The sequence below is a fragment of the Peromyscus californicus genome, unplaced genomic scaffold (genome assembly GCF_007827085.1).
Source record: "Peromyscus californicus insignis strain IS unplaced genomic scaffold, ASM782708v3 Scaffold_12__1_contigs__length_115047231, whole genome shotgun sequence".
Taxonomy (NCBI): domain Eukaryota; kingdom Metazoa; phylum Chordata; class Mammalia; order Rodentia; family Cricetidae; genus Peromyscus; species Peromyscus californicus.
In genome coordinates this window covers 68,083,639-68,152,717 of record NW_026294413.1, presented here as the reverse complement: position 1 = coordinate 68,152,717, position 69,079 = coordinate 68,083,639, and the positions used below count along the sequence as shown (strand labels likewise).

Below are 69,079 nucleotides of genomic sequence, written 5' to 3'. Positions count from 1 at the left end.
GCCTTCTGGAAGTAGTTCCCTCTCTCCCACCGCCCCACAGGCACGGCCTCCAGCACTTCTTCTCTTGTCGGGGCATCGCCATGGCGGTGCAGTATTTCTGGAATCGAGGACACCGAGAGGTCACTGTGTTTGTGCCCACCTGGCAGCTGAAGAAGACCCGGAGGGTGAGAGGTGAGGTGCCCGCTGCTGCCAGCCCTTCCAGCACCGCCGGGCTCTTTCCCTCCTTGTCTTTCTGCCCTGTTCTTCCACCACCCGGGCCCGTTCTCACTTAGCCCTCCCGCTGTCTCTGTGTTCTGTCACCCCCAGAGAGCCACTTTCTGACGCAGCTCCACGCACTCAAGATGCTTTCAATCACTCCCTCCCAGCTGGAAAATGGCAAGAAGATCACCACCTATGATTATAGGTGCGCCATTCCCCAGGTTCCTCTTGTGGGGCTCGGGGTGGTCTCGAATGGTGTCCCATCTTATCTTCTCAGGGGGAAATGGAGGCAAATGCCATATCCGAGAGGAGGTATTGGCGCACAAATGAGATGGCTGAAGCTTGGCTCTTCCCAAGCACAAGGTTGCTGACATCTTTGGAACTCTGGTGCTGTGCTTTCCTCCTGCATGGCCTGTGGGCTCAGGCTCATCATCGCCTTGGATAGGATGAGCCTCATCCTTCAAATAAGTGGCAGTGGTACCCTAGGCTTTTTGGTGCCAGTTTGGGTTAAAGTTCATATCTCAAGGAATGCCTTCAATCTTCCCTCCCCAAGCTTGGATGCAGGGAGGCGGTGTATGTGACCGCATGTCGATGGATCCTTGGGCAAGGCTCTGGAAGTGCAGTTAGATGGACCTGGTTTGCCTAAACATTGACATCCCCTCAGCATTCATTGTCTAGCATGGCTATAGAGCTAGCGTGCCTAGGGGAGTCTGTGACCCTGCCTGAACTAGGGCAGGGAAGCAAGGCCCTGCCATAGTCCTGGGCCAGATGCTCAGCCGACAGTTCTTGGCTTCACTTGGGCACCTCGAATGCTGGGTGGGGAGAGGTTCTGTGTCTTCCCTGTGTTCCCCACAATCTACTCAGCCTCCAAGGCGGTGAAGGGCTGGGCAGGGCCGCTCCAGCATCCCAAGCTTCCAGAGCTGAGTCCTGGGTGAGTTTGTTAAATCCTCCAAATCCAGCCAGGCAAAGGCTTAAGGGGAAAAGGTTTTTCTGTAGAAGAGTCCTCTGCTGGGCACTTGGGGAACAGCATGTGAACATTCCAGGGAATGCTGAGAAGGATGTAGGTAGCTCTTTTTCCTGGTCACAGCCCTCCTTAGAAGGAGAGTGATCCTCAGAAGAATGGATTTGTTTATTAAGTCACATGATTTTATGTGTTAGTATATATGTGGATGTACACGTTGGCACAAATGTGAGTATTGTGCTTTGATGAAGAATATTGTGTGCTGTGTGCTAGGCGCTGAATTAGACACGTAAGCATCACCTTGGTTTAATTATTGCAGCAATATGGGGTGGGTATTTTGTCTACATTTTACAGATGCAGAAACGGGAGCAGAAAATACCTATGCATGAATGTGAACCAGAGGATGGGTTCTGTGTTACGTGAGCCTGTGTGTTTGGGAGGGGTGTGTGCTTATATACACACTTGGGGGTCTGTGCAACCAGGTACACCTTCTGGGGGATGTTGGGATCCCAGATGACCACATGGAGGAGAGGATATGCTGTAGAGCCTTGTCTTGATTACAGAGGGCAGAGTTTCTGTCTGGCCCACTGGGGAGCTTTAGCTCATTTTCCAGAGGGTCCAGAAAGTGAGAAGGTAGTTCCTAGATGGTTAGTGATTTCCTTTTCCCTCGCAGGTTCATGGTAAAGCTGGCAGAGGAGACAGATGGAATCATCGTCACTAACGAGCAGATTCACATCCTAATGAATAATTCCAAGAAAGTGATGATCAGAGATCGGTGAGACATTCCTTGGGACTCGTGCCCCTATTTCTCAGTGATGTCAGGCAGCCCGTGGCAGAAAGAGAAGCTGGGGCAGGAAGAGGAGCCTTAGGACAGGGCTCTCCAGTACCTGCTGGGAAATGGGGAGTCTCGGCCCCAGTGGAGGCAATAGAGTGTGGCTGGATCTTGGGCTCAACAATATTCTTGCCCCTTTCTCTTGTGGGTCTAGCCTGCTGCCCTTCACCTTTGCGGGGAATCTCTTCATGGTACCAGATGACCCCCTGGGCCGTGATGGCCCCACCTTGGATGAATTTCTGAAGAAGCCAAACAGGTAATTTGTCAGGTCTTCTCTACCTCCCAGACGTTCCCGGGACTGACCAGAAGCTCCTTTTGGTGTTAGCCAACATTTATCTAGTTCTTACTAGTGAACAGAGTGGTTGGACCGTTTTATATCTTTATATATCCGCCACATTTTGATGCTTCTACCCACTATTCACATTATGATTTTAACATTTCACACACACCTTTTCATGTATCTCGCCACAACTGGCATTTGTGCTTAACCTTTTCTTGCTGTCTTCAGACCTACACTGTGCAAATTCGTGCGGTGCACTGTTGCAGCCAGGTAGCATTCCACTCCATGCAGAGGAATCGCTTCTCTGTCTGGGGCCGTTTGACTGTTTTTGCTTTATGCTGCTGGTGATGTGTGATAGCAAGCAACTTCTTTTTTCTTTCATTGTGTCCAAGAGAGCTGTGTGTACACATGTGCTGTCATGTTCATTATCTCCATTGATCCTTGCAATCTGAGTTAGATGTAAATGACCATATTCCTCACTTCGTAGACGAGGAATCAGAGGCTCAAGTGACCTTTTCAAGGTCATTTTGGCGGAACTGGTTTGTAGCATCTCTGATCCTTTGGCTTCTATGTGCCTTGGGCCACATTAGCTGTCCCCCTGCCCCCAGTGTTCTGAGACCTTCGGGGAACTTGTTTGGGACCTGTGGACAGGGCAGTGCTTCCTAGACCACCTCTCCACACACCCCCACCCCCAGTTCATCAGCTTGTCCCCCACCTGCCATGTCATCAATGTGTGGAAATGAAGCCGAGGTTTCTCCATTGTGTGCTAGGCCTTCCCTCCAGGGTTGACCTTCCCCTGGAAGGTTCATCCTGGGGTAAGAGTTGAAGCTTCCAGTCATCTCTTATCAAGCATTGACTCAAAACTAATTTAAATGTTTCATGGTCTTAGTCTATTTAGTTTTGTCACCTGTCATTGTGATAAAATACCCTGACAAAAGCAACTTAATGGAGAAAGGGTTGTTTCAGCTCACACTGTGGGGAGTCACAGTGGCAGGAGCTTGGGAAGAACTGGTCACGCCATGTCAGCAGTCAGAAGAGAGCAATAGATGTGTGCTTGCTAGTGCTCAGCTCACTTTGTCCACTTGGTACAGTCTAGGAGCCTCTGCCTAGGGAGTGACACCACCCAGGGTGGGAGGGTCTTCTCGCCTCAATGTAAACAGATATGCCTCCAGGCTACCCGATCTACACAGCCCTTCACTGAGCCTACCTTCTCAGTTGATTCTAGATTGTGTCAAGCTGACGATTAAAACTGACCATCACAGTCAGTAGGATTTTGGTTTGCTAAACTTTCAAAGCACGGAAGAATCCTTGTTGAAGTTCTAGCATGTGTAAGCTGGAGAGCAAGTAGTTATGGGCTGGCTCCTGACTGACCCCTGTCTTGTATGAAGGACTCCTAGGAATGAGGTGGGTTTCTGTGGGGTGACCACATGTGCCTTTCCCCACGGATAATCTGTGGGGGTGGGGCTGCCCCCTCTCCTTCTTCTGCTTGTTTTGGTAATAGGTTGGACATGGACATCGGCAATTTCTTGAAGGTGTGGAAGACCCTTCCTCCCAGCTCAGCCAGTATCTCTGAGTTGAGTGACGATGCTGATCCTGAGCCGTTGGTGGGTCCACAGAATGTGAAAGCGGTCAGGGAGAAGAGGGAGGAAAGCCTGGAAGAGGAGCTGGTGGAGGAGCCAGTAATATCAAAGCCTGATGAGCAAGATGACCAGGGCTCTTCCCTTGTGTCGGCGGCGTTTGGAGTCGAATGCCTTTCCTTTCCTGAGGAAATCCTCCGGTGTCTCAGCCTGCATGACCCCTCTGAGGGGGCTTTAGACATTGACCTTCTGCCAGTGGTATCCTCCCCCTACCTGGATGTCCCCTGGGATGGAAAGGCTCCCTCTCAACAAGTTCTTGCCCAGCTTGCTCAGCTCACCATCCCTAGCAACTTCACCGCACTGTCTTTTTTTATGGGCTTTATGGATTCCCACCGGGATGCTATTCCTGACTACGAAGCCCTTGTGGGTCCCCTGCACAGCCTCTTCAAGCAGAAGCCAGACTGGCAGTGGAACCAGGAGCATGAGAAGGCCTTCCTGGCCCTGAAACGGGCCTTAGTGTCCGCCCTCTGCCTGTCAACTCCCAACTCCCTTCTGCCCTTCTACCTGGAAGTGACCGTCAGCCAGGTGTCACTGACGGCCATCCTGCAGCAGGAACACTCAGGAAGGAGGCACCCCATCGCCTATACCTCGAAACCTCTCCTCCCTGATGAGGACAGTGAGGGTCCTCAGTCAGGGGGGGACAGCCCCTATGCTGTGGCTTGGGCCCTCAAACACTTCTCCCGATGCATTGGAGACAACCCAGTGGTTCTGCGTCTTTCCTATGCCTCCCGGACCACGGTGGACAGTGAGGCGTGGGAAAGCCGTACGGTTTCCAAAGCCTGGTTGATTCGATGGTCTCTCTTGGTGCAGGACAAAGGCAAGCGGGAACTGGAATTGGCCCTTCTCCAGGGCCTGCTGGGGGAAAACCAGCTGCTCACACCGGCTGCCTCGATGCCTCGCGCTTTCCAGCTTCTGCCTCCTTCTACTGACCTGTCTACTTTTATCTGCATCCATATATCCGGCTGTTGCTTCTACCGTGACGACGAGCTGTGTGTTGGCTTTGGTCTCTACATCTTGTCTCCCACCAGCCCCCCGGTCTCCCTCACCTTTTCCTGTTCCCCTTATACACTCACCTATGCCCACCTGGCAGCTGTGGCCTGTGGCCTAGAGCGCTTTGGCCAGTCCCACCTGCCGGTGGTTTTCCTCACCCACTGCAACTGGATCTTCAGCGTCCTCTGGAAGCTCCTGCCACTCTGGAAAGCCCGGGGCTTCCTCTCATCTGACGGGGCTTCGCTACCCCATCCAAGCTTGCTCTCCTATATTCTCTCTCTCACTTCCGGCTTCTCAACCCTTCCCTTTATCTACCGAACCTCTTATCGGGGCTCTCTGTTTGCTGTGACAGTGGATAATTTGGCCAAGCAGGGTGCCCAAGGGGGCGGGCAGTGGTGGGATTTGCCGAAGGATGTGCCAGCGCCAATGGTGACCCCCCATACTAAAGGCAGGAAGCCTAACTTGCTGGCCTTACAGCTGAGTGACGGCACCTTGGCTGATGTCATCGCCAAGCTGCAGGCAGGGCAGAAATTGCCCGGGTCGTCGCCGTTCAGTTCCGCCTTTCATTCCCTCAGCCTCGACAAAGACACTGGCCTGCTTATGTTCAAGGGGGAAAAACATCCCAGGGTCTGGGTAGTCCCAAGGCAACTTCGGAGGGATCTGATTTTTTCTGTGCATGACATCCCCTTGGGGGGGCACCAGAGGCCGGAGGAGACTTATAAGAAGTTGCGGTTGCTGGGATGGTGGCCTGGGATGCAGGAGCATGTGAGGGATTACTGCAGGAGCTGTTTGTTTTGCATTCCCCGAAATCTCACAGGTGGTGAGTTGAAAGTAATCGAGTCCCCGTGGCCTCTCAGGTCAACGGCTCCCTGGTCAAGTCTGCAGATCGAGGTGGTGGGTCCGGTCACTGTGAGTGAGGAGGGTCATAAGCACGTGCTCATTGTGGCGGATGCCAATACCCGGTGGGTGGAGGCATTCCCTCTGAAGCCCTATACGCACATGGCTGTGGCCCAGGTGTTACTGCAGCACGTGTTTGCAAGATGGGGTGTGCCCCTAAGGCTGGAGGCAGCCCAAGGTCCCCAGTTTGCCCGGCATGTCCTGGTGAGCTGTGGGCTGGCCCTAGGAGCCCAGGTGACCACGCTGAGTAGGGCCCTCCAGTTCCCCTGTTTGATGAGTTCAGAGGCCTACTGGGAGTTCAAGAGGGCCCTGAAGGAGTTCATCTTCCTGCATGGCAAAAAGTGGGCAAGCTCCCTTCCCTTACTGCACCTGGCCTTTAGGGCCTCCACCCCAGACGCCACCCCATACCAGGTCCTGACTGGGGGGGAGGTGAGGCTGGCGGAGCCCTTGTGGTGGGAGATGAGCAGCGCGAACGTGGAGGGGCTCAAGATGGATGCTTTCTTGCTGCGGCTGATGCAGGAGCTGCTGGACCTCCACTGGCAGGTGGCAGAAAACGCAAGTGAGAAAGCTGAGAATAGACGTTTCAAGAGGGAGACCCAGGAGAAGGAGTGGCATGTGGGTGACCAGGTCCTCTTGTTGTCTCTCCCCAAGAATGGCAGCAGTGCCAAGTGGGTGGGTCCCTTCTACATCGGGGACCGGTTGAGCCTATCCCTCTACAGGGTGTGGGGTTTCCCGACCCCAGAGAAGCTGGGGTGTGTCTATCCTAGCAGTCTAATGAAGGGCTTTGTCAACAGTGACACAGCCCTGTCCCTCAGTGTGCCCCTCAACGACTTGGAGCAGTGAGGTAGAGCCGTCAGGGAGCGCTCTGCTCCAGGGGTCCTGGGTTTCTGCTGCTAGGCCTCCCTCTGCTCTAAGACATGCTCTTAGCTCTTTGGGGCCCTCGGTTGTGCCTTTTGTGGAGAAGTTGCTTCAAAAAGCTTTGATGAATTGCCTTGGCCTAGGGATGAATGTCCCTATGGAAACATCCCCAGCTTAGGGTTTTTGGAAACCTTGCCAAAGGTTGTCATATGTGGGCTCTGGCAGTTTTACACTTGGGAGCAGAAAGTCTCCTTACTAAAGTAGGCCAGGCTCACAGTCTTCCCCAAGTGCCGTCTTGTCCCTTCATACACATGCAGGCGTATATTGGTGTGTGCGCCCCTTCCCCCAATATCTTAAACCTGGTATACTTAATAGCGCGGATCTGAACCTCACAGTGGGTACCACCGCTCGCTCTCGTGTGAGGGCCCCCCCTTACACTGTGGGTTTGGTGAGTCTTTGCCCTTGGAGTTTTCAGTGGCACAGACACATGCTGGCAGCGGAGTGGCGGGGGTGGGGTGGGAGACGTGGTGGGTGGGGGGTGCGGGACACACACACAGCGGCTCTCCAGTCAGCTTCCTTTGCCTTCTCGGCTGTCAAGAAAGGGTTTTAGCCTTCCTGTGCCTCCAGGACGATGGCACCTACCTGTGTAAGGGGAAGGGATGGTGGAAGGGTTTGAGTTGGCCTACCTCATTTGATTCCAGTTAAGGGAGATGATTGCTGACCCCTGCTGTGATGGTGATCACCTCACAGAGATCACGGACCTCGGTGCCAAGTGTGGCATCTCTACTGGAAGAGCTGCTTCTATTAGGTCAAGTGGTGCCCAGGCTTTGCTTCAAGGGGAGGGCATTGGCATGGGTAGTTTGACACGTGGCCAGGTGCTGGGTAGCTTTATCTCTTACTCTTCTCATCCCCTCCCAAAGCCCACAGCCCTCTCCTGCCCGCATGGTCCCCATCTCCTTAGACGCCATGGGACTGCTCTGTTCTGAGCAGCTCCAGCGCTCTGGATGGGCCTTTGTGTAGAGTTCTGTTAGAGCCAGCTGAGCAGTGGGCGCTCCCGCAGTGGGCGTGGGCCTCTCGTAGACATGAGTGCTTCTCACCCCTCTGCATGTCCACACTGCTGAGCTGTCAGTCTGCAGAGGAAGGCAGCATCATGCCACTCTGGCTCATTTCTTCAGGAGCCAATCCAGTTTTCCAGCCCAGTGCAAGTCGCTAGACTGGTCATCGCAGAGTGCCGGGGCCAGAGAAGTTGCCATTGTGTCCAGCTTGTTTCACAGCAGAGGAATGAGGGCCAAAGGGGGAAATGACTTGTCCAAAGTCATTCAGCTGGGTGGTGGCTGAGGTGGGACCCGGATGAACCTTCCTGACCATGATGACTTCCAGTTCATCACGACAGGAGTTCTAGCAACAGGTTCAAGCAGAAGAATCCTTCCAGATTGTGGACCGCCGTTCCCTTTGATGCCATTTCCCAACTTTTCTAGATAAAGGACCTGGATGCTGTTCTTCAGCCAGTCCAGCTGTCAACCCTGCCCAGGAATGAATGCTGGGCGCTGCCGAGACGCTGGCAGGTTAGCTGTAGAGTTTTTAGCAGGTCCTGTATTTCCTCACCTGGGCCTCTTTCCCACCTCTTCGTCTAGTGTGCCAGCCTCACTCTCCCACCCCAGGGCTGTATTCAAACCCCTCTTCCTGTCAAGTACAATTTTTATCATGTGCTCTTTCAAGTGATTTTCATTATATTTTTCAATAAATCAATTAAAGTGGAACCAATGTTTGTTTGTTTTGTTTTCCAGAACTGGGGGGTAAGGTGGGTGGGGCATCTGTGGGGGTATAGCTCACTGCTCTTCTTCTTGTACCTGGAACCCTTGTTCTTCCCCCTCCAGCTCTTGGCTACGCTTCCTGACTTAGGGCCTTGGCTTTCTGCTGTCTTTTCTACATGCCCAGACTTCTGCTTGGTGCTGGCGTGGTTACAGAGTGCAGGAGGAAGGTGCAAGCCCCCATGAGACCTCCATCCATTTCATATTTGAAGCACACCTGCCATGTGCCATGTTCTGTCTAGGAGTGGAGAGGATGACAGGTACAGTGACCGACGTGGTCTCTGTCCGATTGGAGCCCAGAGTCAGGTGAGAGAGAAAGATAAGTGAACACAATACAGTGTGGTTTGAGATGAGGCACATGAGAGCCGTGGAGCAAAGTCTTGGCTTTATAACTTGTGTGGTATTCAGGAAGGTCATCCCAGAGCCCCTTCTGCAATAGCAAAGGTCTCTACTTAGTACGGGCCAGAGAACAAGAGATCAGGGATGCTGAAATGGAAGGCCATTTGGGAAGGTTGGCAGTCAAAGACCTATCATTTTCTATTCCAGATAGCTTGAAGCAATGGTCAACTCTTACCCACACTGGCTTCTAAGAATTTTCTTTGCCTATAGATACTTGACAAGGTTTTAGTAGAGATTCGAGAGTCTCCTATGTATTTTATTTTTTGAAACAGGGTTTCTTGCAGCCCAGGCTAGCCTCCAACTAGCCAAGGCTGACTTTGAATTCCTCACCTTCTGATTCCACATCCCAGATTTTGAGATCGCAGGCACAGTCCACCATGCCTGGCTGAGATTCCCTTTATTTGGGTAGAGAAAATAAAGTTTGCCCACAGTCAAGTACTGTGGGCACTGTCAGCTAACAGCCACAGCTGCTCTCATTTCCACCCGTCACATTCTCATTTAGGGCATGGGCAGGAGGGCTTTCTCATCTCCGGCAGAGGAGAGGTTAAAACAGTCACCACATAGACAGTCTAATGCAAACCGTACAGCCCTCCTATCCTACGGTCCAAACTCACATAAACATCTGTGAGTTCTGTACCACCATCCGAGGTGAAACACGTGTGTTCACTATAAAAGTGAACACACCTGGAAGACAGAAACATTGTAACAGGTAAAGGGCCACTAGAACTCAAAACATCCTGCCTGCTTTGGGAGATTGCCCAGGAACCCTGGGACCGACCCCACAGCTCTCCGACTGTTTACTAATTTATACACTAAGGACTCACATAGATTGAGTGTTTGCAGGTACTAGGCTAAGTGCTTCCCAAACCTGACACAGTTAATAGCTCCAATGTATAGATGGGGAAAACGGGGCACAGAGAGGCGAGGGGAACTCCCTGAAGGTCACATGCAGCTAAAGAGGGGCTGGGTCTGCATGACTATCCGATGCCACTCAAGAACCGTTGTTCATGCTTTCTCTCATGCAAGCGTTTTTACTTTGCTGTGGAATTACTCCCCATGCCTCAATCTATGGTTTCTCTGTATTTTATTAGTGCATCGTATAGTGTCAGCTAATATTTCTCCATTTTGGGACTGGAGAGATGGCTCAGTGGTTAGATCATTTGCTGTTCTTGCAGAGAGAGGTATCCAGATTTGGTTCCCAGCACCCACATAGCAGTTCATAGCTGTCTAACTCTAGTTCCAGGGGATCCAACACTCTCTTCTGACTCAAGGTGTGCACGTAGGGCACATACAGACATGCAGCCCAAACACCTATACACATAAAATAAAATTTACAAATCTGAAAAAAAGTCTCCATTTCAGTTTGGTCCAGATTAAGATGCTTCACAAAGTAAAACCTGTCCTGAGGACTGGAGAGATGGCTCAGTGGTTAAGAGTACTAACTGCTCTTCTAGAGGCCCTGGGTTCAATTCCCAGCCCTACATGGCAGCTCACAACTATCCATAACTCCAGTTCTAAGGGGATCTGACACCTTCTTCTGGCCTCTGTGGGCACTGAACACACAAGGCACACAGAGATGGCACACAGACATTCATGCAGCCAACACACCCATGCACATAAAATCAAAATAAATATTTTTTAAAATGTCTGGATTCTTTTTTTTTTTTTTTTTCTGTTGAGTCCAAGAACAGTTCTCTTGGGCCCATGACGTTTTGACTTAAATCTTACACTTTGATTTCCTAAGGAGTGTCGGCAGAATGGCACAATTTCTGATGTCTTCATGCTCTTGCAGGTGAGGAACGCTGAAGCCGTGGAGACTGCAGCGGCTGGACCGTGAGACAGCTCACACAATGTGTTAAGGATTTTGCATTCCATCCCGACACCCACTACGTTCCCAAGGGCTTTGTGCTGTGATGGAGCAGTGGGGCGGTCCCCAGGTGGAGAGAGTAATGGGTGCTGAGGAGAACTGGAGGTGGCGGCAGCGGGCGAGGGGGGCATAGATTACGGGGCTTTTCTATAAATCTAGCTAACAGATTGCTAGTTGCTAACCAGGGAGATGGAAAACATTGGACAGAACCAGTGGCGGGGTGGGTGACAAGAAGTCCTGGGGAGAAGAGCTGGCTTCTAGTTTGGGGGACAGGAAAGTTCAAACTACAAAGTGAACGGGGAGGGAGAAAAGACTTGGTGAGTAAAGCCTGAAATTCATGTTTCAGCAGGTTGAGTAGAGGTGGAATGTGGGAGTCTGCTTAGAAGAGTCACTGCTCAGAAAGTCTAAGAATGGGGAGACTGTGGATGGACACGTGTGCTGCTGGGAGTGTGTGAAGGCCGAAGAAATGTAGGACAGAGCCTTGAGAGAAACCATTTAAGAGAGGGTGAGCGAGGTATGGTAGTGCACACCCGTAGTCCAAGCACCTCAGAAGGCCGAAGCAGGAGGATTGCTGAGTTTGACCCGCCTGGTAAGACTGCCTCAAAACAAGCAAAGGAATGAACAAAAGTGGCAGGTGAGTCTAAAAAAGGGTCTGGGACATGCTCAGAAAGTACTCCAGCAACATCTGTTAAGAGGACATGGGCAACAGGATCTGACCTTAGGGACAGCCTGGGTAGCAGGACTAGATGTCTGGGGACAGTAGTGACGCTGGAGGCAGTGTGGGCGGAACAGCAGAGCCAGACTTCACCAGTGACTTAACAGGCCAGCAACTGGTCACATGTTTAGATTATGAAATTAAGGCCTAACGAGGAGGCAAGTTGATGCTAAGGGGTTCAGAGCTTTAGAGAGCTGGATAGCTAACTACCTGGAGCTACAGCCACCCCCATACCTAACCTTTCCTCTTTTAGTTTGGAGAGATGCAAGCTCTTAATCCTAAATACTGAAGGGAAGGCATAGAGAAGAGCAAAAGGCAAGGGGTGTGCTCAGAGGAAACAGGGTCCACGCTGGTGGGTGGAGGCAGCCACCTACCTCACCAGGAGGTGAAGTCAGCTGAGCAGCACAGGAAGAGGCAGATGTGGGGAGGAAGGCCAGCGTGGGAGTGGCTGGAGGGTGGAGCTCTGGTCTCAGTCTGCAGTCAGTGGAGCAGAACCCGAGGCCCCCTGCTGTAGGCAGGTGGCGGAAGCTGGTAAAGGATCCAGAGAACTGCTTGACTACTGAGGACCACGTGTGGCTGGAGGCTGTGGGTTTACTACAGTGGATTCTTCATTGGCCCATTTTCTCTGTGTAAATTAGCTGCCAGGAAGAGGGGCAGAGTGAAAGTCGACATTGGATTCTATTCTTAGCATCCCCAAATCTGAGGCGCTTTGGTCCCTACAAAGGAATACCTATTGCCACACAGGCTTTACTTACTATTTAATCTGTGTACTTTATAAACCTACTTAAGCAAAAACTGAATACAAAAACACACAGCCAACAAATCAGATTCTATACATTTTACAAGTCAAATCACTTAAACATTGATTACAAATTCAATTAAATCCTGAATATTTTAGTGGAATCACACATCTAATTGGTCAGCTCCTTTAAGAGCTTTGAACATTTTGATAAAGCAAACACATCACTACAAGCATTATACAAGTTTTGTGTGTGTGTGCATGTGTGACAGAGTCTAGGTAGCCCAGGCTAGCCTTCAACTTCAGGTCTTCCTGCTTCTGCTTCTCAAGTCCCCAGTTTACAGGTGTGTACCATCACACTAGGCTGGATTGTCCAGGTTTTTTAAAAAATTTATTCTTATTTTATGTGCATTGGTGTTTTGCCTGCATGTACATCTGTGTGAGGGTGTCAGATCTTGGAGTTACAAACAGTTGTGAGCTGCCATGTGGGTGCTGGGAATTGAACCCAGGTCCTCTGGAAGAGCAGCCAGTGCTCTTAACCACTGAGTCATTTCTCTAGCCCAGATTGTCCAGTTTTAAACCTCCACTCTCACCATAATAAAAACTAGTTTGTAGATTATGAAATGGATACTATCTCACTCAGACCAAGTTTTGAATTTGGTCTTCAAATCAAAAAAGGAAAAAAAAAAAAAAAAGAGGGACATACAGCCGTGTGGCCTGAAGATAAGCCATCTATCTCTGGGCCAAAAGAAAAGAGGGCATTCCCTCCATGCCAAGGAGTTCTGGATGGGCAGTTAGTGGATTCTTGGTTGGGTAGGAACTGATTTACCTTCTAAAATGATTAAAACCTGAGTGTCTCTCTCTCTGTGTGTCTCTGTCTCTGTCTCTCTCTGTCTCTGTCTCTCTCTGTCTCTGTCTCTCTCTGTCTCTCTCTGTCTCTCTGTCTCTCTCTCTGTCTCTCTCTCTCTCTGTGTGTGTATCAGGGAGCTGGAGAGATGGCTTAGTGGTTAAGAGCCCTGGTGTGCTGTGGGATGGTCTGTATGTCAAATATGTTGCTGATTGGTCAATAAATAAATCACTGATTGGCCCGTGGCCAGGCAGGAAGTATAGGCGGGACAAGGAGGAGAATAGAGCTGGGAAGTGGAAGGCTGAGTCAGAGAGACACTGCCAGCCGCCATGATGAGAAACAGCATGTGAAGATGCCGGTAAGCCACGAGCCATGTGGCAAGGTATAGATTAATGGAAATGGATTAATTTCAGCTGTAAGAACAGTTAGCAAGAAGCCTGCCATGGCCATACAGTTTGTAACCAATATAAGTCTCTGTGTTTACTTGGTCGGGTCTGAGCGGCTGTGGGACTGGCAGGTGAGAGAGATTTGTCCTGACTGTGGGCCAGGCAGGAAAACTCTAGCTACACTGGTGCTCTTGCAGAGGATCCAGCTCACATTACTCATGGTAGCTCACTGCTGGCTCTAACTCCAGTCTTAAGGGATCTGACAAGCTTGTCTATCCTCTGAGAGAACTGTATGTATGTGGTACAAAGACAAAACAGCCATACAAGTAAAGTAAAAATAAACTTCTGTATCCCAGAATCTAATCAATATTTATATGTACAATTCAGCTATCATTTGGCTTAAAAAGGCTTATTGGGAAATGTTATCATTTATACTATTTTCTACAGAGAAAATATTTTACTGTTTAAAATAACCCTGGACTTTTGAATTATAACCTGTTTTTATGTTCGGGCTATCTGAGTATTATTTCTCCTGCAGTTGTACATAAAATGTTTTTACATTAAAAAAGGGACAGATACTATAGAATTGTATTACATGAAATATATAGAATATACAAATTCATAGAGACAGAAAGATTAGACCTTATCTCAAGATAGAGAAGAAAAGAATATAGAGCAATGATTTCCTAAGTACAGAATCTCTGTTTTGTGTGATGGAAAAACCCCACAAATGGACAGGACATAATATCATGAATGTAATAAATCAATACAATTAATATAATTAATGAATATCATAAATATAATTATTGAATGAACACTGCAAATGTAATCAATGAATACCACAAATGTAATTAATATCATGAGTGTAATTAATGAATATCATGAGTATAATTAAAAAATAAAAATAAATAAATAAACTAAAAAAAACCCAAAAAAACCTATGTTGGTTTTTTATGTTGGGTATCTCAGACTCACATCTTTCCACGCAATGGGTGAACTGTGCCAAGTGTTTTTCTCAACATTCAAAGTCTGTGGTATGCAGATATCTCAGAGCCTATGTGAGATGTCACCAAGACATCTCAGTATGCTGTTACATGGAATGGGGACTTTGCATATGCATGCAGGTGGGGACCTTAAAATAGAAAGATTATTATGTATATTCTGGGAGGGTCTAGTCTAAGCACTGAATCCTCAAACTCCAAGAACTTTTCCCATGGAAGTCAGAAACATGTAGCAGCTATAGGTCGGGGAGAGTCAAAGGGTGGGGCTGGGCCTGCAGCTTTTGGCTAGAAAACAGGATACTGGGGACATCAGTGCTACAATCTAAGGAGCCGCATTCTATGAGTTTGGAAGCGGCTTCTTCCATTCTAGTGAGGAAGACCGCTGCCGTCCACCTTATTTTTGACTTTGTGAAACCTCAATCAGAGAATAGTCACACTCTGCAAGACAACTGACATACAGAAACTGTGATAAATAAACAGCATCTTAAACCAGTTGGTGTTTACAAGCTGATCTAGCCTATTGTATTTTGAAAATCTTCCAATGTCCAACTACTCTTCTTTCTTACTGTAAGACTCCTGACTTTGAGCTGGACACAGTTGCCTAGAATAAAGTCTATGGGCTATGGAGATGGCCCTGTGGTTAGAACACTTGCTGTGTGAGCCTGATAACTTGAGTTCACATCCTTAGAATCCACATACAAGCTGGCCATAACCCAGGCATCTGTAATCCTTGTCTCCTAGGGGAAGACAGAATTCCAGAAGCTTCCAGAGGAACTAGCCTGATGTACACAGTAATACATTAGAATCACTGTCTCAGACATGGTGGGAGGTGAGGACCAACATCCAAGGCTGTCCTCTGACTCTCTTTCTCTCTCTCTGTCTCTGTCTCTGTCTCTCTCTCTCTGTCTCTGTCTCTCTCTGTCTCTCTCTCTGTCTCTGTCTCTTTCTGTCTCTGTCTCTCTGTCTCTCTCTCTGTCTCTCTGTCTCTGTCTCTTTCTGTCTCTGTCTCTTTCTGTCTCTGTCTCTCTGTCTCTCTGTCTCTGTCTCTGTCTCTGTCTCTGTCTCTCTCTCTCTCTCTGTCTCTCTCTCTCTCTGTCTCTGTCTCTCTCTCTGTCTCGCTCACACACACACACACACACACACAGAGAAAATACTACAAAAAGGTAAGTTTGTTTCCTAGTCTGTCCTGGCTTGGTGTGGCCTAGTGTGATTACATTCTAGCAATGAAATGTAACCAGAAATGGTATATGCAGCTATCAGAAAACCTTTCAAGGAAGGAGTCCTGCCCTTTCTTCTCTCCTTCTATCCAGCACTGCTGGGCTGATGTAATTGCTGAAGCTCAAGAAGCCATCTTGGGCCACGAGGTGTCAGGCCAAGGACGCCAGAACTGCAGAAGGGGAGCCTGGGCTTTTGCGATCATGAGCGGCTGTTCATCCTGGACTCGTCCATGTGAGACAGAATGATTTCTTATCTTGTTTAAATTATTCTTTCTGCTCACAAAGTATGGGCAAATGCTGAAAAAAATGCTCCCCCACCTCTTTCTCACCCACTCCCCACCCTGTACCCCAGTGCAGGAGTTCAATCCTGGTGCTTCATGTACATTAGCGCTGCCCCTGAGCTATACCGCCCCCTCTCAGTCCTGGTATTTGTTTAACTTGAGTACTATTATAGCCTTTTAAAAATTTGACTGTTATTCTGTTTGAATTTATTTTCTCTTCATCATGCCATATGTGCTCCAATCCTGCTCCAAACTAAAGTGAGAAGTATAGCGTCTCACCGACCACAGTTCTCCAGATAGACCCATTCATGCTGGACCATGGGATGAAGAGAGTTTCTGATGCTGGAGGAAGAGGGATGAACCATGGACTCCTGGGTACCAGGAAACTTAAGAAGAACGAGACAGTATGGATGGAGGTAAGAGTGGTGCTACGGACAGGCTGCGGGTACAGGGAAGTTAGCTGAGACGCAGCAGGAGGAAGAGAGGTGCCAACAAGAGTGGGGAGTGACTGAAACTCAGATTCCAAAGGTGGGGCAGTTCTAGGAGGTGGCCAAGAGGACACATGGTCACTGATGTGTTGTTCTATGGCTCATATGTGACCTTTGAGCATGCCTCCAGCTCTGTATACCTGCTCTGGTTTCACCTGTTGGTCAGAGCAAACACACACACCCACACACCCACATACACCCCCACACACACCCACACATGCCTCGGATCAGATGAGGGTCAGAGTCCATTGGGACCTGGCACAGATGGATGGCAGGATTCCTGCCTGCTGACTGTCCCAGTTTATCTGCAGCATGTTTATCATGTTCAGGGTAGGCACATGTCCCCATCCCATCTCTCCAGCTATGGATGCTCTGTGGCCCTCCCCGCACTTTTTATGGTTGGGCTGTCAGCTCCTGTTCACACGGTGCTGGCTGAGCTCTCTCAAGCTGACTCCTGACAGGATGGAGTCTGCAGGTACGATGCGGCTGGTCCATCTGGGCCCCTGTGGGAGCCTGTCAAGCTTACCTGTGCCACCTGTCACCAAATAGCACTGAGCGGGAAGCTGGGGTGGAGAACAGGAGGAGTGGAGCCTGTGGAGTAGTGTCAGCTTCCCTCTTGCCAAATCCTGCTTTGCCAAAGCCAGAACTGAGGCAGGAGAGGGGCAGCAGGAGGCTGGGAGGGCAACTGGTGTGGTAATGGTGAGGAGTGTTCTGTCTAGAGAGTCCATAGCTTATAGCTCTTGTCTACTCTTAGCCTTGGGTGTTTGGCACAGGATCTCATGCAAGGAGGTGGGCTATAGGCAGCCTGAGGGGGCCTTTCTCTTGCTCCAAAGATGCTTGTTTCTGGGGCAGGGCAGGGCAGAGCAGGGCAGGGTGGCCAGACACCAGATATCTGTCTTTTAAAGGCTTGGGTTCTCAGAGTGGGAAGATGAGGAAGCCAGAGAAGCTTGAATACTTCCAGCCACCCAGGAGATTCCCCCGTCGAAGGCGCAGGGACACACGGTCCCCAGGGTCCAGGGGAAGCAGCACAGAGCTTGTGGCTGCCTCTCGGGTCACATCAGGGTCATTGGCAAAGGCTGAGACGACCGGCCATGTATTCAACATCAGGCTCACCTAGGGAGGGGAGGGAGCTCAGTTAGGATCTATTTCCTAGCCCTTAGCTCAGGATCCTCATCTTCCCAAGGGCTTCCTTTTGGGAACCAGAGGCTTAATGGGCTCTCCTGTGAGGGCTGAGGGGTGGTCCATGTTGGGCTCTGCACATCTGCCATACCCTGCTAGCCAGGACCTTTCCTCCCTTGCTCATGGTCCCTAGGATACAGGTCAACAGAAGGGCTACCCAGGGATGTGCTGCATTCTACTTATGACCCTCCCTTCCCCCCGGAGATGGGGCTGGCCCTCTGTTCACCTGGACAGTCTGGCGGTTGTACACCTTTACCACATGGAATCGGAAGCTGTAGACTCCACGGACAGGGGCCACGAAGCATCCCGAGGTCCGATCAAAGCCACCACCCTCATTCACCAGCACCTGAGGGAAGCAGATCCTATTGAGTGGGATTCAGGGACATCACTGGGGGTGGCGTTTGTGCAATGAGTAAGGGAAAAGGGGGTGGCAAGCAGGTGTGACAGGAATTTGTGCATTCAAAAATTATGAGGCACGGCTAAGACAGGTTGTGTGTGTATGAGTGAAAGGAGGCAAACAGTTGGTGGCCATCGTAGGTGAAGGGATATGGTTCTCTTGAAGGCTGAGGGATGCAGAGTGGGCTTGGACAGGAGAGCCCAGGTCCTGGCAGGTCCTCTGGACAGGGGCAAGGGTATTACCTGGTCGAAGTAGATGGCACCGGTGGTGCCGTTGCCGGTTTCCCCTGCTGGTTCATGGTGATGGCTTCGGACTGCAGCAAATGCCACTCGTCCTGGGGGTGCCTCTCCCAGGGCTGCTCCTCCAGGTCCCCCCGCAGCAGGTCGGCCTGGCTCACAGACCACCAGGCACTCGCCCTCCAGCAGGACAGGCTCTGACCCTTCTTGAGCCCACCCAGCCCCTAGGGTCAGAAGCACCAGGGCCAAGGGCAGCTTGGGGTTGTGCCGGTTGGTGGCCATCACGGCTCGGTACCTCTGTAACTCTCAGCTTTCCTTGTCTTCTGCTCTCCCTCCTCTGCTTCAGGCTTCCAGTACCTCCTGCCCTGCTCCTCTGTCCTCCCTATGGGTCTGTCACCGAGTGTGGGCACCTCCTTCCCTCTGTTTGTGTCCCACAGCTCTGCCTGGCCTCTCCTTACTATCACTGCAGTTCCCTCCTCCTCGGCAGATCACGGAGTGACAGCAGTTGGGCTCTGAGAGGGAGAACAGGGATAGAGACAGGACACGAGGGCTCCAGCCAGATTCTGTGGCAGGGAGGCGGGACAGTGGGCGCCCCAGGGAGGCAACCCCCCTCTGTGTGTGTGTGTGTGTGTGTGTGTGTGTGTGTGTGTGTGTGTGTGTGTGTGTGTGTGTGTACGCTAGTCGAAGTTTCTGCAGCTCCTTCCTCATCCTCTCCTTTACAGAACTCCTCACGGTCTTTTCCGTGGAATCTCTCTTTTTGTTGGAAGGCGCGTCCTCCTCTTCCCCACAATCTACTTGGTGAAAGTGCTTGTGCCAAGGGCAGTATTCTCTTGTGACTCTGGACCAGTCACTTGCCCTCTTGGCACCTTCGACTGCGCAGAACACGCTGGGACCCCCACGAAGGGGAGGCGAGCGGGAGAGTTGGCGGGAGGCGTTGAGGGGTGGGATGGAGGAGTGTTGGCGACCCGCTAGGCCCCGCAGGGGACGTGGAGGGCGGGCTGGTCGGCCGCAGGGCAGCAGGCGGAGCCCGGGAGGGAGGGAGGGAGGGAGGACGGGCGGGCGGGCGGGCGGGCGCGGGAAGGAGCACGCAGCGCTGCCCTGAGCCCCAAGCCAGCGCAGCCCTGGCGGGGGAGGAGCCGGGCTGACTCCGCCCCAGGCCGGGAAGTGAGTCCAAAAACAGAACGCGATGATGTTGACGAGACAAGGCTAGGTAGGGTGAGGAAGCCGGGAGGCCCTCCCAGATCGCCCCCAGCCCCAGATCCCTGGGGCGCGGGAGGAGCGCGGGGGGCCCCCGGGCACCCAGAAGAGCAGGAGGAACTCGCGGCTTGGGCGGTAGGCGCGCCCCTTCCCGGCGCTGGGGAGCTGGAAGCCGCGGCCGGAGGGTGGTCGGGCTGGGGACGGCCACCACGGCCGTCGGCGGGAGGGCGGGCCTGCTCCCCGGCCCTGGGTGGGACGCTTGGCGGTGGACGTCTCCGAGAAGGGGGGCGGGGAGGTGGGCGTGGCTAGAGAAAGAACATGGCAGACAAGGGCACCCCCTCCCAGGACTACGTACACAGTTAGAGCCTCCGGCGAGTATTCGTCTCCAAAGAGGCTCTCTTCTACTCAGAAATTGCAGAGAGCTCCGAGCTTTGGGAATTTCCCCTCACCCACTCACTTCTTATGACGCTCAGAATGAGCTGCAGGCCGCTTCACCCTTCCCCTCTCGGGGCGGTGGTCATCGGTGTTCTCAGGCCAGTCGCCCATCCCAGAGAGCCTTGTTTACGGAGGACTTCCTCTCTGGGAGGGGCCTGTGTACAGATCATTTTCTATCCTCTCCACCCGCGAGGTGGACCTGCCACCTCCTGGGGTTGTTTACCGGGGCTGTAACTAGGTGCGACCGACCTGTTGATTGTTGGGTGTATGTAGGCCGCGTGATTAGGATTTGGGTTGAAGAGAGACGGAGACTGAGCTTGCCTCTGCCCTTCCAGGACCCCAGGAAGAAGCCATGTCTACTTGGGGGTTTGCTTCCCCGACTCCTGACCGCTTTGCGGTGTCTGCGGTCGCAGAGGACAAGGTTCGGGAGCAGCAGGCTCGCGTGGAGCGTATCTTCAGCGTGGGAATGAGCGTCCTTTCCAAAGACTGCCCAGAGAACCCTCATATCTGGCTGCAGCTTGAGGGCCCCAAGGGAAATGTCTGCAGAGCCAAGGTGAACTCCTTTTCCAGCTCCTCTTAGGAACCTGCCCCTCCCCTAGGCAGAATCGGAGGAGGGGTTGGGGAGGATCTCAGCCTCTTTGCTGTCTTACTGACTGCCTCTGACCTGAGCTTTGAGGAACTCGGCAATTCTTTTTATTTAGAATTTTGGTTTCACTTCTGCCCAGATGGTCCAGGTACTGCAGGCATTTGGAAACCAATTACTTTGTGCTCTTGGGGATAGTAGAGTAATCCCATTGTACAGGTAGTCCTTGCCAAGGAATTCACTGGGAGTGGGTGTAGGAGGGGGCTGGCCACATTGCTTTCTTTGGCCTCGAGGAGAACTTGACAGCCTTGTGTCTACAGTGGAAATAATAACAGCAGCTACTTGGATGATGCAAGCCCTTGGGGCTCAGGGAGAACAATGAACCTGAGGGGATGGCTTCTAGAAGTTTCCTCTCTGACCTTCCCATCTAGGAATACCTGAAGGGGCTCTGCAGCCCAGAACTGCAGAGTGAAATCCACTTCCCACCCAGACTGCACTGCGTCTTCCAGGGAGCCCAAGGCCTCTTCCTTGACTGCCTGTCCTGGAGCACGTCTGCCCACCTGGTGCCCCTGGCTCCTGGCTCTCTGATGATCAGTGGCCTCACTGAGGCATTTGTGATGGCTCAGAGCCGGGTGGAGGAGTTAATGCAGCGGCTGAGCTGGGATCTTCAGCTGCAGTCTTGTCCTGGAGCCTCTGCCAGTGCTGGAGTGCTGAGAGACTTCTCTGCCCTGCTGCAGACTAGGGTGGATGCCTACACAGAGGCCCTGCTGCAGCTGCCCCTGGCTGTCCAGGAGGAGCTCCTAAGCCTGGTACAGGAGGCATCCAGAGAGCAGGGGAGTCCAGGCCTGTTGAGTGCTCAGTTCCAGGGAGTTAGGGCTCCCTTGAATGAAGGTGGGGAATCCCCGGGCACTGGAGTGGTGGGGTGGGGAGAGTCAAGGGCAGCAAGAGGAGAAAGTCACACTGTGGAGAAGAGGGGAAGGAAACAGGATGGTGTCAGGGACATGAATCCAGGGCGGAAGGAGCCGCCTGGGGACCACGTCTGGGAGAGAGGAGTGGCTTTTAAGTCGCAACCAGCAGGCGCAGGAGCAGAAGAGGCAGCAGCACCCTTGAAGGGAAAGGCCTCGGGGAAGGAGCAAAGAGGAGGGTTCCCTATGCAGGATGAACCTTCCGGTGCCCATGTGCCCTCTCAGAGGGCAGCTCCAACTCGGGGAGCCTCTCTCCTCCAGCGGCTCCATAATGGGAATACCTCACCTCCAAGAGTACCTAGCCCCCCACCTGCGCCGGAACCCCCGTGGCCCTGTGGAGACCGAGATCGGGGAGACAGGGGAGACAAGCAACAGGCTGGGGCTCGAAGTCGAGGGTCTCCATGGAAACGAGGCACTCGAGGGGGCAACTTGGTGACTGGCACGCAGCGGTTCCAGGAAGCCTTACAGGATCCTTTCACCCTGTGCCTTGCCAATGTGCCCGGCCAGCCAGATCTCCGTCACATTGTCATTGATGGCAGCAACGTGGCCATGGTGTAAGTAGCTGGTGGGGCGGAGGTCTGAGGAGGGAGGATGAGCCGGGCATCTTTGTCTCTTCTGCAGACATCTGTCCTCTGGGTCCTGAGTGTTGACCCATTCCGTTGCAGGCACGGCCTCCAGCACTACTTTTCAAGCCGAGGCATTGCTCTTGCTGTGCAGTACTTCTGGGATCGTGGGCACCGTGACATAACCGTCTTTGTGCCGCAGTGGCGCTTCAGTAAGGATTCCAAGGTCAGAGGTAAGTTGGGTCTGGCCACCTGTGTCCTGGGTGAGACTGTGCCTACCTCGAGGAGAACCCTGTTGTATCTTGTTCTGTAGAGAGTCACTTCCTGCAGAAGCTGTACTCACTGAGTCTGCTTTCCCTGACACCCTCACGAGTCATGGATGGCAAGAGGATTTCTTCCTACGATGACAGGTATTTGCTCCTCCCCTGGCCCCAAGTTTGACATTTAAGGAGTCTAGTGGGACTTTGAGTAGGAGCGAGATGCTCCTGACTTCTGTCTTCCAGCCTCAGTAGGGGAGTTAGTTTCCGTGGGACCTAAGATGGGAGAGGCAAATCAGCTCTGCAGGTGACGTGAGACCGACTGAGGACAACTCTGTTTGCCTGCTCATCACTCACCTTGTATTTACTGTCTAGAGAATGCCGGTGTAACAGAGAGCTAGGGAAGCTGGTGACGTGAATGGCTGGCAGAATTTCCAAACATGTAGAGAAACTCTTCGAACATTCTGGGAAAGGAGAGTAAACCTTCCAAATAAATAGAATGCAGAAAGTCTTTGAATACTAGGACTGCCCAGAACACTGCTGAGTGAGAGATCACCAGACGCAGAATGGAACAGGATGTCAGAACTAGGGCTCCAGGTTTCATTACTGATCTGCTTTCCATGGCCTCGGCCCCACCTCTTAGTGAATCAACCTCTTTGTCTCAGGATCCTTCTCCATTCATTCACCCTCCTTGTGAATATCAAAAGAAGATAAGGTATGTGCTTGCCTCATTCCTGCTGCTAAGCAAGAGTCTAGCGACATTCCCTCTTAACATTGCATGGGCCCAGTTAAGTGTTGCATGAAGCTGGGTGTGGTAGTCACGCCTGTAATCCCAGCACATGAAAGATTGAGGCAGGATAATCCCTATGAATTTGAGGCCAGCATGAGCTACAAAGTATGTTCCAGACTAGCCTGGACTACAAAATGAGACCCTGTCTCAATAAACTAAAAAGAAAAAAGAAAGGAAAAAAGAGATGCATGAGATACCACTATTTACAGAGGTAGATACAAAGGGTAAGTGATTAACTCCTTGGACAAAAGTTACCATATAGGCTGAACGGAAATCATAGGGTGTACTACTGCTACACTTGTACACACATGGTGTGGAAATACATACATTTTAAAGCTGATTAACTTTTAAATTTTCCTAATGTTTGTGTAAAATAAAAAAATCTTTTTATGTGTAGTAGTGTTTTGCCTGTATGTATGGATGTGCACTATGTGCATGCCTGGTGTCCACAGAGTCCAGAAAGTTAAAAAAAAACTTTAAGGAGGGTTTATTTTAGCTCCTAGGTCCAGGTTATAATCCATTATAGCTGGGAAGTCACAGTGTAGGAACTTACGGGAGCTGGTCACATCACATCCATAACCAGGACCAGAGAGCACCAGAGCATACATGATAGTGCTCACCTTGCTTCCTCTAGTCGTGGGGTCCAGAATCCCCTGCCTAGGGAATGGTGCCACTCACAGTGGTTGGGTCTTTCCACTCTAATTAACCACATTCTTACAAACCACCCGATCTAGACGATCCCTCAGTGTGAACTCTTCTCAGGTGATTGTATTAAGTTCACAATTAAAAACTAACCAGCTTAGTTGGTGTGTTTTATCTTTCCAGACATTTAACTTTTACTCCTTAGAAGTAAATAGTATTTTACAAAAGATACTTAACTTTCTTCTTGTCTTAGATTTCTGATACTGTGATAATTACCGTGATCCAAAGAAACTTGGGAGGAGGGGGTTTATGTATCTTAAAAGTTTCAGGTAATAGTCCATCTCTGATTGGAGACCACAGAGGAATGCTACTTACTGGCTTGCTCAGTTCACTTTCTAGTACCACCCAGGGCCCCCAGCCTAGTGGGGGCAATGCCTCCAGTGGGCCAGACCTTCCTCTGTCAATTAGCAATCAAGAAAATGTCCCACACCCTTGCCTACAGGCAGTCTAATGGAGTCATTTTCTCAATCGAGGGTCCCCTTCCCAGATAACTGTATATTGTATCAAGTTGACAGAAAACCAACCAGGACTCTCCTGATGCCACTTTTTCTTTTTTGGACAGGATCTCACTTTGTAGCCCTGGGCTGGACTGGTACTTCATCTGTAGGCCAGGTTGGCTTTGAGCTTGTGGCCATCCTTCTGCTTCTGTCTCCCAAGTGCTGTTACTTTGTTTTAAGGCCTAGGTTTTAGTTCATCTAAGACAGTAACTTTTTGTCTACATCAGCACTGTAAACAGAATTGATACTGAGGACTGAGTCAGTTTTAATGCATAGTTGTGTAGAACCTAGTGGATGCATGATACAAACTTGGAAGTTCTCTTCATTATGGTGTAAGTCGTCAGCACAGCAGAGCACAACAGAGCCTGATGAACCCGTGTTGCTGAGCAGGATGTATCCTAACACGAGAGCCGGGAAGTCCTTAACTAGAAAGCACCTTTTGTGTACTTGAGGTAGCATAGCAGTTTCCCACACACCTGTCCTACCTAATCCTGATTCCCGGTCTTCTCTGTACCACAGTGCCTTTCAGAAACTGACTGCCCACTTCAGACTTGGTACATGACTTGTACAGTGCCTTTCAGATGCTGACTGCCCACTTCAGAGTTGGTACATGACTTGTACAGTGCCTTTCAGATGCTGACTGCCCACTTCAGACTTGGTACATGACTTGTACAGTGCCTTTCAGATGCTGACTGCCCACTTCAGACTAGGTACATGACTTGTACAGTGCCTTTCTGATACTGACCGCCCACTTCAGACTAGGTACATGACTTGGAGAAAGAACTCTGGGGCAAGAGTTGGTCCTTGGCTTCAGAAGACCCAGAACGAAGTGAATAACAATAAAAACTCCTGTAAATCAAGCACTACAGGAACTCAGGGAAGGGAGCCTTGTTGTGACTGGGTTTTACAGGAAGGAAGGGGTTGGGAGTTTTGATTGAGAAGGATGTGGGATGGGCTGGATCTCTTTGATTTTAAACCTTTCAAAAGTTAGTTCATTCCCCACCACCTTGTGACTCTTACTCTGTGGATGGAGAATTAGTAAAATGGGACCTGGCCATGGTGGCAAAGCCTTTAAATGCCAGTACTTGGGAGGTAGAGGCAGAGGCAGGAAGTTTGAGGTTAGCTTCAGCTATTCAGTAAGTCTGGGCTATGTGAGCTCATGTCTCAAAAATAAAACAAAATAAAACAAAACCAGAAAATTACTAAAGTGGGGCTCAGGTGTCTTTAAAAAACTTTATAGTTTTGGGGTTGGAGAGGTGGCTCAGCAGTTAAGAGCACTGGCTGCTCTTGCAGAGGTCCTAAGTTCAATTCCCAGCACCCGCGCGGCAGCTCACAGTCTGATGCCCTCTTCTGGTCTGCAGGCATACATGCAAACAAAGCACCTGTATGCATGAGAGATAAACCTTAAAGCTGGACCATTTTATTTTTCTATTTATCTTTTGAGGTAAGGTCTCATGTAGCCAGGTTGGTCTCAGGCTCACTGAGTGATGAAGGATGACCTTGAGCTTCTGACTGTCCTGTCCCCACCTCCTGAGGGCTGGTGTATGTTTCCATGCCCAGCCTATGTGGTGCCGGAGATTGAACCTAGGGCCTGCTGCAGCTAGGTGAGCACTCTACCAGCTGTGCCACAGTGCCAGCTCCCAGAAAGCAAGTTCCTTAGGTGGCTGCCATGGTAGAGGTTTGGGGTACACTCTGAGATGGAGGGAATAGTTTGAGAAACTGAAATCAGAGAGCAGAGGACGTGTTAAGAGTGCAGTCTGATCATTGATCTCAACTCCAGTTGAGGGTGCATTAGGGAATACTGAGAGAGAAAAGGCTGTAAAGGGGACATGGAGGTGGATTCTAGAGGCCTTAGCTGCCAGCCTGGACATGTGGACTTTATTCGAGGCCTCTCACTTGGGCTGGGTTGGGGTGAAGGGCAGGTGTGGAAGAGCTCTGTGTAGGTAGGGGAAGAGCAGGTGAGACTGGAGGATGGTGAGGTGAGGCAGGTGAGGTGGTGGGAGGCTGGCGGCAGTCTTAGGTTTAATGTCTGAATTATTAAGGTGATTGTGGCCTTGGCAAGAAAGGCAGTGTGGAAAGGTCAGAGGAGGAATGCAGGTTTGTGAGTGACTGGCGGGGCAGGAGAAAGTTATAGCTAGCTCTTACTGTTTCTTAGACAGTCTTCAGTAAAGGCTTGTGGTGAATGGGATACTGTTGGGAGACTACCTTGGGTTCATCACTGTTTCTCCTTTAACCCTGGTGCCTATGTCTCGTTAGTCACCTGTGGCTGGGGGATGGGGAGGGGAGGAGCTCAATATCCCAACTACTTGGAAGGCTGAGGCAGGAAGATTGAGAGTTCAAAGCCTGCTGGGGCTACAGAGTGAATTCAAGGCTAGACTGAATAACTTAACATGATCCTGTCTCCAATTTTTTTGTTTGTTTTTGAGACAGGGTCTCTCTATGTAGCCCTAGCTGTCCTGGAACTAAATAGACCAGGCTGTCTTAGAACTCAAGAGATTCACCTGTCTCTGCCTCCTGAGTGCTGGGATTAAAGGTGTGCACCACCATACCCTGCCTGTCTCTATGACTCCCACTCCCTTGGTCTGTCTGTCTGTCTGTCTGTCTACCTACCTACCTACCTGCCTACTACCTATCATCTCAGTGGTAAAGCACTTGCCAAGGATGCACGAGGGTCTGGGCTCAATTCCCTACTTCCCTTAAATAAACGAGTCTGGAGACTGGCCTCCATCACCAGAATTGGGTCACAGACATTGATAGCGTATTGTGGGATCGATCCTTGGAGAATCCCAGAATGGTTTCTGTGTGTTTTTTTTTTGAGACAGGTTCATGGTGAAGCTGGCCGAAGAGACTGATGGGATCATTGTCTCCAATGACCAGTTCCGGGATCTGGCAGAGGAGTCTGACAAGTGGATGGCCATCATCAGAGAGCGGTGAGAATAGGGCACCGACTCAGACCTTTCTCTAAAACCAGCTCTTCTCAGGCCACTGGGTGAGAATCCTGGGGAAGGGCTTGAAGATGCCTCAAAGGATGATAGGCAGTAGCTCCGGGCGGTGATGGTCTCCGCAAGGTAGGCGAGGTCATTTCTGTGACTCCCTCTTTCCTCATCCAGCCTGCTGCCCTTCACCTTTGTGGGAAACCTCTTCATGGTCCCAGATGACCCCCTGGGGCGAAATGGCCCCACCCTGGATGAGTTCCTGAAGAAGACAGTCAGGTAATGCCCCTGCTTCTGCCCGCAGCCTGTCGATATGCTCCTCTTACAGATTGGAGGCTTGGATGGGAGTGTTGCAGTTTGGGCCAGCTTAATTCTGCAGTAGTATTGAGTTTGAGGGGCTGCCCTTTAAAGTCCCTCCCAGAGAACCCTGACACAGAGCTTTGTACTAGGGAGAGAAACTTTTATTTCTTCTCTCTCTGGTCAGTGTGTTTGATGGAGCGATCTGGGAGATGTTTGCATGTCATGATAGCCAGTTGTACCCCCACACCTTTTGTTGGCTCGTTAAGCAAGTGATGAAGCAGGACTACGTCTCATTAGGCTTGTCTTCCTAGTGGGTTGATACTGCCGCTCGGTGGCCGGCTTAGGAAACTTCACAAATTCATCTCTTGAAGCTGGACATCGGTCAGTTTGGCCGAGGCTCCCTGAGGCCCAGTTTTGCTCCAGAGTGCATCAATGCTTACTCTGCTTTTCTCCAGGAAACAGGGCTCTTCTAAGGCTCCCCAGCCCTCCAGAGGCCCCCCAGAGCATGGGAATCAGCAGCAGGGGAAGGAAGAGGAAACAGGCAATGGTGGCATTCGGAAGACCCGGGAGACAGAGCGGCTCCGGCGCCAGCTGCTGGAGGTGTTTTGGGGTCAGGACCACAAAGTGGACTTCATCCTGCAGCGGGAGCCATACTGCCGGGATATTAACCAACTTTCGGAGGCCCTGCTGAGCCTCAACTTCTGAGCTTGCCTTGCTTGCCTAGCTGCTGCCCTATCAGATTCAGCGTCCCCCGGCCCAGCCTCTTCTTTACAGTCCCCTCTGCTGCTCAGATGTGACCCAGATGGTGCTTTGGCTTGAGGAAGCACTGGAGAAGGGGATTTGAGTGTGGGAATAACCTTGCCTTGGGGTACTTTGAGTACAGGTCCATAAAAAGTGACTCGACCTGAGCCAGGACGGCAACCAGCTCTTAGGTTTGATCAGATCTAACTCCCGAACCTCATCTTTGCAAAGGGTTTCTGTAGGGTGTAGAAGCTCTTCCTGAAGACTGAAGACCATTGGCCTCACCTCCAAGGTAAACTGAGTTGGAGGCTAGGGTAAGCAGGAGGTGGCACAAAGGGCTAAATTGAGGAAGATGGCATCCTTCTGGGTTCCTAGGATAGGCTGAGCTGTCTGGGTTCTGGAGGGGCCATAGTGCGATGTGGGCTGTTGCAGTGGGACAGCAGAGACCAGAAGGCAGAGGGGCGGGGGTTCCAGTCTCAGGTGTGTCTGCCTGTGACCTTGGCGGAGTCGCTTGGCCTTTCCTATGTCTAGGTATCAGGCATAAAAAAGAACCTTTGAGAGGAATCATGAGAACAGAGGAAGGCTCCTGTGAGGAAGTGACCTTGGATCATGTCTCAGGTGTGTCTGCTTGGGGCTGCATAGGCTCCCTAACCTACGCTTCATGTTCAGAGATGTCCACAGTCCGTACCCTCAGTGTAACACTGGGTTTTCAGTAGAACATGCCCTGTAATGGCTGCATCCTTTTCCAGCAACCTTCAAAACACATATTAACAAAATAGTTGTTAGGGTTGATGGTCGCATTACCTAAATACTCTCAGGGTTCCTAGAAGTGGCAGCTGGTCAGCTGCATTCAATTGTTTGTTTACAGACTCATAAATGTCTCAGAAAGGCCCTGGTTGAATCCTCTCTCTGGTGGTGAAGCCATGCTTTGCAGCAACAATGTTAGTGGGCTCTATCTAATATTTCCTTTATGGAAGACGGAGGTTGCATTGGGCTTTGTGTGTATGGTGAAGAAACTAGTTTCTGGGAAAAGATACCTGATTGGTCACAGATCAACTCCACTGACCTATCATGACCAACTGTTTACATCCTGATTCCCACAAGTCATTGTGCTGTATCTGCTCGATTCCTGTGCCAGGGAATTTACTGTGTAAGGTGGCACATTCCTGACCTGGATGTCATTTTTCCAGTGGCTTCTTCTCTAGTGTAGTAACATGCTTCGATTACTTTTACCTTCCCCAGGAATAACTCAGAGCTAGTCAACTTCTCAGATCAAGAGGTCAGGCAGGCGCCCCTGGGTTCAGCTCTGTTTGGGACCTTGTAGCAAGCCCCTGAATTAGATTCTTTTCTGTTTGGCTGACTTCAAGTGACCCAGAGAGTTGACTGTGTGTGGAGCTCAGTGATCAGGGAGAGGGTCCCTAGGTGCCAGTGTCTTAGCCTGTTTCATTGGGCAGTTTCCACCTCTATACCAGATTGACTCAGGCTGGGACAGCTGCATTGGAGACAGATTGATCAGGGAAATGACAGTGACTCTTCTCAGTGCCCAGGAAACAGTGAATGGTCTGAACTGGTTGTCAGTAGAACTGCTTTTCAGGTTTGTGATTGGTTTCTTGCTCTTTTCACTTGCCATAGTGGTGGGTGTAGAAAAGGCCAGAATTAGCTTCCTTTTTATGCTGTGGGCCCTGGAAGGCTGACGTGTTCCCAGCAGATGAGAGACAAATCCTAGGCTTATAGAGGGACATTGGCTCTGTTTCTACAGTATGAGGTGGGACCGGCATGTGTTTGCTACATTAATTCACTGTCATTGTGAAACGCTGAAGGCCAGCATACAGGCCTTTCCCCCACTTTTGCTGGCATCCTCTGAACTGGTGGTTAGGGTGGCACCAGAACTCACTGGAAATAGATCCTTGTATGTATTGTCTTTAACCTCGGTCATAACCTCATGTCTCATCAGCTCATTTGGGAAGAGATACCAAGAAAGAGGGGCGAGGAGAGAGATTGCATATTATAACATTCAGAACCTCATTTAGGAAGACGAGCCATCTGGAGTAATACACAGTTCTTAAGAGGAGTTCTAGGAGAATCTAAGCCAAAGAGACAGCTGAAGCTAGTGATATACTTTATTGCCATAACTTAGAACTTTCTCTACACAGCATATAGGAGAACTGGGGCAACAGTGTGACCCACAAGAAGCTGAAGAGGTTAAGGTTAGAATGAGATTACAACCTTGACTGGAGTTCCTCAGATAGGGACGGAACAACAATTCAGGAAGGAAGTGAGGAGGAGAGATTCGAAGACCCAGATGGCTTCTGCTTGCAACTACAGGGCTCACCTGAACCCATCCTCAGTATGCAGGAACAGGCCTCAGCTCCTGCCTTGGGGTCCTTCTCCACTTAGGCTACAACATCTTTCAAGGCAGCCCCCAACTCTGGGAAGGTATACTGGTAGCCAGTGGCCAGTGTCCGCCGTGGGACCACTTTCTGGCCTTCCAACAGCATGGTGGCACGTTCTCGTCCAAAGACTGCTTGTACCACAGTGCTGGGGACAGGTATAAAGGCTGGGCGGCCCAGGGCAGCACCCAAAGCTTGGGCAAACTCGGCATTGGTAGTGGTGTATGCTGGAGCCACCCCATTCAGGACTCCTTGGACGTGGTCTGCTTCGAGGGCATGAGTCAGAATTCCTGCCAGGTCACCAATATGTATCCAGGGGAAGAACTGGTGACCTGAACCAATGGGGCCTCCCAGGCCCAGGCGGAAGGGCAGAAGCATGTGGCTGATGGCACCACCCCCTCGGCCCAGCACAACCCCTAAAGCAGGCAAGAGAGGTGGTACAGGAAGGCTGCTTAGCCTTGACGATCTGCACTGCTGATTTCTCCTTTCCCTTCCTTGCTTTCTTCCCATATGGATTTGGAGTGGAGAGAGTTGAGGGTTATGGACCTTCCTGGGACGTTCCCTCTCTAGGTTACTAGAGTGACAGTGTCCTCTCACTGTAAGCTCAGCCCTCCTCGGCCCACACATCTTCCACTTTGCCTGGTTCCCAGGCCCTTGGTCCTCACCTGAACGTACCACGACCTGGCGTGTAGACTCTCCAGGAAGCTTGGCTGCTGCTTCCCATTTGGTTACCAGGTTGGAGAAGAAGTCAAAATCCCCTCCCGGGCTGTCTTCGTCATACTCCTCAGTCAGGCTTGGCTGGTAGTAAGCTGCCATGGGAGAGCACTCATTTGCTCTGGCTGGCCCTGTGCTGCTGGGCCCTCCGCAGTTAAAGGCTCCCTAACCTCATTCTCTCTGCCCCTTTGGCTCTCCACAGGAGAAGAAAGGACCGTGACTTTTCCCCTTGAGCTTCTCCATGTGTTCCTGCCTGGAAGTCTAGCCTTTGGCTGCAGGGCTATACCCAGAGGCTGCTAGCTTGTAGTGGTTAGGAACAGAAACCTGGGTGCCAGGCTGCTTGAGCTCCACCATGCCTCATGTCTGACTTTCTGGCAAGTTACTTCTCTGTGTGAACAATCTGTATCTTCAATATGGGAGTAACTACCTACCTCATAAGGTTGTTGCAAGGATTAAATAATACAACATGTATAAATTACTTAGTATGGTGGCTACTACTTACATTTTAACTGTTTACAATTCTGTGGTCTCAAGGGCGGCACACCAGTGGGGCTGTTCATAAAGAACTGTGGTCCAGAAAGCAAGGGGCTTGGGAGTAGGTAGAGTTCCTCAGCATTAGGACTGAGTTCCTCTTTCTCTGAGGGCTTCCGATAAGGACTTCTAGCTTTGAGTCTCTAGCCACGTACACTCCCCACTCCGTTCACACCCAGAAATACCACATAGTGAAAATACAGAGGTTAGGAGAAACCTGCTGTGGCTGGAGGGTCTCGAAGCTATACCGGAAAGGATCTACGCTCTAAGGTGCTGCAGTGGGGTGTGGCTAGCCCCAAGGGTCCGCTAGCCCCAAGGGCCCGAGCTGCTTTCTCCCTGTTAATGTAAGAGGTTGGTGATTTGGGGGCATACCTACACCCGTGACTAGTATCCATGCCTGGGGAGGGTGTGGGGCTTGGGTGATGGCTTCAGCTAGCAAGTGGGTGGTATCCAGGCGGCTGGTAAGAACCTCTTTTTGGAAAGTTTCGTTCCATCTGAAGAGAAGATAAAAGGTCAGAAGTACAGACATGCATCCAACCCATTATCCTTACTACTCACCCTAGCCAGGTGTCCTAAGTCTGTCTGAATGCATAACTCAGGGTGGCTAGGAAAGGTAAGACTTTCCCCTCTCCATGACAGGCATGGACTACATATGTCTCTTTAGCCACAACAGTGGCTTTTCTTAGGGCACCGGTATAGAACAGGCTCCAAGGTTAAGGAGAGGCACAGTCCATGTCTACCATTTACAGCTCACAGGAGTCGACCCTCTCTCCCTCCGTGCTGGCGATACTGCTTTATGGCCCAGCTGACCTTCGCAGAGGGTTGAGGATGTTCTCTCCAGCCAGGTTGATGACAACATCGCAGAAGGGCAGCCCCGACCTAATGAGCTCATTCTGTTGGAGAAGGCACAGAACCTCCTGGTACTGTCCTTCCCGCCGCCGCAAACTGCCCTCCCACCCATCTCGCAGAGGCTGGACGTACCCACGTGATTCGACCCGGCCCAGGCTGCCGGGAGACCCACGTAACGGTGTGGCCCCTGGCTTTCAGCAGGTGGGTTAGGGCTGTCCCAATGAATCCCGTCCCGCCACCTGATGGGAGAGCACCAAGTGTTTATCCCCCGAGTGGAGGCAGGCCTGTCTCCTCTGACACCAGGCCTCTCCTCCACCCCACCCCGCCCTGCAGAGGTGACCCAGGTCACAGGGTTTCAGAGATTCGGCCCTTGGGGCTGGGGAACCAAGCCTAGGTTGCTTGCTAAGAGGATCGCGCCCAGTGGGGCGGGTCTCCCAGCTCTCAGCCCGCCCGCGACTCTCTCAGCCCTCCCTCACCCACGAGCACTCGCATAGCGACAGGAAACTAACACGCCTGCGCGAGATTTAAATACCGGTCGCGACTACGCGCCTCAGTTCACGCGAATTTCAGGACTAGGTGTAACCGCCCCCCCCCCCCCTCCACCCCCGACCCGGAAGGAGTTATATAGCAATAGCGAAAGACGAAGTTTGCCCGGGAAGAGAGTGATGACGCAGAAGAGAGGGGAGGACGGAGTGCAGAAAGGACCCGCTTGGCGGCGGCACCGTGGGGTTCTTTGATCGTCTGATTCTTCCTTGGTCGTTTCTCACTGTTCCGCCTCTTCCTGGCAGCGCTCGAAGGTGCCTAAGTTCCTTCTCCAGTCGATGTCCTTGAGGTTCTCACCAGCATGCGTTCCACCCTCTGCTTCCCGGTTCACTCCATTTCCCCGGGCTTCCCGGGAACACATATTGCCCATGTTTCACCAAGTCTAATGCCCAGTTTTAGATCATTTTGACTGGTCGCCCAGCCAGAATCACTGACGTGTGCTCTCTCCTCCTTTTGGAAATGCTGCATTTTGGGCCTCAGTGGAAACCATCCTGTCTTCTGGGACTTTAAGGACCAATTTTGGCGTGTATTGATTACTCCACTTCCTTTAAATTCTTAAGTTGCAGATAATCGTTCCCAGTTGGATCCTAGGACCTTCTTTACGTCCTCTATGCTCCCTTGTCCGCTTGCCCCTCCCCCTTTTCCTTCCGTCTTTGCGTTTGTGCATCCTAGAGAGTGCATGAGAGGAAATAGTCTATCACCCTCCACTTTAATTTTTTGAGGCAAGGTCTCATTGAACCTGGAGCTCACAGTTGGCTAGACTGGCTGGCCAGTGAGACCCAGGCTCCTGCTGTGTTGGCTCAGATTAATGGCGCAGGTTACAATTGGCTTTATATGTCCAGCTTTTCACAAAGGTGGTGGCGATCAGAATTCAGGTCCTTCTGATGCCTATGCAGATCCATCTCAGGTCTCTGTTTCCATCCACCGTCATCCTGGCTGCTCACAACACACAGCCCCTGTCCATTACCATCTGTGTTGTGAATTCAGTCACTGATTCTTCATAGAGCCCTCAAATGTATGCAATTCAGATCTCTTCCCTGAGTTCCTGACTCCCATAAACACCTCTCTAGATCTCTCATTTAAGAAAGAGAAGTATGTGTTTGGTGGTTTTGTCTGCATGTAGGTCTCTGTACCACGTGGGTGCCTGGTGCCCTTTGAGGCCAGAAGAAGTTATGGGATTCCCCAGAACTGGAGTTCAGACGGTTGTGAGCTGCCATATGGATGCTGGCACTCCAGCCCAGGTCCTCTGGAAGAGTGTCAAGTGTTCCCAAACAATGAACCATCTCTCCAGCGCCTCTAGATCTCTGGTTGCCTGAAATGCAGTTGATTTTACACACTAAACATCTCTCAGATCTAGTTCTGTCTCTGCTAACTATAACCCTGATTCCAGTTATTCTCTCTAAATTCCTGAATGCTTTCTTAATAGGCTTCCTGATTTTGAGTTTTTTTTCTCCACCTACACATGGGAAGCTGAATCATCATTGGATAACACGTGACAGGACAACTGTGTTGTGTGTCATATGTTCTAAGCAAGCCTAGAGGACAGAGTTACTCAGTGAGTCAGATGAAACATAAACACCTCCACCACTTTAACGGCATTGCCAACTTACTTAGAAAACCAAAGGGAGTCTCTGGAGAAAAAAAGTATCTCCAGGCCTGAGCCTCTGCTGAAGATCCATTGCCTGACCAAACTCCAGTCAGGCTTTTGAGTCTTCTTTTAGGTTCGTCTGTGTATTTCCTTACAAAATCCCATCTTATCAAATCTTCCTGCTAAAACCATTTATCAATAATCCCCATTTTGATAACCTGGTTGTCCATATTCAGTTCAGTTTTCCAGCCTTCAGGTGACGTCTGATCATTTTGATTGGTGCGTGTATATAAGCTGCCTTTCTCATTGCTGTGACCAAGTACCCTGCACAAGCAACTGAAGACAGGAAGTGATTCTTTTGGCTCACAACTGGAGGGTACGATCCATCAAGGTATGTAAGGCATGGTGGCTGGAGTTGGAGGTGTCTGTCTAGTCAGGAGGCAGAGAGAGATGAATGCTTGTTGTAGAATATTATTTTAAAGTGTGTTACATTTGTTTGTGCTGTGGAACGTTTGTTTTAATGATGCAAAGATGTGGTGCATTCTTTAATGTTGTATTTGTTTAACTCTGTGAAGCTGTGTTACTTTGCCTGTCTAAAACACCCGATGGTCTAATAAAGAGCTGAACGGCCAGTAGCGAGGCAGGGGAAAGGATCGGTGGGGCTGGCAGGCAGAGAGAATAAATAGAAGGAGAAATCTGGGAAACAGAAGAAAAGAGTAAGAGAACAAGGAGAGGAGAACACTAGGGGCCAGCCACCCAGCCACACAGCCAGCCATGAAGTAAGAGTGAAAGTAAGATTACAGAAGAAAGAAAAGAAAAAAGCCCAGAGGGAAAGGTAGGCAGGATAATTTAAGTTAAGAAAAGCTGGTAAGGGCTGGAGAGATGGCTCAGAGGTTAAGAGCACCGACTGCTCTTCCAGAGGTCCAGAGGTCCTGAGTTCAATTCCCAGCACCTACATAGTGGCTCACAACCATCTGTAATGAGATCTGGTACCCTCTTCTGTATACATAATAAATAAATAAATAAATCTTTGAAAAAAAAAAAAGAAAAGCTGGCAAGAAACAAGCCAAGCTAAGGCTGGACATTTATAATTAATAATAAGTCTCTGTGTGTGATTTATTTGGGAGCTGGGTGGCGAACCCCACAAAAGAGCAACACCAACCAACAACAAATGCTAGTGCTCAGTTTACTTTTAACTCTTTGTTCAGTCTGGGACCCCAATCTATGGGATGGTGTGGTCCACAGTCATGGCGAGGCTTCCCTTTTCAGTTAAACATCTCAGGAAATGCCCTCACAGACACACCTAAACATGTGTCTCCTAGGTGATTTCAAATCTAGTCAGGTTGACAGTAACGGTAAACTGTCATACCTGTCTCAGCAAAACCTGTTAGGTTGGCTTAGCCAGAATTCCACATGCCCTGATATTTCTTCAAAGCTATAATATTAAATAGAAAAGGAAGTTGCGGAAGTATTTACACTATAATTCCATTTAAATACTAAAAGCAAGCAAAACTATGATTTTTAAATAAATAGACTTGTAAAGTAAAAATAATGCATGAGAATAATGCAGAACTCAGGGTAGCATTTTCCTGTGGAGGTAGAAGATGATGGGGAGGAGAACTGTGGTAATTTGAAGGTAATTGGCCCCCATAATCTCACAGGGAGTGGCACCATTAGGAGGTGTGGCTTTGTTGGAGTGGGTGTGGCCTTGTTGGAGGAAGTTTGTCACTGTGGGGGTGGGCTTTGAGGTTTCCTATGCTTGGAGTCAGTTGACTTCCTGTTGCCTGCAAGATGTAGCACTCTCAGCTCCAGCACCACATCTGCCTGCACGCCATCATGCTCCCCACCATGATGATAATGGACTAAATAGCCAGTCCAATAAAATGTTTTCCTTATAAAAGTTGCCATGGTCTTGGTGTCTCTTCATAGCAGTAGTAACCCAAACTAAGACAAGTACTCAGGGGACTCTTGTTTCTTAGATCAGTGATGGGTTGAGGCTATTCATTTTATTAATCTTGTCTGAAATATTCTATAACAAAACTACATGGATTCAAAATTTATATTTCAGGTATGCAAAAGTATAACTTTCTTTTCTTCTTTCCTTTTTTTCTTCTTTTTTTGAGACAAAGTCTCATTTTTCTGCTCAGACTGACTTCAGATTCACAGCAATCCTCCTGCTCTAGCCTCCCATGTTCTGGAATCCAGACATGAACCACCATGTGCAGCTTGTAAGTTTACTTTCTGTAATTAGTTTGCTCATGAACATCTCTCATGAAACAAACTTAAACTGACCAGAGGGAGCTGTAATCACTAATTTAGACTTTTCTTTCCTTCCTTCCTTCCTTCTTTTTTTTTTGGGGGGGGGGGTTGGGCAAATTCTTGTTTTTTTGTTTTTGTTTGTTTGTTTGTTTTTTTGAGACAGGGTTTCTCTGTGTAGCTTTGGAGCCTGTCCTGGAGCTTGCTCTATAGACCAGGCTGGCTTCGAACTCACAGAGATCCACCTGGCTCTGCCTCCCGAGTGCTGGGATTAAAGGGGTTGGGTAAATTCTTATCTTGTAGAGTATACTGTCTCTCTTCTCTGCTTCTCACAGCCACACAGGTGTGGCAGGTCATTAATTAGGCATTTGGTCACCAGTGCCTTCCCAGAGGGCTCTTGTTTCTTTTGTTTTTAGATATTTCCTGATGAGGTCAGCTGAGGCGCAGCTGGTCGAGCCAGGTTTAGGGGTACAGTGATTTGGCCTCTGCATTGAACATCCTGGCAAGTGTTCTACTTGAGCTCTATTCCCAGCGTTTTTTTACTTTTTATTTTGAGACATGGTCTCACTAACTTGGCCAGATTAGCCTTGAACTTACTGTAGCCCAGTGTGGTTTTTAATAACCACCACTACCACCACTAGCACCACCACTGCCTACTTCTTTAAAATAGTTTATTTTTATTTTATGTGTATGGGTGTTTTATATGCACTGTGTGACTGCTTGGTGCCTTTGAAAGCTGGAAGAGGGCATAGGATCCCCTGGGACTGGAGTTATAGAAGGTGTGAACCATTATATGGGTGGTGCTGAGGATTGAACCCAGGTCCTCTGCAAGAGCAATCAGTGCTCTTAATCTGAGCTATCTCTCCAGCTCCCAGCCTTGAACTCATTCTTTGTTTTTTTTTTTTTTTAAGATTTATTTATTTTATGTATGAGTGCTCTATCTGCATATACGACTTTATGCCAGCAGAGGGATTCAGATCCCACTACAGACGGCTGTGAGCCACCATGGGGTTTGATGGGAATTGAACTCAGGACCTCAGGAGGAACAGCACTGAGCTGTCTCTCTAGCCCCTAGCCTTGATCTTCTAGTCCCGCTGCTTCAGTCTTCCAGACAGCTGGGATTGTAACCTGTGGCTGTGCACCGCCAGGTCTGTCTCCCCAGCACCTTTATTTGAAGTAGGATGTTTCTATGGATCCCAGGCTGGATACTTAATGTCCTCTTGCCCCCGTCTTCAGGACCTTTGTTGTGGATGTCCGTAGTTCTTGCTGTGTTGTTGGTGTTTGAGATCATCCCCCGCAGGTGATGAAATACTTGCCTTCTGGCCATCAGAACGGAATATGTGGCCCTCGATGGATCACTCCTTAGGCTCATCTCCTGGCTTGTGCTATAGTCAGTACTATCGGGCAGTCTGCTGTGGCCTCGCATTTAATTAGTTTTATGTCGCTGTTAAAGAATTATTTCAAAACATAGTTGTTTGAAAGGACAGTACTTTTTATTTTCCCTTGAAGTTCTGTGGGTTAGGCATCTGGGAACAGCTTAGCTAGGTGGTTGTGGCTCAGAGTCTCCCAGGAGGTTACGGTCACTATGTCACTAGGGCCACAATCATCTGAAGACTTAAATGGGGCCAGAGGAACTTGTTCCATGAAGGTCCCTCATAGGCTATTGACAGCCTTGTTCCTGTGGGTTGTTTCTGGCCATGCTGACTTCTTTGTAGTTCGTCCTTAGTGTCCATAGGTGTGTTGGCTGTCCTCCCAGGACTCAGAGGATGAGAATGGGGGAAGCCTCCCTGCCTCTAATTACTGACTTACTCTCAGAAGCAGCAGATAGTCACATCACAATCATGAGTATTAGAATCAAGTCACTAAGTACAAGGGGAGGCGCATTTAGCCCCAACCTTTGAAGGGAAGAGTCTCAAAGAGCCACTGCAAGCTCTGCTGAGGTGAGGCTCTCTCTTGGAAGCTTGCGCCCTCTCAGGTGTGCCCAGGGATTGTGCCACCAACCTTGATCTTTTCACACACCCTGCTGTCCCTCTGGGTTTTGTGGATCATTACTATTATTATTATTATTATTTGAGACAAGATCTCTCTATGTAGTTCTGGCTGTCCTAGAACTCACTCTGTAGATCCCGCTGACGTGAAACTCAAAGAAATCCACCTGCCACTGTCTCCCCAGTGCTGGGATTAAAGGTGAGTGTCGACATGCCCGCCTCCCTCTGGGTGTTTGAGCTATCTTCCCAGATGACTCAGGAGACTCTCCTGTCATTCTCATGTAGTTCCACAGGAAATGATGTAAAGGATCACTGCGCGCTAATGTCATAACCAGTTCTTTCCTGCTCTCTGATTCAGGCAACTAATTTTATGCTCAATCTTAGCCAAATATTTTCTTTTCTCAACAAAACAAAAACATAAACAAAAAATAGTTATATTGAGCTTGGTGTGGTGGCATATGCCTATAACCCCAGAATTTGGGAGGTAGAGGCAAAAGAATCAGGAGTTCAAGGTCATCCTTCCTACATAGAACACATACACAGACTCCCCCTGCAAACCTAACACCCCGCCCCACCAAAATCCAAATCAAACCAACAAAACCTTGCTGTTGTGTGTGAACCCCCACTTTTCAGTATGACATTCATACTTGATGATGGGAAAAAAATGTTGAGTAAAGCCTGAGACTTGTCTGTCTGTTCCCTTAGACTGTGGAGTGAACTGAGGACAGAGGACGTGTTGGGTAATAGTGCGAAACATGCTGACTTTGTTCATGGCTATGTGCAGAGGCTCAGATGTCATCAAATCCTCTTATTTTCAGTTTGTGTGTAGATTGCCTCCACTTTCAGGAGGATCCCCTCCCTTTAGAGAAAGATGGATTGTTGTTTTCCATTTTTAGAAAAGTGATTATTGCTCTCATTTCCAGTTTAAAAAAAAATCTTAGAATTGGGGCTGGAAGATGGCTCTGCTGTTAAGAGCATTGGCTGCTCTTCCAGAGGACCTGGGTTCAATTCCCAGCACCCACACAGCAGTTCATAATTGTCTGTAACTCCAGTTCTAGGGGATCCAACACCCTCACACAGACATGTACATACATTCAGGCAAAACACCAATGCACATAAAATAAGAACAAATAAATAAATAATGATTGATTTAAACAACAACAACAACTCAGAAGTGATTAGGGTATATGCCCTCTTTGAGTTGTGGGTAAGTATGAAATACTGTGAATGGCTAGGCTTGTGTTATGTGTCTGCTCCTGGACCAGAGGGTCCCTACTTTTTATTCTCCATTGTAGAGACCTGGCTGGAGTACTGTGTGTTCAGGGACTTCTCATTTATAAATATACCAATTGTTTTTATTTCTTTGTGATTTTATTTTTTTTTTTAATGTGCATGAGTGTTTGAATGTACATCTGTGTACCATGTGCACACAGTACTTGGGAGGCCAGAAGAGAGTGCCAGATCTCCCTGCAACCAGAGAGCTGCCTCTGTGGATCCTGGGAATTGAACCCAGATGTTCTGGAAGAGCAGTCAGTGCTCTTAACCATGAAGCCACCTCTTGAGCCCCAAACCCCAGTTCAGTGGTTCTCAACCTGTGGATCAGGACCCCTTTGGGGTCCAATGACCTTTCCACGGGGTTTGCCTAAGACCATAGGAAAACAGGTATTTATTTACAGTATGATTCATAAAGGTGGCAAATTAGTTATGAAATAGCAATGAAAATAATCTTAGGGTTGGGGGTCACCACAGCATGAGGAACTGTATTAAAAGGTCACAGCAATAGGAAGGTTGAGAAGCACTGTCCCAGTTATTGGTAACAGTTTTCCTCTCTCACAGCTCCATCTTTCGGACAGTGGTGGTATGACAAGGGTCACACGGTGCCAGATGGCTTTTAGACCACAGGTTCATGAGGATGGAGGTCCATAAATATCCCCACAGAGGGGAGACAGACAGCCTTTCCAAAGCTTTGTGCCCAGTATGCTTAGGGACAGAGCTGTGATCCTAGAAGTCAATCTGTATTTCAGGGAGGCTGATGGGAGTAGGCCGCTTCTCTTCTGAGCTTTCATTTTCTGGGCTCTGGGAAGGGGGCATCAGCCTTTTGCTTCCTCTGCAGTTTCTCCTTTAACAGCTGGACTATTAAAGTTAAACTATTTGCAGTCCTGACATTTAACACTTTGGGAGTTTAAATATTCAATTTGGGTCAGAAGTGAGAATTTCTGTCTGCATATCTGGGCGTAGGGGCAAGTGCAGCTCTTTCTCATGGGAAGACAGAGGTTCCTTCTGAGTCTGCAGTCTTCACTCATTGAAATGGGATGGTCTGGTCTCCTGTTCAGCAGCATCCTAACATAGCTGAAGGAACTGAGCACAGCCCCATTGGGTGCTCAGGGCATTCTGTGGTCCAGGGTAGGAAGTCAGGACTGGGGAGGATCCCGACTGCTCCCTTCACTTTGGACCAGGGCAGAGTGGAATCCAGGTTGGCTGCAACTCCTTGCTATAGCCTCTGCTAACTGTGGGAATTCCTCTTTGCTTCATTTTGTCTACATATGTTTTTGTGACTTCAGGCATTACTTCCTGAATGCTATTTATTGATATCATCATCATGATCATTTCACTTAATTTCTGATAAAAATACAATAGATCCAATCAACTAATTAGCCAACCAACCAAATTTCAATTCTGGAGACATCGGATAAAGGATTCCAGAATACCACATTCCTCCATTTCTATTCTGTTCTGCTCTGAGGATCATACACTCATACACCGTGCCTTCAGTGGGAATGCCAGCCCTTCGCTAGTACCTTTTCTTTGATCCTTCCCCTGAAGACGTCCAGATGCCGCCCTCCCATCCAACCTCACATCTGTTTCAGACTTGTGTTTCTTGTGGCTTTTCCTTGCTTTCTTCGTGTTTATCCACTCAGCTCTCATTTTCTTATACCACCCATCAGTTGGCAAAGCTGAGTGGCTTCCTAATGAAGTTGTAAGTTGATCTGCTTTTCAGATAAAACTAGGCCAGACCTATCTACAGGAGGCTGAACCAGAAACACCATGGTGTTTTGTTGTGTTTAGAGAGAAAGTCATGGTGTGACTTGGGTATCTCATTGAAGACTTGATTTAGGTTAGAAGACGGTGGGAAAGAAAAATAACGGAGGTGGGGGGAGGGGAAGACCAATACAAGAGTGGAACCTTGAGGATGCACAGGTGTCTCCAGAGCTTAGATTCCTTATGGTTAGGGGATATCCCATGATCAGTGCTCCGTTTGGATACAGGTATGCTCTTGAGGACACAACTGAGGGTGTGCTTAGTGGCATGAGGGTGGATGTGGAGGTTCAGGGTACCTAGAGTGGGTTGTGAGGAGGAGGCTGTCTCTTGCACACTTTATAGATCTGGACTCCACATCCAGGCAGATGCCAGAGATGAAATGCTGGTACATAGAGAAGTCTTTGTTGTGGAGATTGGAGGACTTCTAAAGGGCTGTAAGTTGCTGATGGGAAGTTGGGTCCCATCTATGGAGGTGGTAGGGCCTAATGCCTCTCCTGTGTTCTGTTGATACAGCTCCTGTTAGTGACCCACAGATCACTAAATTCATGGATCTCTGAGCTCTACATACTCTGCCTCAGCAGCATTTGTTGATAGAAGCATATTTTATATCAACAAGTATATTTCTTCACTCGAGTTCTAGGACCCTTATATTCTCCTAGTCACTTCTCAGTCTCCTTTGCTGGGCACTGACTGTCTCCTTATCTCCATGAGGATGGCTAAAACTGACATGTCAGAGCGTGCCCCTTTCCTAGTTCTTCCAGACTTAGCAAATTGCAATCTGTGGCGAATGTCAAGACAGAATGTGAGGCCACTCTTACCCCTTCCCCCACTGGCTCCCACAGCTAATCTGTGAAGAGACACCATCACCTCTTGTGGGAATCCATAGTGTAATAAACCCTCGGTTCTCACTGTTTCTACTACAGCTACCCCGTTTGAGCGAATGCCATCTTTGGCCTAGATTATCATCAGGAGCACCTTCCTTGTTTTCCAATTCTTGCTCCCTTGATTCATTGTAAGCAGAGTAATTCTTATGAAAAATTAGATATGCCACTCAAATTCATGCTCAAAGTCTTCCAATAGATTTTGGCTTTAGAGAAAAAGCCAAAAGACCTTGCAGACCTTTAGGTGGTGATCTGGTGCTCACTTGTCTATGCCCTCAACTCCTGTCACCCCCACTGCCTGTCCTGCCTGCTTCTACATCAGGTCCAGTCTTCTGAATAGCCACATGAACCTCACAGAGGCTAGGTCCGTCATGTGTCTAAGCCAGTGTCTTATGGGACGCTCTTTACCAGCACAGTCTTCTTCCTCTCCTTTAGAACTTCCTGTCACCTGAACCCTGCTTTATAGTTCACGCCACTTAGACAATCAGTTACAAATTTTCTCCTGACAAGAGCAGGGGCTCTAGATGCCTTGTTCATTGCTTTACTCCTGAAATTTGAACAGTGTCGTCATTTTAGGGATGGTTAGTTAGTATTCGCTGAATAAATAAGAATGGCGGTTAAGAGTGAGGTCCCTGGAAGGAGACTTCTCAGGTTGAAATTCCAGGTCTTCTCGATTATAGTTTTATGGATTTGGGCAAATTTCACAATACTTCTTAGTTCCATTGTCTGTGAAATGGAGCTAACAATGACACTTGCCTCATACAATTTTTATGGAGACTAAGTTATATTGAAAAAAATCATCGGGGGCTGGAGAAATGGATCATGGGTTAAGAGTGCTTAGTGCTCTTGCAGAGGTCCCAGGTTCAGTCCCAGCACTCACATAGCAGCTCATAACCATCTGTAATTCCAGTTCCAGAGGATCCAATGTGCTCTTCTGACCTCCAAGGGCACCAGGCATGCAAATGGTACACAGACATATATGCAAATAAAACATTCAGACAAAAATAAATAAATCTTGAAAAAAATCTTCTAGAACAGCTCACAGCATGATTTAGTAACTGCCAGTCATCTTCATTACCAGATGAAATTCCTAGGGCATTAGAGATGTGAAGCAGAATTCGGAAGCTTTGGGAGAAACTGGAGGACAGAACATGAGGATAAATGTGATGGAGGCCTTTTGTGGCGACAGGCTTTCCAAAGATGGCTGCAACAGTGGCTCAGCTTCATGTGCTTCTTATTCCCAATCAGGAGATGAAATGTCTGTTTCTTCCCTTGAGCTCCGATGGGTGCTTCCAAGACTAGGCCATAGCAATGTCGAACACTTCCATTTTATTGTTTTGAGAACCATCCACTAACCTCTGAGGAGGCCAACACTTGATCACAGAGACTGCACAGGGAAGCCACAATGGAGTGTTCAGCTGACAGCCTAACAGAATTCCTATCAATAACCAGAAGCAGCTGCCAGAGGTGTGGATGGAGATTCTGCTAGGTGACTTCCTGTCCCAGTTGAATCCCTCCGCCTTTGTGTCTTCCTCAATTGCGGTAGGGAAGTGTCTTAGGATTTCTGTTGCTATGGAGAGACACCATGACACAGCAACTATTTTTTAAAAATATTTTTATGTCCGTTGGTGCTTTGCCTGTTTAAGGGTGTTGGGTCTCCTGGACCTGGAGTTACAGACAGTTGTAAGCTGCCATGTGGGTGCTAGGAATTGAACCTGGGTCCTCTGGAAGAGCAGTCAGTGTTCTTAATTGCTGAGCCATGTCTCCAGCCCCTATAGCAACTCTTATAAAGGAAAACATTCAATTGGGCTGGCTCACAGTTTCAGAGGTTTAGTTCATTATCCTCATGACAGGAAACAAGGTAGCATGCAGGTAGACATGGTGCTGGAGAGTTCTACATCTTGATCTGCAGGCAGCAGAAGGAGACAGTGTCACATTGGACATAGCTTGAGCTTATAAGACCTCAAATCCCACCTTCACAGTGATACACTTCTTCCAACAAGGCCACATCTACTCCAACAAGTCCACACAATCCACAGGATGAGATTATGGCTGTGTGCTGGAACTTCCAGCTTCCACAGCTGCTTTATTTTGATACTTGGAGAAGTTTGTAGCAAAGTAACAGTAACTGGGCACTCAAGGTCAACTGTTAAAGGAGTCTACAGTGTAGCAAATAGATACTGGCAGGTAAAGCCAGGCCCAGCCAGGGGGCAGAAACGATCCTCTCATTTCTGGTCATAGATTACAAAGCAAAAGCTTTGATGCCCTTGGCAGCGTATCTCCTCAGTAGAGGCTCAATGGGAGATGATCAGCAAGACAGTTCCGGAGTGAATGATGAGCATGTCGGAGTACCTGGGATCAATGTGGTCCTGGAAGTAGAGGACCTGAGCAACCTGAGAGGAAAATGTGTTAACCGCATATGACTGCCTGCCTCAAAACCACAGTCATGTGCAATGGGACATTTGCTGATTCTGTGACATAATGTATCCATGGAACTTATTTTTGGCATTGATGTTTTGCCTACATGTTTGTCTGTGTGAAGGTGTCAGATCTTGGAGTTACGGACAGTTCCAAGTTGCCATGTAGGTGCTAGGAATTGAACCTGGGTCCTCTGGAAGAGCAGTCAGTGCTCTTAACCGCTGAGCCATCTCTCCAGCCCTGGAACTTGTTTTAGAAGGTAAACCATTGCTGGATGAACAAATGTACACAATGACTTCCTATTTGTCATCCTCTTTAGGGAATCAGTGGGTGAGTAGGCGAGGTGGTGAGAAGGGAAATACCCTTTAATTTTTTAAAAGTTTGTGGATGAAACAGTGAAACGCACATGTAAGGAAGTGGAGATACTTTCTGTTATGGATCACCTGACCTGACTGAGGATATCGAGTGAAAACCGAGATAGGAGAAGCTGTGGATGAGGTACAGACAGTGTTACGGAAGGAGACAAACTGCTAGTGTCTCAGGATGACAGAAACTGAAAATGTCAATGTGGAGAACATCGGAACCTTTAAAGGCAATGGCCGCTCTTAAGAGGACAGATCATCTCCACAGCCTGAAGAAATGGGGCCATGCGCCCCTGCAGCTCTGTCCCTGGGAAGACTGTTAGGAAGCTGTTCAGCTGCGTCACTGGATTCTCATTTATGGTTCTAACCAGTACCGGATTCTTCCATGGTGTTTGTCACATAAGCTGTGTTGAACTGAATCTTGTCATGTGAAACTTCTGACCACCCCCTGCAAGGGGTGAAAGTCAGACATCTCGTGTTTGAGGGTTTCTCTGACCCCCATCTCTCCCATGGTCTCTCTCTGTCTCTCTCTCTGTCTCTCTCTCTTATTCTCATTTTTGTTTTTTTGAGACAGGGTTTCTCTGTGTAGCCCTGGCTGGCCTGGAACTTACTATGTAGACCTGGCTGGCTTTGGACTCAGAGAAGAGATCCACCTGTCTGTCTCCCGAGTGCAGGGATCAAAGCGTGTGCCACCACTGTCCGGCCTTATTCTCACTCTTAATGAAGTTCTTAGACTTTCAAGGGAAACCTCTCCTTCCCTTTAAGGAGAGGCCTGTCATGATTCTGACTCAGTTGTATTGTTTCCTTTCTAATACTCCTCCCTTGAGACCCGATCACGGCCTGGAGGCCCCTTCTCCTAGTAAACATCATTTCTGAAGCGTAATTATGTGTCAGCTTCCTTTCCAGAGCCAACAGTTGCTGCTTCAGTTACTCGGTTTAACAGACAGACTGAGTTATAAAGTAGGTCAGGTGCTAGCTGTAATTCCTTTAGCAATAGTGTTTATGCCCAATTAAATTTAACATCCTGAGCCTAATGGGGCTGAGTTAAAATATGAAAATTAGTTAATGAAAAACTGAAAGATGGGATATTAAAAGGTGTGGGGCGTTTACCCAACCACCCCCACAGTTCCCCAGAGTTTTCTTGAGTGCGAGCAGCAGGAAATATTAGATAGAAGGATTTATTGCGGAGAATATTGCGGAGATAAACAGATAGAAAATAAAGGATAGCCTCGAGAGGGCCTGGAACCTATTCCAACGGGCCCCAACTGTCTCTGCCCCAGGGTTTTTATAGAGACGCCAAGGGGTGGAGCAAAAGATCTCCTCCCCCAGCACAGTCAAGTGCAGACCATCTCAGACACCTGCACTTAGGCCCGTGGTCTAATCATCCTCTATGCGGACCTGCTGGGTAAAGCCACGAGGAACCCGAGAACGGGCTCCCACAGGTCCCCCTTTCTTAATATATAAAAAAATAACTATTAATGGCTTACAGCAATCTTCATAGCTGTTACACCTCCCAGTATGGGAGTAGAGGATGATAAAGATGGCATTTCTCTTTTGAATTAGGTCCAAGGAGACTACAGCAGTCTTAGCTGCCTCAAGCCCTTTCTAAACCAAAAACTCTTAAGGTGACTACAAACTTAAAGAATCCCTTAGCTTCATCATTACCATTAACAGGTTAACATAAATATTGCTATACATAGTCACAATTCTCTCAATCTTACAACTTAAAGCAAACTCAACAGAACCATTTGAATTAGCATATATGGTGCGATATATAGTTAACAATTTTCTCCGTCGTACAACTTTAACTCAATCATTTGAATTTTCTTGCTAACAGAACATAGGAAAAACTTCAATGTATTCACATCAAACTTAAATATTCCTTAACTCCACAAAACCAGGGTGCATTAATATCAATAGGTTTCTGCAAACATAATTCAATCTCATAACTCCTTTTCTTTATAATTTTTTAAACAAAATCTCAAACCTAGTTAGAGGAACCCAAACTTATACAATTCCTCAAACCCATATTGAAAAGCAATATTTTCAATCTAACCATGAACACTTGGAAAACTTTTAGCAAAACATCCAAAAGCAGTTTCTTAATTAAACTCTTTGCACACTTTAAAAGTAGTCTCTTAATATACCCCATTTGCATTTCTTACTAACAAAATATGACATTAATCCACTCAAACAACTTTTGAAATTAGATTAAGGAATATTAACTCTCCCCCTTTTCTTTATAATTTAAGCAAAATCTCAAGCCTAGTTAGAAAACCCAAACTTTTCCATTTAAACAGTTCCATTTGTAACACAAAACCAGTTCTGTAAGTAATTTCATTTTTACATAAACAGTTCCACAAAACAATTCATGAATCACCAATTAATAAAGCATATATGCATACACAAAACTGCATCTTGATTCTAGGTAGAAATAAATTTCTTCATTTAAGCAGTTCCATTTTTAACCCAATTCCAGCAAACAGTTCCTAGGTCATTACTATAAGTAAACTCAAAATTGTCCCATATCAATGAAATCTCTATTGTTCATTTCATTTCTTAAGTCTTAAAATTCAAATGATAAATTCTGGTACTAGCCTTCCAAATATGAGAAATCCATAACCGAATTCTTTTTGTAATTTTATCTCATTTTAAGTTCAAAAAGTTCAAACAAGAAATAAATTCTAGTATCCGGCTTTCATTTCCAAATATGAAGAGACGTTTTTCAACCAAAACTTTTTATAGTTAACAATTTTAGTTCAAATAAGCATCTCTGCAACTTTTATTCTCAAACCAGAGACCTTTTTAGGTACAGTAGTATTCTAAACCGCACCGTTTTTGATGTTAGCTCAGGTTCTTCTGTATTCTGCTGATTTTCCACGGATCTCAGCTGCGGATGCCTTGTGCTGGTTCTGGCGTCCGCCATTCTTAACTTCTTAGCGGCTTCTGGAGCTTTTTAAAACATTCAGACTGCCTACTTTGCAGTCTACTGCGACACTACCTTCTTTCTGTGTCTCAGGTTCTTTCAACCATATACATTAAGAATAGACTCACTCTTAACATTTGCCTTGCAAAGCATTTAGACTCACATTCAACATTTACATTGTACAAACTCGCATATAACGTATTAACATCTACTTATTTATACTCCTTAAGGAAACTATAGAACTACTTTAGCAAATATATTTATTACTTCTTATATACTACTTTTATTCATTCCATCTTATTTCTTATTTAAACTTACATTTACAACTAACATCTTTACTTCTTTCAAGCTTATTACTACATGTCTTAAGACTACCTTAGATACTTCTTGCAAGCCTATATTCTTAAAGGAACTCTATAGATCTATTTTACAAACTTATATAGGGCTACCATTAGCATATATTTAACTTAGCAAACACCTAAAGATTACTTAACACAGAGATCTAACAAGAGAATTTTTTCAAACTCACATATCTTATTTTCATCCTTTTCTACTTCTTACTCTTAATTATTATCACTATCTCTATTAGAAAGATTCTCTTAACTAGACAGGAAGTACGTACATCATTTCTAAAGTTTGGAATTTATAGTCATCTTTGTTATAAAACACTGGGATTTAGTGAGTGTTGTTATAGAATTGTGATAGTTGTTGCTAGGGGACTGTAGCATCTTCGGGACGAAGCCACACTCCAAAGTTGCCAGTTTTCTCAGCCGTTCCGGAACCAGCAGAGATGCACTGTCAGCGGTAAACGGTTTTTAACTAGAGGCTGTCCCTTCACCCAAATTCATAGTAGTTCCCCTAAGTGCTTCAATTCAGACAAATGTTTCTATTACAGCAGTACTTTTGGTTTGTTCTACGGAAAAACCACTTCACACTGAGGGTGAAGTTACCGTATTTAGCTGCTGTAAAGCTCTTTGTCAAATACTGCACAGCTATTAGGTGATATAAAGTGTTTTTCTAAAGGAGCTAGTAAAGCCACAAGTGGCACAGCTCCGAACTGTATTTAGTATTTTCACTTCATTAGCTTTAACTCCTGATGTTATTAGCAGCTGTGATATTTAGCATTGATTTTTTATAAGGAACTTTCAGGTGAAGCAACTCTTTTGTAAGACAGCTAGATTTTCTGAAGTTTGTTTCCCATCATCTATAAAGCAGTCATTTTTTTGAATGCCTGTTTCCTTGTCTCCTTATTAGATTTGCAAAGGAATTACTCATAGCAGGCAGTTTGTTCAAGAGGTAAAGAATTTTTTAAATTTCAACATAAGTTTCTTCATATCTAAGACAACGTTCAGTGTATAAACTGCTTTCTCTTGCTTTCTTAAGGATTTTAAAGTGGCTTGTTTGCTCTTAAAGGTAGCTTTTTGTCTTCCAACTACTGTAAAAACTTTGCACAGCTATTAGGGTAAATAAGGCATTTTACCAATGGAGCCCCAAACCGCGAAGCACCTAGTTCCGTATCCTTTCAATTTTTCATTGGAACTGACACTTAAACTCTTAGATGATTTTCCTCCTTATTCTTTTAAAAACTGTGTTTTAAATTTACCATGAACGTATTTTCGAGCTGACAAAAGTTTCAGGGCAATGTCGACATCTTTAGCGGAAAACTACCTTTCCCAGAATGCATTTCCCTTATATCAGTCCATAATATCAGTCCCTTATATCATTTCCCTTATAGCAGTCATTTCCCATAGTTCTTTTTGGGTTTGAGAGTCAACTGGTTCTTTTACCAGACTTGCTTACAAATTCTTGCCCGGGAGGTTTGAACAAAGTTTTTTGCTTTTGCAACAGGAGATTTGAACAAGCATTTTACATTTTCAATTATGGCACATTGGGAGATTTCTGTTCTCTCAACTGGCTTTAACAGGTGTTTCTCCTTCATCAAACACTGGCTCCAAATCAGAACCGCACCTGCCTTGTTAGCCGGCATTGAGGCTGGCATTTCTGATAGCAACTTTCCTCGGGGCTTGTGCTTGCCTTAGCCAGTCAGTGAAAAACAAGATCATGTACAACATGAGCTTTCCCATAGCTCCTTCAGAAGAGATTTTTCTCCCACTGATTTTATTCTCATTTTGCTTGTTCCTTTCCCCCCCAGATGCAGAGCTTCAGGTATCTGTCTGCGGCTCTGTACCTCTGCTAGCTGCCTTTGGAGGTAGGGGCTTTTCTCCCCCAGAATCTGCCTCAAATTCTAGCAGCTTTTTCAGGTCATGCATTTTTCTGGGGAGGATTATGTCCCTTCTGTTTCTTCAGAGTCTTTCTCCCAGACAGTATCCAGTTTGGTCTCAGTTTATCCCCTCTACCCCAGAAAGTTTCCGACACTACAGTGGCGGCTTTCCCTGCTGCTGAAGGTAGGGGCTTTTTGTCCGTTTGTTTTCAGGGTCTGTGTGGTTTGCGTACAGACTGAAAATCTAACAAGGGAGGTTTTTGCCGTTTCTAAACTCCCATTAGGACAGGTGTTTTGCCTCATCAGGCCTTCACCTGGCCCAGTCCCCCAGTGGGTTGCATTTGCTTGCCTGGGTGCTCAAGGACAGAGCTTATGCCAGAGGCAATCACCCCTCAGGGCTACACTCCCTCATCTCAGGGAGTCAGTTGAAACAAAGCTTTTCTCAAAGAGGTACTTTCTCTGACAGAAAAGAAAGCTTTACTCCTGGATAGTTCTGTTTTGCCCTGGCTGGGCTCTTTCCCCAGACAGCGTTCTGACTCAGCAGCACAACTGCTTCAGACACAGTTCAGCTTTACTGTTTTCCCAGAAAGGTCCTTACTCTGATAGGAAAGCTTTTTCTCAGATTTCTTTTTGCAGCTGTGGACCTATCAACCCGGGACTTGTAGGAAAGCAGACAACTGTGCTGTTCCCACTGACTTTAGCTTTGGTTGTTCATTAGCAATCTTCCCCTGGGTCCTGCACCTTCCTGCCTCAGCTCTGTGCTCCAGGAAGTTTACAACTGCAGGAACCCTAGTATCCCCGAAATGCACTCCAACTCAGAGACGCTGACCAGTCACCTCTGGGTTTTTGGTCAGAAGCGAGGATACAATGCTAACAGTTTGCATTGCTTCAGGGGATCTTTGCATTAGGACAATTAGGAGCACCTTTTCATTCTGAAACGCTCACTCAGAAACAAAACCCTTGATGCCTCAGCTCGGCTGTAACTGAAAGGCTTGGCTTTTTTGCTTTTCTCAGATAGTTTCCTGCCCTTTTGGGCTCTGTAGCTCTTCACCCACACTCTCCCAAGCGTTTCCTTCAGGGTACTCTGACCCACTGTCTTTTACTAGCTTGAAAAGACAGCTTAGAAGAGGTTTTTAGGAACTTGTCCCTGCCTCCTGCATTGCAGGGAGGATTTTTAAAGCTTGAAAGAGAACTTAGGTTTTGCTATCTTAAGAGGTTTGTTGTTTTCCCTTTGAGCTAATCACAGGTGGTCCCCATACTAATATCTTCAGGTGATTCTAATTTTTGTCCTGAGAAAGTTAAAGGCTTTAGTTTTTAAGTTTAAGAGCTTTTAAGATTAAGGCTTTTTAGAGAGATTTTTTCCCCCAAATTTTCCAAGAAAAGCTTTATAGTTTAAGAGAAAGATTTTTTTTCCCCAAGAGAAAGACCAACTTTTCCCAAAACTTCCCAACTTTAAACTTTTTGGCTTTTTACACCCCCATTTTTTGCCTCAGGGAGAAGTCACTTTCTCCTGCTGCTTGGACTTAGCATTTCAGCTGTCCCCAGGTCAAAAGCTTCCATAGGAAACTTTTTCTTCCCCATAAGCTCAAACAAGAGCTTTTTTACTACCCAAAAAGCCCAAAGAAAGATTTTTTCCCCCAGTTTGCATTTATAGCCCCCAAAGTTAGAAAATTGAAGAGTTTTTCTGTCTAGTTGCCTTACTTATTTTTTCCTACACAATCTTACACTTCTAAGTTTTTCCTAAACTATATTACTATCCTATGTCTTATACTTGTTTTTCACAGATAGAAATTGAGAAAGCGATACAAGATAGAAAATTTTGACAGAAAAGAATTTCACTGCAGCATCGGACATCCTTCCAGTCCGCTTTCCTTTTCTCTCGAGGATAAAACCCCTGCCTCTCAATATATATATATAAAATATATATTTTCCATAACATCGGCATGCCTTTCCACTGGCAGGGCTGACTCAGCACTTTCGCCAAAAACTCTGTATTAAAACTATTATTTTCCTTTATCTTTAGTCCCTATTACTTTGTCTTTAGTACCCTGTTCATTTGTCTTTAGTCTCCCCTTTTTTTTAGTCCCCCCTTTTTTTCTTTAGTCCCTTTTTTTTCTTTTTTCTTTAGTCCCTTTTTTTTCTTTTTCTTTAGTCCCTGTTCATGGCGCCATTCTGTGGGGCGTTTACCCAACCACCCCCACAGTTCCCCAGAGTTTTCTTGAGTGCAAGCAGCAGGAAATATTAGATAGAAGGATTTATTGCGGAGAATATCGCGGAGATAAACAGATAGAAAATAAAGGATAGCCTCGAGAGGGCCTGGAACCTATTCCAACGGGCCCTGACTGTCTCTGCCCCAGGGTTTTTATAGAGACGCCAAGGGGTGGAGCAAAAGATCTCCTCCCCCAGCACAGTCAAGTGCAGACCATCTCAGACACCTGCACTCAGGCCCGTGGTCCTAATCATCCTCTATGTGGACCTGCTGGGTAAAGCCACGAGGAACCCGAGAACGGGCTCCCACAAAAAGGCAACAGACACAGTGTAAATTCAACAAATGAAACATTTCTAGTTGATTAAGAAAAATCTTCCTTTGTGGTTGACCTATGTAGCCCCAAAGGCCATGAAGAACAGGACAGCTAGGGATAAATACTGAGACCCTATCTCAACAACTCCTAAAATTGTCGGGGTGAAGACAAAAGAAAAGCCACCGAAGAGCAGGAGTTTAGTGTTAGCTGGACATTAAGTAACCAAAAGTACTTGGAGGGACTGAGAATCTGAGAAAACGATCTCTGAGATACAGTGTAACACTAATAAAACCAAAGGAGATGTCACTAAGTGAACACATTTCCTGTGATTGTTAGTGGCCAGGTGAGACATCCTGTCATTGTCAGGGCTGGGAGCCCTTTCAAAGACGGTAATGAGCCTTTACTGATGCTGTCCCTTTTGTTTTAGCTAAGAGGCTTTGGACAAAAGTATAAGGAACTGGCCCAAGTCACTGAGTCACTCTGACTCATTCTTTTTAGGTGATGTGCGGTTAACTTGCTTATTATGGTATTAAACCATCTGCCCGAGGCTTCCATGGCTGCCTTTTTGATCCCGTGATTATGACCTTGAACCGAGTGTATCCAGGGACTCGCCTGCCTGTATGTGTTGAGTCTTCACTACTGAATGTGTGTATTTCCCCAGCACAAGCCCCCTGCTTTCTTCGGAGAAAACTCTGCTTAGGAAGTGAACTCCAGCACTTTCCATCCTTGCTGTGAACCCCTGGCTGTGTTATTGGCTTTTATTCACCAGGAAACAACATCAGCAGCAGTGTGGAAGCATCCTCCCACCTTCCACCAACTGGGTGTCTCTTCCTGATTCTACTTCCTCCATCTCATCAAATATAATGGTCATCTTAAAATTTTAACACCTGATTAGTTTGTCTGTTTCTGAAAGTTTATGTAAGTAAACTGATGCAATTGTTCTTTTAAATCTGCCATTTTAGAATTGATCTGCCTCAAGACTCAGCTATACCACTCTTGGTCATATACCCAAAAGACACTTCATCCTACCACAAGGGCACTTGCTCAACTACATTCGTAGTGACTTCATTCATAATAGCCAGAAACTGGAAACAACCTAGATGTCCCTCAACCAAAGAATGGATAAAGAAAATATACATTTACACATGGAGTATTACTCAGCTGATTAAAAAAATGTGGTAGGAAATTTGCAGGCAAATGGATAGAACTAGAAAAAATCATCCTGAGTTATGTCATCCAGACCCAGAAAAGACAAACATGATAAGTACTCACTTATAAGTGGATATCAGCTGTTAAGTAAAAGATAACCACACTGCAATCAACAGACCTAGGCTAAGTAACAAGGAAGGCTCTGGGGGGATACATGGATCTTCCTGGGAAGGAGAAATAGAATAGATTCTGCAGGTGGACTGGGGGCAGGAAGGGATGGGAACAAGAGGGACCAAGTAGGGGAGGGAGGGATGGAGGGAGAGAGTACAGGGAGAGACGATTGGAATGGGGGGCATTTAGGGGCTCATATGGAAACCTAGTGCAGTGGAAACTTCCTGGAATCTGTGAGGGTGACCCTAGCAAGGACTCCTAGTAATAAAGAATATGCAGCCTGAACTGGCCATCTTTGGTAACCTGGCAGGGCTCCTGGTGGTGGAACTGGGACACCAACCCACCCACAAAACCTTCGTTTGACCCACATCTGTCCTGCCAGCAAGATGTGCTGGGACAATGGTGGCTCAGAGCTTGTGGGAGTGGCCAACCAATGACTGATCTAACTTGAGGCCCATTCTATGAGTGGGAGCCCATGCCCGACACTGCCTGGATGGCCAGGAACCAGAAGCTGGATGGCTCAAATACCTAGGGTAGAACCAAATACGATTAACAGAAGAAAAGTCAGTGAAATTTCTAATGATATTCTGCTATATTCATAGATTGGTGCCCAGCCCAATCATCGTCAGACAGACTTCCTCTGGCAGCTGATGGGAGCAGATGCAGACACCCACAGCCAAACATTAGATGGAGCTCAGGGAACCCTGTGGGAGTTAGGGAGGAAGGATTTTAGGGGTCACAGGGGTGGAGGACACCAGGAGAACACTACACAGAATCAACTAAGCAGGGCCTGATTTGCATAGAGAAGATGCATAGGAAGGAAAGGGCAGGGACTGGAGTTTGCACTTCTTGGTTCTGGGACGAGGGAAGAGACACATCTCTTGCGGTGTCTCCAGCCAAAAAAACAAGGTCAACTTGTTGCTTCTCGGCTTCTCTGATATAACAGGTTTTCACCCCAGCCTTTGACTTTTGAGTCTTATTGATAAATAGAATGATAGAGACTTAATTTAAACCTACATATTGTGGCCATGGCATAGTCGGGGCCTCGGGACTGGAAGCCCTGCCAGGCAGCAGCCTGAGCATCCTGAGTCAGGTAAGGCACTGACTGAGGGGCCTTGGGGCTGCAGACGATAATTAAAATATCAGTAGATTCATGTGCAGCCACTAAGCTAACAGAAAACATCAGGAGGGAGTGGAAACTGCAGTCAGGATGTATTGTATGAGAGAAGAATAGAAAAAATAAGCAATCTGCCCTTTTCTATACTTGACATTTTGATCGTGAGATTCACCTGTTTTTGTGACTAGTTAATGTTTATTGCTGGGTGGTACCCTGTTGTTTGACTTCGCGATAGTTTTATTCATTCATATGGACTTCTGAGTTGTTCACAGGCCACACTATTACTGTTACTCATGCTTGATGGTGTAGATATGTTCCTAGGTGTGGAATTGATGGATGGAGGATGTGCATCTTCAGTTTCTCAGTTGATATTATCAAAGTGACTGAGTTAATTGATGCTCTCACTGAGGAGAAGACAAGAGTTCTGGTTTCTCTCCTTGTCAGTCCTCCGAATTTTAGCCATTCTTGTGAGAGTATAATGCTGTTGCTTTGAGGCTTAATTTGTGTTTTCCTGATGCTAATGCGGTTCGACAACTGGCATGTTTATCAGGATTTGGTTGTGTTATTTTGTTAACTTCTTATTCAGGTTTCTTACTTGTGCTTTCAACAAGTTGTCTAATCTTTTCTGGACTCACAGAGATTCCCCCTTCTTCAGCCTCCCGAGTGCTGGCATTAAAGGTGTGTGCCACCACACCTAGCCACCTGATCTTTTCTTATTGATCAATATGCATAATTTACAAATTGGGTCCGTGAGCTCTCTGTTCATAATTGTAGAGTAAGTTCCAAGGAAAAAGCCACACCTGGGTTAAAGATTCCACAAAGGTGGATGGCTGGCTGATCAGACCTTCAGAAAGTGTTGGAATATTGCAAATCCAGAGCAAATTATTTGGGGTTGTTATATGTCTTACTTATTGCCCATCATCTGTGTCTGACCTGATGCCCTTTGGCTACCAGAAAACCTTTGGGATGTATTTGTAGTAGATCACGAGTTTCCATCAACCCTAGGCTCATAATGGCATCAGAAAGCACCTGAAACCTATGGCAGAATTTTCTCCACTTTTCTGTAACCTGCCCATCTGCCATCTCCACCAATACATTGTGACTATAAAAGCTTATGCAGTCCCTTCAGTGGTGGTCATGGTGGAGCATTTCATTCAGGGCAGCCTGAATTCTGGGGTCCGGGGCAATGGCCACTCATATTTGGCTCCAAATAAGATCTTTGGGTGAGAGCTGTGTTCTGTGTCAGCATACATGTGACACAAACCCTTTCCCTGCTTTTGAGACAAGGTCCCACGGTGTAGCCTTGGCTGCCCTGGAACACTAAGAGATCCACTTGCCTCTGCCTGCTGAGTGCTGGGATTAAAGCTCTTGCCTTCTTACATGGCTTACACAGTTCCCATTCTGTGGCTTTCCTTTTCTACTTAGTGATATCTTTTGATGAATAAAAATCTTTCTTGTAGTCCAATTTATTAAATAAATAACTTTTATTCCAAGTCAATGACTCTCAATTATGGCGTGGTTTTTGCACCCTTCAGTAGATAATCATATAAAATATAGGACATTCAATTAAATATGGATACCAGGTAAACAATGAAAAAAAATCTCATTGAACCTAGGGTCATGTGCATGAGCTGTATCCCCAGCCCTCTTTTGTAAACTTAAAATTTTAATTACATTTTATTTATTTAGTGTGAATGTATTCATGTTTGTGTACACATGTGTGCATGTGCCATAGTATCTGTGTGGCGGTCAAAGAATAGCTTGTGGGGTCAGTCCTCCCCTTTGTGGGTCCCAGGAATTGAACTCAGGCTGTCAGATTTCTCAGCAGGCCACTTACTCACCGAACCATCTCGATGGCCCCCATATACCTTTCTATTATTTTGAGGCAGGCTCTTCCTCAGTTGCTCAGATGGCCTTGAACTTGTGATCCTTCTGCCACAGCCTCCTGAGAAACTGGGGTAACAGGCCTGTGCTGTGGGGTCCAGCGAGAAAGGATACCTCACTGGTTTTCTTTCTGTATGTTTACGTGTGTGGATGCAGATATGTGTACTTTTTCTTCCTTAGCCGAAGTTCAAATTTAATTGGGCATCCTGTTTTCTCCCTTTCCTTTTGGGTCTTTCAACCAGAGCCCTCATTTGATGATATCTTGGAATATTTTTGTCATAATGGGTGATAAAAGGGGACATCTGCTGACATCTAGTGGGCAGAAGCATACACACACAATTACACACAGGATGGTCTCCTGAGCATGAGAACTGGCTATTTCCAGTGCTGTTTGTGCATGGAGAAGAAATTCCCCTAAGTGGTTACTTTCTAAAAAGTAATACAGTTGTTTTCTTAGTGCATTATCAGGAAATTCTGTCCTGTTATTCACCAGCTCATGAGGAGGAATTGGCTTTGGTGTCCACAAATAGAGGTCAGATTTAATTCACGGGGTGGCTGTCCCTTTCCACTCCCCAGAATGTCCTCCCTTGCTGTAAACCAAGTGTTCATATACAAGTGGGTCCATTTCTGGACTCCACCCCGATTTTTTTTAATGCTTTAATTGATGCCTTTACAACCCCACACCATGTAACCCCAGTGACTTTAAATAACTTGACTCCTGGGAACATCTTAGATTGGCTCCCCCCAGAAACAGTCCCTGAAACAAAGATTTCCCCCGAAACAGTCCCTGAAACAAAGATTTGAAGGCAAAGTGGTTGCTCAGTGACATGATTCCTAGAAGTGTTCCTGGAGGCAGGAGGAAAGAGGAAAGGAAGTGCAGTGCATGTCGGTGAGCAGATGACCTCTGTGGGCAACTGAGGCTTTGTCTGCCCAGGGACTGTGGGAGAAAGTGATGAACCTGTTCCTCAGGCGCCGGTTTTCAGCCGTTATGGGTGAAGCTACTTCAGGGACATTTGCTTTCCAGTGTTTGTGGTCTGCTGTGTGTGCTGGCTGAGCATGTTCCTGTAACCAAAGAAAAGCAGAAGGGAGGGAGGGGTGGAGGAGGAGAAGGAGGGGGAGAGAAAGAGGCAGAGGGAGGGAGGGAGGGAGGGGGAGAGAAAGAGGCAGAGAGAAACAGAGTGCGGCACACACACACACACACACACACACACACACACACACACACACACAGAGACAGACAGACAGACAGACAGACCGACAGAAAGAGACAGAACAAACTGGGATAACGTTTTCTCAGGAGGCTTGCTTTGGTGGGCAGTGATGGCTGTCCTGGCAGGGCACCACTGGCACCTGCCGCCTCCTCCTGTGCAGTGCTCTGAGGAGCCCCACACTGAGTTCATTTCAGCTTTTTTTTTTTTTTTTTTGCTTTTTAATAAAAAGCTTTTGAATGGATAATGAAAATGTAGTACTCATGCACAACAGAATTTCATGCAGCTATAATAGAAAATAAATTATGAATTTTGCAGGAAAATAGATGGAATTGGAAAACATTATGTTAAATGAGGCAACCCACACACAGAAAGCTAATGGTTCATGTGGTGGGCAGATCTCAGTTTTGGCTTTTTAATCTACGTGCATTAATGTGGGGGCAAGTGTGTGTATAATCAGGAGACTAGAAAGGGTCCAAAAAGGGGGAGGGGCTTTAGGTACTGGTAGGAGGAGGGTCGTAGAACACATATGTGAAAGCAGAAGGAGAGTGTTTAAGTGGGGGTGGAGGCAGAAAGGAGGAGAGAGAGGATTGGGGGAAACATCAGTGTGATACCTATTCCTGGTTGTCAACTTGACTACATCTGGAATTAACTAAAATCCAAATGGTTGGGTACACTATTGAGGGATTTTTTTTCTTAAATCATTTGAAGTGGGAAGCCCCACTTTGAAGCTAGATCTTTTGAGGTGGGATGATCCACCTGTAATCTGGGCCACACTTCTGCTGGCAGCCTCTATAAAGGACGTGGAAGGAAGAAGCTCTTGTTCTTTGCCCGCTTGCCCTCACTCTCACTGGCAAGTCCATTCCTTCGCTGGGATTAGAACCTGCTTCTTTGGAATCCAGAGCATACTGAAGACCAGCTGAGACATCTGACTTCAGGGACTGAGCAACTACTGGATTCTTGGACCTTCCATTGGTAGATAGCCATTGTTGGACTATCAGGACCACAGTCTGTAAGCCACTCTAATAAGTCATATATCTATATCTACACACACACACACACACACACACACACACACACACACACACACACACATTCTATAAGTTCTGTTCCTCTAGAGAACGCTGACTAATGCAGTCAGCCAAAACTAAGGGTGTATGAAGAAACCATAAGCAAACCTGATAAGTATAAGTAAGTTAATTAAAAGGTAAACTTAGAAGCTGAAGAGATGGCATAGTGGTTAAGAGGACTTGCTGCTCTTGAAGGATTTAGCACCCACGTCAGGCAGCTTGCAACTGCTTGTAACTCCTGCTCCAGGGAGGGGATGTGATGCCCTCTTCTGGATCCCGAGGGCACACACCCATACGTGCACATACCCCATCCCCACACGTTAAGAAATATTAGAATGGAGATAACCTGCATAGATTAATAAAGCTGTTCCCAGAAGCTATTGTGGAAGTCCCAGTGCCGGGGGCAGGCCACCTCCATGAGTTTTTTTTGGTCAAGGAGGCCCTCTAAGGCCTCCAAAACAGTGCAGGCAATCGCCACTGCTGCTGCTTGTCCATGAGAACTAGATGGTGGGACTGCTGCTGGTGACACCGCACACTGGTTACAGACACAGCAACCAAGCTGCAGCTGGCCTGGAAACTTCTCTTCTCGCTAGCCCTCGTAGTGCTGGAAGGTATTAAGCCAGGGTGACCGACAGCCTTACCTGTGGGCCTTGCATACTACACTACTGACCTACTATTCACTGATGTGCTCCCTGGTGCAGTGGTGGTAGGCCTGTCAATCAACGGCTTTCTAAGTGGTCTGAGGCCTGCTCCACAGACTGGAATTCACATTTAGTACTGTAAGTCTGGTAAAAAGCCCAAGGCCGAGGAGGGTCATAGGCTCTAGAAGGGAGCTAAAGCTGTTGTTTTGCTACGTGCATATAATATACTCATGAAATTACCTTTTAAATAATTATGATTATTCTGATAAATTAGTGTTGCTTCAGCTCCAGCCGGATAAGTTTCTTTTTGCAGCGGGCAGTGCCATAACTGGTCAAAGTGCCGAGAGTAGGTTACTGTTCACCCCACCAGGAGTGGGACATTCACATCACCCCCTTCAAGATTCAGGGGAGACAGAAGAATGAGGAAGAACTGAGGAAGGGGTGGAGTGTTGTGGGGCACTGTCTTCTAGGCACGATGTGGTAGTTACACTTTGGAGCTTACGGCAGCTGTGACTAACTAAGACCTGAACAGGATGGGGCCCTTCAACAGCCATGGGTCGGGGAGGGACTCCCAAGGCCCCTCTCTTTCTCAGGATCAGGTACTTAATGAATGGTTGCTGGAAGAAGAAGAGACGTTTACGTTTTCTTCAGTGGTAAGGTACTCAGGTTTCTGGAAGCCACCCTAATGAAACTCATTGGACTGCACACACACATGGGCACATGTATGCACACACGCACACCCACACATGCACACCACACACATTTGCATGCACACATACATGATGTGAAGGTAGGAGGACTAGATGAGAAGACTCGGGAGGTTAGCGGAACTGAGAGTGGGCGACACCGCTTCCCCAGGGACGGGCCCGCCAGTCAGTTATCCAATACCACGTGTCAGCCCTGATGACACAGACAGTCACACTGTGCAGACCGAGATGGTGTATGTATGTATGTATGTATGTATGTATGTATGTATGTGTATATATACACATATATATATGTGTGTGTGTGTATGTAATGAAAATTAATCTTTGAAAAGGCCGTGAGAGAGAGTAAGGAGAGGGTCTGAAGGGAAGAAAGGGGAGGGAGAGATGATGTAATTATGTTATAATCTCAAAATGAAAGAAAACAACAACACCCCCACCCCCACCCCCCGCCGTAAGCCAGACTATCCCTTCTTCCCTTACAAAAACAAAAGATGCCAGCAGGAACAGGAACAGCGAAAGAGGGCAGTGGGGGTGAATGTGGCCGAGTGGCTGGCTAGTCCGGTGTGAGTCTGAATCCCGCAGGGCAGCAGACGGAAATTTAAGCCGGGCTTATTTTGTGTCTCTGTGTGTATGTGTGCGTATGGCCTATGTAAGTGTCCATGCTTGTATATGTGTTGATGTCTGTGGCCCGTGTTACAGCCGAAGACCATGCGGATGTCTGTGGTCTGGGCTGCTTTGGGAAGCCATGTTGATGTCCGAGGGCTGTGCTGAGCTAGCCCTGCCCTTCTCTGGCCACTGCAAGGTAATGCTGGAGGTGGCATGGGCAGGGGAGAGCTGGTCCTGCCCCTTGCCTGGGTGATGTGGGAGAGCTGGTGAGCTGACCGACTCAGCTACCACTCTGGCTGGTCCAGATCCAGGGCCTTGAGTTGGCCCACCCCAGCATCTGCACCACCTGTTAGCTGCGCTGCTGGAGTGTGCCTGTTCAGGTTCTGCAGGATCTCCACGACCCACAACAGCAGGATACCTGAGAAGAGTTTCGGTGAGGGTCTAGGATTGCTTTGGGCAATTTCATGTCACAGTTATCACTAGGCATAAAGTCACCCAGGAGTCCTGTTCCACGATGGGCTATGATTGCATTGTTATGTAGCAACGGCGTTATCTCTTTATGATGACCTGGGTCATATAGTCACTTCTCTGTTGTGCACACATTTCTCAAGAGAAGCTTGGCACGAACGACAGCTGGAAGCAAGAGCATTAGATTTAGTCGAGCCCTGGCTGTACACCTGGCCCTTGTGGCAATGATGTGGAGCCCAAAGTTGTGACAGAAGAGCCAATCTCTCCTGGTGATTACCGGAGTGCCTCCTTGTGATTCGGTGGCTCTGATATCCAGCTCATGATGGGCAGCTCTGATCACACAGTTATGCCCTGAGGTCAGACAGTGTCGACCAGGGGGTGCTAGCGCTGTAGGAATTCCTTTTCCTATAGTAAGTAGTTTTCTGCAGTGTATGGCAAGTCCTTACTATAATAATTCACCCATTGGCTTCCTTCTTTCAGAAAGCCCACCTTGGTTTGCCATGGCAGCTATTGGGTGATTTGCTCAAGAGCTGAGGATGCTCAGCAGCCTGAACCTGATGCAGGATCTGCTCTTGTTTTGGGAGATATTCTGAAAACTGATAGTTGCCGTCTGAGACACCCAATGAACGGTTCAGTTTAGCATTCCCAAGTGTGCTACATGCTAGCTGCAAACTCCCCAGAGGCATACCACACATTGCCTCTCTGGGCTCCACACCATCAATACAGTGAAGTATTCTGATGCTCTTGAACTGTCTGAACACAGAGGTTCTCTGGACTACGTTGGGAGAGAATAAGAGGGTAAACACAGTGAGAGGAATATTCTCTGTACCTGGTGAATGTAAACTACTCTCATCCTTCTCCTTGATGGAGACAGAATAAAACAAAAACAAAAACTAACTTCATCATTAAAAAGTCACACACCAAAGGCTAGAGCTTAGGTCATTTTAATCTAGTAAAGACACAACATGCAAATCAGCAGCTGTAGAGACCACCGGCTGGTGAAGTTGGTGGTGGTCCACTGCCATCCACCATGGTGTGTTTGGTTTCCAAGGGATCGTCCTCTGTAATATTCCGAGTTTCTGAGTGTGCAACTAACTGTTACTTTACCTAGCACACACTACTTCTGAGTTATCTTCTTGGCTGGGGGGTAGAGGACTGTTGTGTGACACTATTCCCGGGGAGACATAAAGAAATGTCTTCTCACCCGAGACAAGGAAAGGACAACAGACTAAAGCATCAGTGACGTCAAAGCGCAGCTTAGTGAGCCAGTGAGTTTGCTGCCATTACTCACAGGGGCGCGGGTGACTCACAGGCAGCTGACAGACTGACTGAAAGCTCATGGGTGATGTTCGTGAGAGCTGGAGCCCTGGGGCTTTCTGCTCACTCACAGGCAGCTGACTGACGACGGAAAGCTCATGGGTGATGCTCGTGAGAGCCCTGGGGTTCTCTGGACCAGCTGCAGGAGTTTGGCAGCTTGAGGAGGCGTTCTCTTGGCAGTCCTCCGCTTACGTAGCCTTGAAGAGAACAGGGCCGTGACAACCTGAATTTTTCTGAGACCGCTGAGTTCTTTACTTCCTGAGTCTTATTTTTTTTTAAAGATTTTATTTTTAATTTTAATTGTGTGTGTGCACACGAGTGTGCATGAGTGCCCGTGCTTGCAGAGTCCAGAGGACCCCCTGTAGCTGGTGTTACAGGTAGTTGTGAACTCCCCAATGTGTCTGTTGGGCTCGGAACTGAACTTGGGTCCTCTGTAAGAGCAGGGCCTACACTGGATGGCTGAGCCCTCTCCAGCCCTACTTCCTGAGTCTGCATGAACCTGCTTAGGCACTTCCTAAGTCCTGAGAGCCTCCCTCCAGGATGGAAAGTTTCAATTTGGAGGAAGTTGCTACCCAACAGGGGCACAGTTACCTAGATGTGTCCATTCAGTTTTTCTTACTAATGTCTCCTAGTTTATAAATCAGGTTAACTCATAAGTATGTACATCTCAAATATGTACAAGGCTTGACCTACAGGGTGGGTTCAAGAACTCATTTGCCAGAATGCAGGATGGATTTAGGCTAACATTCCATTTATCTTTGACGGCTTCCTTCTTCCTCTTCTTCTCCTTCTCCTTCTTCCTCTTCCTCTTCCTCCTCCTCCTCCTCCTCCTCCTCCTCCTCCTCCTCCTCCTCCTCCTCCTCCTCTTCCTTCTCCTTCTTCGAGACAGGGTTTCTTTGTGTAGCTTTGGAGCCTGTCCTGGAATTCTCTCTGTAGACCATACTGGTCTCGAACTCACAGAGATCCACCTGCTTCTGCTTCCTGAGTGCTGGAATTAAAGGGGTACGCCACCACCACCATGCTTTCTATGACTTCTTTTTAAGTTCAACTCTGACATATGAGCCACAATTGCATTTTGGGTTTTCTAGTATTAGAATCAGCTCAGCCCCTGAGCACAAGATCCACCAAAATGCTGGGTGTTTTGTAGATATTTTTGGCAAAGGGGTGGAAGTCGGTCTTCTGCAGTTCAGATCAAGTATAGTACTTGAGTTCTGGAGTCCTCAGCTGCAGCTCGAGCATCGAGCCTGTTTTTTTTCATTCATTATCCAGTATCGGGCGTTCTGTAATAGTAGCACAGAAGAGACTAAGACACCACTCCAGGTCCACTCTCTACCCTGCTCTGGGGTCCATATTGGTGGTCTGTTGTGTGGTTGGAGTTGGCTACCAGATGCTCTGGCATGAGTTGGGCAGGAAGTTGGATTCCCACACTCTCTGCCAGACTACGAATCCACTGTGGTTCTCCCTGGACCACAGGCCACAGCTCTTATCCTGTAGCTCCAGGGAGAGACAGAGCTTCAGCTCTCTCCTCAGAGCCCCCATTGCCTCTCCCTGCCCAGACCTCTATGTCAAAGAGGTAGAGGTGACATCCCTCTGCTGTTCTTTGGTGCATCTCTCCACATCAGTCTCTAGAATTCTGTCCCTTTGCAAAGAGTCCCTCAAATGAATTTTCTCCAAATTATCCTACGTCATTGTGCTGTCTGTCATGACTAACATCTTGTCAAAAAGTTCTTGGAGAACAAAGGACTGAATGATAAGCTGAGGTGACTGTTTCAGAGCCTAAAGGTGGAGTTGATAATGGAAAACATGCCATTGGTCATGGTGCATTTTTCAAGGCCAACAGGCTCAGTAAAGATAAGGTCATGGTTTTGATGAAACCACAGCAGATTTCCATCAGGAAAACCAGCATGAAAACTATCAAGTTCTCAGCTTCTGGTCATCTGCTCGTGGGTGTACCTTTTAATGAGGAAATGAATCTGAAGTAACATAGCCAACTTTTCCATGTTGCATTTGATAGCCCTAAGTCCATGGAGCAACAACAACAACAACAAAAACAACAAAATATTTCAACTATCTGAAGATTGGAAGCTCTGAAAGCTTGAGTAAGGACGGAAGCCTCTTGTCACTTAATCAAAACCATGGGCACCTTAATAACGGCCCTGGCCACAGACCACATGATCAGGGCGATCTGTAAGCTTCTCTTTCCATGCCCCTCTAGTTTGGCACGCTGAGATATCTGGTGCACAGAGGAGCAGCCACAGATGATTTTTATAAATAACGTTCACAATCACATGATAGTTACAGTTGAGAATCTTCATATAGCACACCCGCCCATCGCTTTTTAACTTTATGCATCATGCTGTCTTGATTTGAGAAGGTATTCATTCATCTTGGCCAGAGTCCTGTGTTGGGTAGATCTGGATGACCCTATCTCAGGGGTTACATGAAACTTTTTGTGCTGAGACATGAGGCTTACACAATTACCCACTTTTGGTTTTCAGGAGCAGCTAGCCAGGAACAAGTAACAAGAGCAACTCAATCAAGTTTTACTTCGGGATGCTCTCATCTTTCCTGGTTACAGGTCCACAGGGAGCGTGTGATGGTGTTAGCACCATGGGACGAGTCAGGCCCTGGGCCCTGGGCATCAGAGTTAATCAGTGCCCAGCTTCCTTACGGCTGCTCCCGAGTTTCCTCCACTGCAAACGTTTGGTTATGTAGCAATTCTTTAGTTGTATAAAGCGATTCATATTCTCCATAAAATTTTTATCCTTGGTTTTTAAAGTTAAAAAAAATGTTCCTTTGAATTTTAAATGCACGATTGTGGGCAGGAGCACATGCCGATTATTTCTGTCCTATTTTTTTGTTTATTTTTTGAGACAGGGTTTCACTATGTAGCCCAGGCTGGCCTGGAACTCAACAGAGATCAGCTTGTCTTTGCCTTCTAGGTGCTGGGATAACAGGCCTGAATCCCATCCCTAGCTCTAGACAACTACTAAAGGGACACACACTAAAGGGACACACACTAAATGGACACACACTAAATGGACACACACTAAATGGACACACACTAAATGGACACACTAAACAACAGACACACACTAAAGGGACACACACACTAAATGGACACACACTAAACGGACACACACACTAAACAATGGACACACACTAAACAATGGACACACACTAAACAATGGACACACACTAAACAATGGACACACACTAAACGGACACACTAAACGGATACACACTAAATGGAGATTTAAACAAATTTGTGGATGAATCCAGAATGTCTCATTTTACTTGAACAACTGATTTTAAAAGTTAATTGCTTCACAACGTGCTTGCATACAAATGTCTAGACTGTATTTGACTAAACAAACTAACACCACAGCTTAGTTGGGCTGACACAAGCATCCACTATAACTAATATGTCACCATTTTGAGAACTTCATATATGAATCTTGTATTTGCAGTGTTCCCACCCTTCCTTCTCTCCAACTCCTCCAGGGGACCCCCAACTCCATCTCAAGTTCACAACCTCTTCTATAGTTATTATTGTTATACACACACACACACACACACACACACACACACACACACACACAAAAAAAAAAAACAAAAACCTTCACATATATAACCTACTGAGCCTATTTAGTGTTGCTCTTATGTATATGTGCTACGCATGACCACTGTGGGATTGAATAGCCTATCAGAGGACTTGTCCCTGAAGAAGACTATTTCTCCCTCTCAGTAGTCATTGATTCTCTGTAGCTCTTTATTTAAGGGTTCAGTAGTCATTGATTCTCTATAACTCTTTATTTAAGGGTTCAGTAGTCATTGATTCCCTCTAGCTCTTTATTTAAGGGTGGGGCTTTGTGAAATTTCTCTGATTGACGTTGGCATGTTGACTGGTCTTGTTGGGAAGACCATTCTGTTGAATGACCATTCTGTTCAGGTGCAGATTCCTTGTCATGTCTGGAAGACATTATCTTGCACCTGGTGTCCGGGTCCTCTGGCTCCTACAGTCTTTCCATTGTCTCTTCCATAATGTTTCCTGAGTCTTAAGTGTAGGCAAGCTTATAAAATAATACTTTTCTCTATGGATTTTTCAAACATGATTAGTGTTATTTATTTCTCTTTCCTTCTTTCTCCCCCTCTTTTCCCCTCTCCCAAGTCACAGCCCTTCCCGTACTCCCCGCCCCCCAAAGCTGCTGTTTCTACTATCCACTTCCCAGCTCCTTCCCCTGCCCCACGAGCCCTTCTACTTTCTTGGTTTCTGCTGTTTGGATTATATATTCAGATCTTATTGATTCAGAGAGAGGAGCCACAGAAAACAGAGAATATGCAGTTGTCTTTCTGGGCCCCAGTGACGTCATTCAGTATGATAGTTTCCAGTTCTGTAAATTTATCTGCAAAGTTCATGATTTCATTTTTTCTTACAGGTGAATAGAATCCCATAGCATATATGCGCCACATTTTTATTTTAATAACATTTTAAGCAAATTAGTATTATTTAGCAAATTTAGTTAACAAATTAAAATTAACAATTTTAATGACATTGTTATTATCCATCCATTCGTCAAAGGACATTTAGGTTGTTTTTATCTTTTAGCTATTGTGAATGGAGCAGCAATGGACGATGTGGCTGAGCAAGTATCTGTGGAGTAGGTGTTGAGTCCTTTGGGCAGATGCCAAGGCGCGGGATAGCTGGGTTGTGTAGTAGGTTTATTTTTAGCTTCTGAGAGTTTTCTGCAAGGATTCCCACAGTGGCTGCACCAGTTTGCAGCTCCACAGACAGCAAACAGGGTTCCTCTTTTCCCGCGTCCTTCCTGGCATTAGCTGTCAGTTGCTTTCTTGATCTTGCCCAATCTGGCTGGGGTAAAATGAAGTCTCAAAGTAGTTTTAATTTGCTAAAATTTCTCTAATGGCTAAGGATGCTGAATACTTTAAAAGGTATTCCTTAGCAGTTTTTATTTCTTCTTTGTTCTGATTTTCAGCCAATTTTTAATTGGTTCATTTGTTTTCTTGATTCTTCACATTTTGAATTCTTTGTTTATTCTGGATATTAATCTTCTATCAGATGTGTTTCTGGCAAAAATTCTCCCTCACTCTGTGGGGTTTCCCTTCACTCAGTTGATTCTTTCCTTTGCCTTACATAAGCCTTTTCATTTTATGAGGTTCCATTTGCCAAATGTTCACCTTAACTCCTGAGTGAAAGCAGTCCTACGCAGAAAGTCTTCTCCTACACCTGTTCCTTGTGGGACACTGCCTGTGTTTTCTTCTGGCATTTCAGCGTTTCAGGTTACATATTGAGATCTTTGATCCATTTGGAGTGGA

The 69,079-nt window shown here is 47.4% G+C and overlaps 4 protein-coding genes and 1 long non-coding RNA gene across 12 annotated transcripts in view; 3 read left to right on the top strand and 2 right to left on the bottom strand.

Moving 5' to 3' along the window:
• Positions 1–8,413, top strand: part of Nynrin (NYN domain and retroviral integrase containing) — a 17,687-nt gene extending 9,274 nt beyond the window's left edge. Inside the window, exons 5-9 of the mRNA XM_052733141.1 lie at positions 41–171; positions 307–403; positions 1,833–1,934; positions 2,146–2,247; positions 3,773–8,413. Coding sequence (XP_052589101.1) covers positions 41–171; positions 307–403; positions 1,833–1,934; positions 2,146–2,247; positions 3,773–6,638 — 3,298 coding nt within the window. The 3' untranslated portion in view covers positions 6,639–8,413. The remainder of the gene's footprint in view (positions 1–40; positions 172–306; positions 404–1,832; positions 1,935–2,145; positions 2,248–3,772) is intronic.
• A 5,833-nt stretch (positions 8,414–14,246) lies between these two features.
• On the bottom strand, positions 14,247–19,234 carry Cbln3 (cerebellin 3 precursor). The gene is made up of 3 exons (XM_052733140.1): positions 18,223–19,234; positions 17,810–17,929; positions 14,247–17,517 (listed from the first exon to the last, which is right to left on the bottom strand). Exons 1-3 carry the CDS (start codon positions 18,496–18,498, stop codon positions 17,320–17,322), a joined length of 594 nt encoding a protein of 197 aa, XP_052589100.1. The 5' UTR covers positions 18,499–19,234; the 3' UTR covers positions 14,247–17,319.
• Positions 19,235–19,286: 52 nt separating this feature from the next.
• Positions 19,287–28,960, top strand: Khnyn (KH and NYN domain containing). 5 transcript variants are annotated; one of them, XM_052733136.1, is made up of 8 exons: positions 19,287–19,380; positions 20,184–20,401; positions 20,863–21,950; positions 22,062–22,192; positions 22,273–22,369; positions 27,028–27,135; positions 27,316–27,417; positions 27,894–28,960. In XM_052733136.1, the coding sequence occupies exons 2-8, from the start codon at positions 20,201–20,203 to the stop codon at positions 28,141–28,143; spliced, it is 1,977 nt and encodes a 658-aa protein (XP_052589096.1). In that variant the 5' UTR covers positions 19,287–19,380; positions 20,184–20,200; the 3' UTR covers positions 28,144–28,960. The 5 variants fall into 5 exon arrangements, 4 of the variants coding, with proteins under 4 accessions (XP_052589096.1, XP_052589095.1, XP_052589094.1 ...); XM_052733135.1 differs by having other exon boundaries at positions 19,327–19,426; XM_052733134.1 differs by lacking the exon at positions 19,287–19,380 and adding an exon at positions 19,387–19,548.
• A 1,321-nt stretch (positions 28,961–30,281) lies between these two features.
• On the bottom strand, positions 30,282–33,209 carry Sdr39u1 (short chain dehydrogenase/reductase family 39U member 1). 2 transcript variants are annotated; one of them, XM_052733139.1, is made up of 6 exons: positions 33,140–33,170; positions 32,796–32,902; positions 32,625–32,707; positions 32,187–32,308; positions 31,235–31,378; positions 30,282–30,985 (listed from the first exon to the last, which is right to left on the bottom strand). In XM_052733139.1, the coding sequence occupies exons 1-6, from the start codon at positions 33,153–33,155 to the stop codon at positions 30,573–30,575; spliced, it is 885 nt and encodes a 294-aa protein (XP_052589099.1). In that variant the 5' UTR covers positions 33,156–33,170; the 3' UTR covers positions 30,282–30,572. The 2 variants fall into 2 exon arrangements, with proteins under 2 accessions (XP_052589099.1, XP_052589098.1); XM_052733138.1 differs by having other exon boundaries at positions 30,282–31,378; positions 33,140–33,209.
• A 94-nt stretch (positions 33,210–33,303) lies between these two features.
• Positions 33,304–57,342, top strand: LOC128107355 (uncharacterized). 3 transcript variants are annotated; one of them, XR_008217055.1, is made up of 4 exons: positions 33,304–35,185; positions 36,942–37,022; positions 45,501–46,833; positions 53,410–57,342. It is a non-coding gene; the product is annotated as an uncharacterized LOC128107355 (long non-coding RNA). The 3 variants fall into 3 exon arrangements; XR_008217054.1 differs by having other exon boundaries at positions 36,918–37,022; XR_008217053.1 differs by lacking the exon at positions 36,942–37,022.
• The last annotated feature ends 11,737 nt before the right edge of the window (positions 57,343–69,079 follow it).

Coding starts and splice junctions, on each gene's coding strand:
- Cbln3 (XM_052733140.1), bottom strand. CDS start 18,498: ATGGCCACCAACCGGCACAACCCCAAGCTGCCCTTGGCCCTGGTGCTT. Junction 17,930..18,222: donor GTGCCATCTACTTCGACCAG/GTAATACCCTTG, acceptor TGCTTCCCTCAG/GTGCTGGTGAATGAGGGTGG. Junction 17,518..17,809: donor ACAACCGCCAGACTGTCCAG/GTGAACAGAGGG, acceptor TCCCCTCCCTAG/GTGAGCCTGATGTTGAATAC.
- Khnyn (XM_052733136.1), top strand. CDS start 20,201: ATGTCTACTTGGGGGTTTGCTTCCCCGACTCCTGACCGCTTTGCGGTG. Junction 22,370..27,027: donor ATTTCTTCCTACGATGACAG/GTATTTGCTCCT, acceptor TTTTTGAGACAG/GTTCATGGTGAAGCTGGCCG. Junction 27,418..27,893: donor TTCCTGAAGAAGACAGTCAG/GTAATGCCCCTG, acceptor GCTTTTCTCCAG/GAAACAGGGCTCTTCTAAGG.
- Sdr39u1 (XM_052733138.1), bottom strand. Junction 32,309..32,624: donor ATCCTCAACCCTCTGCGAAG/GTCAGCTGGGCC, acceptor TCTTCTCTTCAG/ATGGAACGAAACTTTCCAAA. Junction 31,379..32,186: donor GATACTAGTCACGGGTGTAG/GTATGCCCCCAA, acceptor CTCCCATGGCAG/CTTACTACCAGCCAAGCCTG.